Genomic DNA, 72,089 nt, shown 5'->3' with positions numbered 1-72,089 from the left:
CTGTAGCTTTACTCTATCCCTTGGAACTTCACATTGACGATGAAACACAGAAATTGCGTCGGGATTTAATACAAAACGCGCAATGCCGACTTAACATTAAGAAGAGTAAATGTTCTCATTGTTTGTGGTTTGCGTTGAGCGTTTCCTGGGAGATCAGCATTAGATTCCGATGCGCTTCTGCAGCTTTACTCTATCCCTTGGGCATTCACATTGACGATGAAACACAGAAATTTCGTCGGGATTTAATGCAAAAGGCACAATGCCGCCTAAATACGCGAAGAGTAAGTCTTCTCATTGTTTGTGGTTTGGTTTGAGCGTTTCCTGTGTGACTTGTATTAGATTCCGATGCAGTACTGCAGCTTTACTCTTTCCCTTGGCCTTCACATTGACGATGAAACACAGAAATCGTGTCGGGATTTAATACAAAAGCACAATGCCGACTTAAGTTCAAGAAGAGTAAATATTCTCATTGTTTGTGGTTTGCTTTGAGCGTTTCCTGGGAGATCTGTTTTAGATTTCGGTGCACTACTGCAGCTTACTCTATAGCTTGGACCTTCAAATTGACGATGAAACACAGAAATAGCGCGAGGATTTAATACAAAAGGCGCAATGCGGACTTAAGAACAAGAAGTGTAAAACTTCTAATTGTTTCTAGTTTGACTTGAGCGTTTCCTGGGAGATCAGTATTAGATTCCGATGCACGACCGCAGCTTTACTCAATCCCTTGGACCTTCACATTAACGATGAAAAACAGAAATTGCGTCGGAATTTAATACAAAAGGCACAATGCCGACTTAAGTACATGAAGTGTTGATCTTCTCATTGATTCTGGTTTGCTTTGAGCGTTTTCTGGGAGATCAGTATTAGTTTCCGAATATCTACTGCCGCTTTACTGTATCCCTTGGACCTTCACATTGCTGATGAAGCACAGAAATTGCGTCGGAATTTACCACGAAAAGCACAATGCAAACTTAAGTACAAGAAGAGTAAATCTTCTCTTTGTTTGTGGTTTGCTTTGAGCGTTTCCTGGGGGATCAGTATTAGATTCCGATGCACTACTGCAGCTTTACTCTATCTCTTGGACCTTCACATTGGCGATGAAACACAAAAAAGCTTCGGGATTTAATACAAAAGGCATAATGCCGACTTAAGTACAAGATGAGTAAATCATCTCATTTTTGTGGTTCGCTTTGAGCGATTCCTGGGGGATCACTATTAGATTCCGATGCACTACTGCAGCTTTACCCTATGCCTTGGACCTTCCCATTGTCGATGAAACACAGAAATTGCGTCGGGATTCAATACAAAAGGCTCAATGCCGACTTAAGTACAAAAAGAATAACTGTTCTCAATGTTTGTGGTTCCCTTTGCGCTATTCCTGGGAGATAATTATTGGATTCCGATGCACTACTGCAGCTTTACTCTACCCCTTGGACCTTCACATGGTCGATGACACACAGAAATTGCGTCGGCATTTCATACAAAAAGCACAATGTTGACTTAAGTACATGAAGAGTAAACCTTCTGATTGTTCGTGGTTTGCTTTGAGCGTCTCCTGCGCGATAAGCATTAGATTCCGATACACTACTTCAGCTCTACTCTATCCCTTGGACCTTCACATTGCTGATGAAGCACAGAAATTGCGTCGGAATTTACCACGAAAAGCACAATGCAAACTTAAGTACAACAAGAGTAAATCTTCACATTGTTTCTGGTTTGCTTTTAGTGTCTCCTGGTGTATCAGTATTAGATTCCGATGTACTACTGCAGCTTTACTCTATCGCTTGAACCTTCACATTGACGATGTAACACAGAAATTGCGTCGGGATTTAATACAAAAGGCACAATGCCAACTTAAAAACATGAAGAGTAGATCTTCTCATTGTTTGTGGTTTGGTTTGAGCGTTTCCTGGTAGATCAGTATTACATTCCGATGCAATACTGCAGCGTTATTCCTTGGACCTTCACATTGACGATGAAACACAGAAATTGGGTCGGGATCTAATACAAAAGGCACAATGCCGACTTAAGTACAAGAAGAGTAACTCTCCTCAATGTTTGTGGTTTGGTTTGAGCGTTTCCTGCGAAATAAGTATTGGATTCCGATGCACTACTGCAGCTTTACTCTATCCCTTGGACAATCACATTGACGATGAAACACAGAAAATGCGTCGTGATTTAATACAAAAAGCAGAATGCCGACTTAAGTACAAGAAGAGTAAATCTTCTCATTGTTTGTGGTTTGCTTTGAGCGTATCCTAGGAGATCAGTATTACATTCCGATGCACTACTGCAGCTTTACTCTATCCCTTGGACCTTCACATTGACGGTGAAACACTGAAATTGCGTCGTGATTTAATACAAAAGGCACAATGCCAACTTAAGTACAACAAGAGTAAATCTTCTCATTGTTTGTGGTTTGCTTTGAGCGTATCCTAGGAGATCAGTATTACATTCCGATGCAGTACTGCAGCTTTACTCTATCCCTTGGACCTTCACATTGACGCTGAAACACAGAAATTGCGTCGTGATTTAATACAAAAGGCACAATGCCAACTTAAGTACAACAAGAGTAAATCTTCTCATTGTTTCTGGTTTGCTTTTAGCGTCTCCTGGGGATTAGTATTAGATTCCGATGTACTACTGCAGTTTTACTCTATCGCTTGGACCTTCACATTGACGATGTAACACAGATATTGCGTCGGGATTTAATACAACAGGCACAATGCCGACTTAAATACATGAAGAGTAAATCTTCTCATTGATTGAGGTTTGGTTTGAGCGTTTCCTGGGAGATCACTATTAGATTCCGATGCACTACTGTAGCTTTACTCTATCCCTTGGACCTTCACTGTGCGATGAAACACAGAAATTGCGTCGGGATTTAATAAAAATGGCACAATGCCGACTTAAATACAAGGAGAGTAAATCTTCACACTGTTTGTTGTTTACATTGAGCAATTCATGGGGAATCAGTATTGGATTCCGATGCATTACTGCAGCTTTACTGTATCCCTCGGACCTTCACATTGACGATGAACCACAGATATTGCGTCGGGATTTAGTACAAAAGGCACAATGCTGACTTAAGTGTAAGAAGAGTAAATCTTCTCATTGTTTGTGGTTTGGTTTGACCGATTCCTGGGAGATCAGTATTAGATTCTGACGCACTACTGCAGCTTTACTCTATCCCTTGGACCTTAACATTGACCATGAAACACAGAAATTGCTTCCGGATTTAATACAAAAGGCACAGTGAGGACTTAAGTACAAGCAGAGTAAATCTTCCAGTTGTTTCTGGTTTGTTTGAGCGTTTCCTGGGGGATCAGTATTAGATTCCGATACACTGCTGTAGCTTTACTCTATCCCTTGGACCTTCACATTGACGATGAAACACAGAAATTGCGACGGGATTTAATACAAAACGCGTAATGCCGACTTAACTTTAAGGAGAGTAAATGTTCTCATTGTTTGTGGTTTGCGTTGAGCGTTTCCTGGGAGATCAGCATTAGATTCCGATGCACTTCTGCAGCTTTACTCTATCCCTTGGGCATTCACATTGACGATGAAACACAGAAATTTCGTCGGGACTTAATGCAAAAGGCACAATGCCGCCTAAATACGCGAAGAGTAAGTCTTCTCATTGTTTGTGGTTTGGTTTGAGCGTTTCCTCTGTGACATGTATTAGATTCCGATGCAGTACTGCAGCTTTACTCTTTCCCTTGGCCTTCACATTGACGATGAAACACAGAAATCGTGTCGGGATTTAATTCAAAAGCACAATGCCGACTTAAGTTCAGGAAGAGTAAATATTTTCATTGTTTGTGGTTTGCTTTGAGCGTTTCCTGGGAAATCTGTTTTAGATTTCGGTGCACTACTGCAGCTTACTCTATAGCTTGGACCTTCAAATTGACGATGAAACACATAAATAGCGTGAGGATTTAATACAAAAGGCGCAATGCCGACTTAAGAACAAGAAGTGTAAATCTTCTAATTGTTTCTAGTTTGACTTGAGCGTTTCCTGGGAGATCAGTATTAGATTCCGATGCACGACTGCAGCTTTACTCAATCCCTTGGACCTTCACATTAACGATGAAAAACAGAAATTGCGTCGGAATTTAATACAAAAGGCACAATGCCGACTTAAGTACAAGAGGAGTAAATCTTCTCATTGTTTGTGGTTTGCTTTGAGCGTATCCTAGGAGATCAGTATTACATTCCGATGCACTACTGCAGCTTTACTCTATCCCTTGGACCTTCACATTGACGGTGAAACACAGAAATTGCGTCGTGATTTAATACAAAAGGCACAATGCCAACTTAAGTACAACAAGAGGAAATCTTCTCATTGTTTCTGGTTTGCTTTTAGCGTATCCTGGAGGATTAGTATTAGATTCCGATGTACTACTGCAGCTTTACTCTATCGCTTGGACCTTCACATTGACGATGTAACACAGATATTGCGTCGGGATTTAATACAAAAGGCACAATGCCGACTTAAACACATGAAGAGTAAATCTTCTCATTGATTGAGGTTTGGTTTGAGCGTTTCCTGGGAGATCAGTATTAGATTCCGATGCACTACTTTAGCTTTACTCTATCCCTTGGACCTGAACTGTGCGATGAAACACAGAAATTGCGTCGGGATTTAATAAAAATGGCACAATGCCGACTTAAATACAAGGAGAGTAAATCTTCACATTGTTTGTTGTTTGCTTTGAGCAATTCATGGGGAATCAGTATTGGATTGCGATGCATTACTGCAGCTTTACTGTATCCCTCGGGCCTTCACATTGACGATGAAACACAGATATTGCGTCGGGATTTAGTACAAAAGGCACAATGCCGACTTAAGTGTAAGAAGAGTAAATCTTCTCATTGTTTGTGGTTTGGTTTGACCGATTCCTGGGAGATCAGTATTAGATTCTGACGCATTACTGCAGCTTTACTCTATCCCTTGGACCTTAACATTGACCATGAAACACAGAAATTGCTTCCGGATGTAATACAAAAGGCACAGTGAGGACTTAAGTACTAGCAGAGTAATTCTTCTTGTTGTTTCTGGTTTGTTTGAGCGTTTCCTGGGGGATCAGAATTAGATTCCGATACACTGCTGTAGCTTTACTCTATCCCTTGGACCTTCACATTGACGATGAAACACAGAAATTGCGTCGGGATTTAATACAAAACGCGCAATGCCGACTTAACATTAAGAAGAGTAAATGTTCTCATTGTTTGTGGTTTGCGTTGAGCGTTTCCTGGGAGATCAGCATTAGATTCCGATGCGCTTCTGCAGCTTTACTCTATCCCTTGGGCATTCACATTGACGATGAAACACAGAAATTTCGTCGGGATTTAATGCAAAAGGCACAATGCCGCCTAAATACGCGAAGAGTAAGTCTTCTCATTGTTTGTGGTTTGGTTTGAGCGTTTCCTGTGTGACTTGTATTAGATTCCGATGCAGTACTGCAGCTTTACTCTTTCCCTTGGCCTTCACATTGACGATGAAACACAGAAATCGTGTCGGGATTTAATACAAAAGCACAATGCCGACTTAAGTTCAAGAAGAGTAAATATTCTCATTGTTTGTGGTTTGCTTTGAGCGTTTCCTGGGAGATCTGTTTTAGATTTCGGTGCACTACTGCAGCTTACTCTATAGCTTGGACCTTCAAATTGACGATGAAACACAGAAATAGCGCGAGGATTTAATACAAAAGGCGCAATGCCGACTTAAGAACAAGAAGTGTAAAACTTCTAATTGTTTCTAGTTTGACTTGAGCGTTTCCTGGGAGATCAGTATTAGATTCCGATGCACGACCGCAGCTTTACTCAATCCCTTGGACCTTCACATTAACGATGAAAAACAGAAATTGCGTCGGAATTTAATACAAAAGGCACAATGCCGACTTAAGTACATGAAGTGTTGATCTTCTCATTGATTCTGGTTTGCTTTGAGCGTTTTCTGGGAGATCAGTATTAGTTTCCGAATATCTACTGCCGCTTTACTGTATCCCTTGGACCTTCACATTGCTGATGAAGCACAGAAATTGCGTCGGAATTTACCACGAAAAGCACAATGCAAACTTAAGTACAAGAAGAGTAAATCTTCTCTTTGTTTGTGGTTTGCTTTGAGCGTTTCCTGGGGGATCAGTATTAGATTCCGATGCACTACTGCAGCTTTACTCTATCTCTTGGACCTTCACATTGGCGATGAAACACAAAAAAGCTTCGGGATTTAATACAAAAGGCATAATGCCGACTTAAGTACAAGATGAGTAAATCATCTCATTTTTGTGGTTCGCTTTGAGCGATTCCTGGGGGATCACTATTAGATTCCGATGCACTACTGCAGCTTTACCCTATGCCTTGGACCTTCCCATTGTCGATGAAACACAGAAATTGCGTCGGGATTCAATACAAAAGGCTCAATGCCGACTTAAGTACAAAAAGAATAACTGTTCTCAATGTTTGTGGTTCCCTTTGCGCTATTCCTGGGAGATAATTATTGGATTCCGATGCACTACTGCAGCTTTACTCTACCCCTTGGACCTTCACATGGTCGATGACACACAGAAATTGCGTCGGCATTTCATACAAAAAGCACAATGTTGACTTAAGTACATGAAGAGTAAACCTTCTGATTGTTCGTGGTTTGCTTTGAGCGTCTCCTGCGCGATAAGCATTAGATTCCGATACACTACTTCAGCTCTACTCTATCCCTTGGACCTTCACATTGCTGATGAAGCACAGAAATTGCGTCGGAATTTACCACGAAAAGCACAATGCAAACTTAAGTACAACAAGAGTAAATCTTCACATTGTTTCTGGTTTGCTTTTAGTGTCTCCTGGTGTATCAGTATTAGATTCCGATGTACTACTGCAGCTTTACTCTATCGCTTGAACCTTCACATTGACGATGTAACACAGAAATTGCGTCGGGATTTAATACAAAAGGCACAATGCCAACTTAAAAACATGAAGAGTAGATCTTCTCATTGTTTGTGGTTTGGTTTGAGCGTTTCCTGGTAGATCAGTATTACATTCCGATGCAATACTGCAGCGTTATTCCTTGGACCTTCACATTGACGATGAAACACAGAAATTGGGTCGGGATCTAATACAAAAGGCACAATGCCGACTTAAGTACAAGAAGAGTAACTCTCCTCAATGTTTGTGGTTTGGTTTGAGCGTTTCCTGCGAAATAAGTATTGGATTCCGATGCACTACTGCAGCTTTACTCTATCCCTTGGACAATCACATTGACGATGAAACACAGAAAATGCGTCGTGATTTAATACAAAAAGCAGAATGCCGACTTAAGTACAAGAAGAGTAAATCTTCTCATTGTTTGTGGTTTGCTTTGAGCGTATCCTAGGAGATCAGTATTACATTCCGATGCACTACTGCAGCTTTACTCTATCCCTTGGACCTTCACATTGACGGTGAAACACTGAAATTGCGTCGTGATTTAATACAAAAGGCACAATGCCAACTTAAGTACAACAAGAGTAAATCTTCTCATTGTTTGTGGTTTGCTTTGAGCGTATCCTAGGAGATCAGTATTACATTCCGATGCAGTACTGCAGCTTTACTCTATCCCTTGGACCTTCACATTGACGCTGAAACACAGAAATTGCGTCGTGATTTAATACAAAAGGCACAATGCCAACTTAAGTACAACAAGAGTAAATCTTCTCATTGTTTCTGGTTTGCTTTTAGCGTCTCCTGGGGATTAGTATTAGATTCCGATGTACTACTGCAGTTTTACTCTATCGCTTGGACCTTCACATTGACGATGTAACACAGATATTGCGTCGGGATTTAATACAACAGGCACAATGCCGACTTAAATACATGAAGAGTAAATCTTCTCATTGATTGAGGTTTGGTTTGAGCGTTTCCTGGGAGATCACTATTAGATTCCGATGCACTACTGTAGCTTTACTCTATCCCTTGGACCTTCACTGTGCGATGAAACACAGAAATTGCGTCGGGATTTAATAAAAATGGCACAATGCCGACTTAAATACAAGGAGAGTAAATCTTCACACTGTTTGTTGTTTGCATTGAGCAATTCATGGGGAATCAGTATTGGATTCCGATGCATTACTGCAGCTTTACTGTATCCCTCGGACCTTCACATTGACGATGAACCACAGATATTGCGTCGGGATTTAGTACAAAAGGCACAATGCTGACTTAAGTGTAAGAAGAGTAAATCTTCTCATTGTTTGTGGTTTGGTTTGACCGATTCCTGGGAGATCAGTATTAGATTCTGACGCACTACTGCAGCTTTACTCTATCCCTTGGACCTTAACATTGACCATGAAACACAGAAATTGCTTCCGGATTTAATACAAAAGGCACAGTGAGGACTTAAGTACAAGCAGAGTAAATCTTCCAGTTGTTTCTGGTTTGTTTGAGCGTTTCCTGGGGGATCAGTATTAGATTCCGATACACTGCTGTAGCTTTACTCTATCCCTTGGACCTTCACATTGACGATGAAACACAGAAATTGCGACGGGATTTAATACAAAACGCGTAATGCCGACTTAACTTTAAGGAGAGTAAATGTTCTCATTGTTTGTGGTTTGCGTTGAGCGTTTCCTGGGAGATCAGCATTAGATTCCGATGCACTTCTGCAGCTTTACTCTATCCCTTGGGCATTCACATTGACGATGAAACACAGAAATTTCGTCGGGACTTAATGCAAAAGGCACAATGCCGCCTAAATACGCGAAGAGTAAGTCTTCTCATTGTTTGTGGTTTGGTTTGAGCGTTTCCTCTGTGACATGTATTAGATTCCGATGCAGTACTGCAGCTTTACTCTTTCCCTTGGCCTTCACATTGACGATGAAACACAGAAATCGTGTCGGGATTTAATTCAAAAGCACAATGCCGACTTAAGTTCAGGAAGAGTAAATATTTTCATTGTTTGTGGTTTGCTTTGAGCGTTTCCTGGGAAATCTGTTTTAGATTTCGGTGCACTACTGCAGCTTACTCTATAGCTTGGACCTTCAAATTGACGATGAAACACATAAATAGCGTGAGGATTTAATACAAAAGGCGCAATGCCGACTTAAGAACAAGAAGTGTAAATCTTCTAATTGTTTCTAGTTTGACTTGAGCGTTTCCTGGGAGATCAGTATTAGATTCCGATGCACGACTGCAGCTTTACTCAATCCCTTGGACCTTCACATTAACGATGAAAAACAGAAATTGCGTCGGAATTTAATACAAAAGGCACAATGCCGACTTAAGTACAAGAAGAGTAAATCTTCTCATTGTTTGTGATTTGCTTTGAGCGTTTCCTGGCAGATCAGGTTTGGATTCCGATGCACTACTGCAGCTTTGCTCTATCTCTTGGACCTTCACTTTGACGATGAAACACAGAAATTGCGTCGGGATTTAATGTAAAAGGCACAATGCCGACTTAAGTACAAGAAGTGTTGATCTTCTCATTGATTCTGGTTTGCTTTGAGCGTTTTCTGGGAGATCAGTATTAGATTCCGAATATCTACTGCAGCTTTACTGTATCCCTTGGACCTTCGCATTGCCGATGAAGCACAGAAATTGCGTCGGAATTTACCACGAAAAGCACAATGCAAACTTAAGTACAAGAAGAGTAAATCTTCTCTTTGTTTGTGGTTTGCTTTGAGCGTTTCCTGGGGGATCAGTATTAGATTCCGATGCACTACTGCAGCTTTACTCTATCTCTTGGACCTTCACATTGGCGATGAAACACAAAAATTGCGTCGGGATTTAATACAAAATGCATAATGCCGACTTAAGTACAAGATGAGTAAATCATCTCATTTTTTGTGGTTCGCTTTGAGCGATTCCTGGGGGATCACTATTAGATTCCGATGCACTACTGCAGCTTTACCCTATGCCTTGGACCTTCCCATTGTCGATGAATCACAGAAATTGCGTCGGGATTCAATACAAATGCTCAATGCCGACTTAAGTACAAAAAGAATAACTGTTCTCAATGTTTGTGGTTTCCTTTGAGCTATTCCTGGGAGATAAGTATTGGATTCCGATGCACTACTGCAGCTTTACTCTACCCCTTGGACCTTCACATGGACGATGACACACAGAAATTGCGTCGGGATTTAATACAAAATGCACAATGCTGACTTAAGTACATGAAGAGTAAACCTTCTGATTGTTCGTGGTTTGCTTTGAGCGTCTCCTGCGCGATAAGCATTAGATTCCGATACACTACTTCAGCTCTGCTCTATCCCTTGGACCTTCACATTGATGGTGAAACACAGAAATTGCGTCGGGATTTAATACAAAAGGCACAATGCCAACTGAAGTACAACAAGAGTAAATCTTCTCATTGTTTCTGGTTTGCTTTTAGCGTCTCCTGGTGGATCAGTATTAGATTCCGATGTACTACTGCAGTTTTACTCTATCGCTTGGACCTTCACATTGAAGATGTAACACAGATATTGCGTCGGGATTTAATACAAAAGGCACAATGCTGACTTAAATACATGAAGAGTAAATCTTCTCATTGATTGAGGTTTGGTTTGAGCGTTTCCTGGGAGATCACTATTAGATTCCGATGCACTACTGTAGCTTTACTCTATCCCTTGGACCTTCACTGTGCGATGAAACACAGAAATTGCGTCGGGATTTAATAAAAATGGCACAATGCCGACTTAAATACAAGGAGAGAAAATTTTCACATTGTTTGTTGTTTGCATTGAGCAATTCATGGGGAATCAGTATTGGATTCCGATGCATAACTGCAGCTTTACTGTATCCCTCGGACCTTCACATTGACGATGAACCACAGATATTGCGTCGGGATTTAGTACAAAAGGCACAATGCTGACTTAAGTGTAAGAAGAGTAAATCTTCTCATTGTTTGTGGTTTGATTTGACCGATTCCTGGGAGATCAGTATTAGATTCTGACGCACTACTGCAGCTTTACTCTATCCCTTGGACCTTAACATTGACCATGAAACACAGAAATTGCTTCCGGATTTAATACAAAAGGCACAGTGAGGACTTAAGTACAAGCAGAGTAAATCTTCCCGTTGTTTCTGGTTTGTTTGAGCGTTTCCTGGGGGATCAGTATTAGATTCCGATACACTGCTGTAGCTTTACTCTATCCCTTGGACCTTCACATTGACGATGAAACACAGAAATTGCGTCGGGATTTAATACAAAACGCGCAATGCCGACTTAAGTTTAAGAAGAGTAAATATTCTCATTGTTTGTGGTTTGCGTTGAGCGTTTCCTGGGAGATCAGCATTAGATTCCGATGCACTTCGGCAGCTTTACTCTATCCCTTGGGCATTCACATTGACGATGAAACACAGAAATTTCGTCGGGATTTAATGCAAAAGGCACAATGCCGCCTAAATACGCGAAGAGTAAGTCTTCTCATTGTTTGTGGTTTGGTTTGAGCGTTTCCTCTGTGACATGTATTAGATTCCGATGCAGTACTGCAGCTTTACTCTTTCCCTTGGCCTTCACATTGACGATGAAACACAGAAATCGTGTCGGGATTTAATACAAAAGCACAATGCCGACTTAAGTTCAGGAAGAGTAAATATTTTCATTGTTTGTGGTTTGCTTTGAGCGTTTCCTGGGAAATCTGTTTTTGATTTCGGTGCACTACTGCAGCTTACTCTATAGCTTGGACCTTCAAATTGACGATGAAACACATAAATAGCGTGAGGATTTAATACAAAAGGCGCAATGCCGACTTAAGAACAAGAAGTGTAAATCTTCTAATTGTTTCTAGTTTGACTTGAGCGTTTCCTGGGAGATCAGTATTAGATTCCGATGCACGACTGCAGCTTTACTCAATCCCTTGGACCTTCACATTAACGATGAAAAACAGAAATTGCGTCGGAATTTAATACAAAAGGCACAATGCCGACTTAAGTACAAGAAGAGTAAATCTTCTCATTGTTTGTGATTTGCTTTGAGCGTTTCCTGGCAGATCAGGTTTGGATTCCGATGCACTACTGCAGCTTTACTCTATCTCTTGGACCTTCACTTTGACGATGAAACACAGAAATTGCGTCGGGATTTAATGTAAAAGGCACAATGCCGACTTAAGTACAAGAAGTGTTGATCTTCTCATTGATTCTGGTTTGCTTTGAGCGTTTTCTGGGAGATCAGTATTAGATTCCGAATATCTACTGCAGCTTTACTGTATCCCTTGGACCTTCACATTGCCGATGAAGCACAGAAATTGCGTCGGAATTTACCACGAAAAGCACAATGCAAACTTAAGTACAAGAAGAGTAAATCTTCTCTTTGTTTGTGGTTAGCTTTGAGCGTTTCCTGGGGGATCAGTATTAGATTCCGATGCACTACTGCAGCTTTACTCTATCTCTTGGACCTTCACATTGGCGATGAAACACAAAAATAGCGTCGGGATTTAATACAAAAGGCATAATGCCGACTTAAGTACAAGATGAGTAAATCATCTCATTTTCTGTGGTTCGCTTTGAGCGATTCCTGGGGGATCACTATTAGATTCCGATGCACTACTGCAGCTTTACCCTATGCCTTGGACCTTCCCATTGTCGATGAAACACAGAAATTGCGTCGGGATTCAATACAAAAGTCTCAATGCCGACTTAAGTACAAAAAGAATAACTGTTCTCAATGTTTGTGGTTTCCTTTGAGCTATTCCTGGGAGATAAGTATTGGATTCCGATGCACTACTGCAGCTTTACTCTACCCCTTGGACCTTCACATGGACGATGACACACAGAAATTGCGTCGGGATTTAATACAAAATGCACAATGCTGACTTAAGTACATGAAGAGTAAACCTTCTGATTGTTCGTGGTTTGCTTTGAGCGTCTCCTGCGCGATAAGCATTAGATTCCGATACACTACTTCAGCTCTGCTCTATCCCTTGGACCTTCACATTGATGGTGAAACACAGAAATTGCGTCGGGATTTAATACAAAAGGCACAATGCCAACTGAAGTACAACAAGAGTAAATCTTCTCATTGTTTCTGGTTTGCTTTTAGCGTCTCCTGGTGGATAAGTATTAGATTCCGATGTACTACTGCAGTTTTACTCTATCGCTTGGACCTTCACATTGAAGATGTAACACAGATATTGCGTCGGGATTTAATACAAAAGGCACAATGCTGACTTAAATACATGAAGAGTAAATCTTCTCATTGATTGAGGTTTGGTTTGAGCGTTTCCTGGGAGATCACTATTAGATTCCGATGCACTACTGTAGCTTTACTCTATCCCTTGGACCTTCACTGTGCGATGAAACACAGAAATTGCGTCGGGATTTAATAAAAATGGCACAATGCCGACTTAAATACAAGGAGAGAAAATCTTCACATTGTTTGTTGTTTGCATTGAGCAATTCATGGGGAATCAGTATTGGATTCCGATGCATAACTGCAGCTTTACTGTATCCCTCGGACCTTCACATTGACGATGAACCACAGATATTGCGTCGGGATTTAGTACAAAAGGCACAATGCTGACTTAAGTGTAAGAAGAGTAAATCTTCTCATTGTTTGTGGTTTGATTTGACCGATTCCTGGGAGATCAGTATTAGATTCTGACGCACTACTGCAGCTTTACTCTATCCCTTGGACCTTAACATTGACCATGAAACACAGAAATTGCTTCCGGATTTAATACAAAAGGCACAGTGAGGACTTAAGTACAAGCAGAGTAAATCTTCCCGTTGTTTCTGGTTTGTTTGAGCGTTTCCTGGGGGATCAGTATTAGATTCCGATACACTGCTGTAGCTTTACTCTATCCCTTGGACCTTCACATTGACGATGAAACACAGAAATTGCGTCGGGATTTAATACAAAACGCGCAATGCCGACTTAACTTTAAGAAGAGTAAATATTCTCATTGTTTGTGGTTTGCGTTGAGCGTTTCCTGGGAGATCAGCATTAGATTCCGATGCACTTCTGCAGCTTTACTCTATCCCTTGGGCATTCACATTGACGATGAAACACAGAAATTTCGTCGGGATTTAATGCAAAAGGCACAATGCCGCCTAAATACGCGAAGAGTAAGTCTTCTCATTGTTTGTGGTTTGGTTTGAGCGTTTCCTCTGTGACATGTATTAGATTCCGATACAGTACTGCAGCTTTACTCTTTCCCTTGGCCTTCACATTGACGATGAAACACAGAAATCGTGTCGGGATTTAATACAAAAGCACAATGCCGACTTAAGTTCAGGAAGAGTAAATATTTTCATTGTTTGTGGTTTGCTTTGAGCGTTTCCTGGGAAATCTGTTTTAGATTTCGGTGCACTACTGCAGCTTACTCTATAGCTTGGACCTTCAAATTGACGATGAAACACATAAATAGCGTGAGGATTTAATACAAAAGGCGCAATGCCGACTTAAGAACAAGAAGTGTAAATCTTCTAATTGTTTCTAGTTTGACTTGAGCGTTTCCTGGGAGATCAGTATTAGATTCCGATGCACGACTGCAGCTTTACTCAATCCCTTGGACCTTCACATTAACGATGAAAAACAGAAATTGCGTCGGAATTTAATACAAAAGGCACAATGCCGACTTAAGTACAAGAAGAGTAAATCTTCTCATTGTTTGTGATTTGCTTTGAGCGTTTCCTGGCAGATCAGGTTTGGATTCCGATGCACTACTGCAGCTTTACTCTATCTCTTGGACCTTCACTTTGACGATGAAACACAGAAATTGCGTCGGGATTTAATGTAAAAGGCACAATGCCGACTTAAGTACAAGAAGTGTTGATCTTCTCATTGATTCTGGTTTGCTTTAAGCGTTTTCTGGGAGATCAGTATTAGATTCCGAATATCTACTGCAGCTTTACTGTATCCCTTGGACCTTCACATTGCCGATGAAGCACAGAAATTGCGTCGGAATTTACCACGAAAAGCACAATGCAAACTTAAGTACAAGAAGAGTAAATCTTCTCTTTGTTTGTGGTTAGCTTTGAGCGTTTCCTGGGGGATCACTATTAGATTCCGATGCACTACTGCAGCTTTACCCTATGCCTTGGACCTTCCCATTGTCGATGAATCACAGAAATTGCGTCGGGATTCAATACAAAAGGCTCAATGCCGACTTAAGTACAAAAAGAATAACTGTTCTCAATGTTTGTGGTTTCCTTTGAGCTATTCCTGGGAGATAAGTATTGGATTCCGATGCACTACTGCAGCTTTACTCTACCCCTTGGACCTTCACATGGACGATGACACACAGAAATTGCGTCGGGATTTAATACAAAATGCACAATGCTGACTTAAGTACATGAAGAGTAAACCTTCTGATTGTTCGTGGTTTGCTTTGAGCGTCTCCTGCGCGATAAGCATTAGATTCCGATACACTACTTCAGCTCTGCTCTATCCCTTGGACCTTCACATTGATGGTGAAACACAGAAATTGCGTCGGGATTTAATACAAAAGGCACAATGCCAACTGAAGTACAACAAGAGTAAATCTTCTCATTGTTTCTGGTTTGCTTTTAGCGTCTCCTGGTGGATCAGTATTAGATTCCGATGTACTACTGCAGTTTTACTCTATCGCTTGGACCTTCACATTGAAGATGTAACACAGATATTGCGTCGGGATTTAATACAAAAGGCACAATGCTGACTTAAATACATGAAGAGTAAATCTTCTCATTGATTGAGGTTTGGTTTGAGCGTTTCCTGGGAGATCACTATTAGATTCCGATGCACTACTGTAGCTTTACTCTATCCCTTGGACCTTCACTGTGCGATGAAACACAGAAATTGCGTCGGGATTTAATAAAAATGGCACAATGCCGACATAAATACAAGGAGAGAAAATCTTCACATTGTTTGTTGTTTGCATTGAGCAATTCATGGGGAATCAGTATTGGATTCCGATGCATAACTGCAGCTTTACTGTATCCCTCGGACCTTCACATAGACGATGAACCACAGATATTGCGTCGGGATTTAGTACAAAAGGCACAATGCTGACATAAGTGTAAGAAGAGTAAATCTTCTCATTGTTTGTGGTTTGATTTGACCGATTCCTGGGAGATCAGTATTAGATTCTGACGCACTACTGCAGCTTTACTCTATCCCTTGGACCCTAGCATTGACCATGAAACACAGAAATTGCTTCCGGATTTAATACAAAAGGCACAGTGAGGAATTAAGTACAAGCAGAGTAAATCTTCCCGTTGTTTCTGGTTTGTTTGAGCGTTTCCTGGGGGATCAGTATTAGATTCCGATACACTGCTGTAGCTTTACTCTATCCCTTGGACCTTCACATTGACGATGAAACACAGAAATTGCGTCGGGATTTAATACAAAACGCGCAATGCCGACTTAACTTTAAGAAGAGTAAATATTCTCATTGTTTGTGGTTTGCGTTGAGCGTTTCCTGGGAGATCAGCATTAGATTCCGATGCACTTCTGCAGCTTTACTCTATCCCTTGGGCATTCACATTGACGATGAAACACAGAAATTTCGTCGGGATTTAATGCAAAAGGCACAATGCCGCCTAAATACGCGAAGAGTAAGTCTTCTCATTGTTTGTGGTTTGGTTTGAGCGTTTCCTCTGTGACATGTATTAGATTCCGATGCAGTACTGCAGCTTTACTCTTTCCCTTGGCCTTCACATTGACGATGAAACACAGAAATCGTGTCGGGATTTAATACAAAAGCACAATGCCGACTTAAGTTCAGGAAGAGTAAATATTTTCATTGTTTGTGGTTTGCTTTGAGCGTTTCCTGGGAAATCTGTTTTAGATTTCGGTGCACTACTGCAGCTTACTCTATAGCTTGGACCTTCAAATTGACGATGAAACACATAAATAGCGTGAGGATTTAATACAAAAGGCGCAATGCCGACTTAAGAACAAGAAGTGTAAATCTTCTAATTGTTTCTAGTTTGACTTGAGCGTTTCCTGGGAGATCAGTATTAGATTCCGATGCACGACTGCAGCTTTACTCAATCCCTTGGACCTTCACATTAACGATGAAAAACAGAAATTGCGTCGGAATTTAATACAAAAGGCACAATGCCGACTTAAGTACAAGAAGAGTAAATCTTCTCATTGTTTGTGATTTGCTTTGAGCGTTTCCTGGCAGATCAGGTTTGGATTCCGATGCACTACTGCAGCTTTACTCTATCTCTTGGACCTTCACTTTGACGATGAAACACAGAAATTGCGTCGGGATTTAATGTAAAAGGCACAATGCCGACTTAAGTACAAGAAGTGTTGATCTTCTCATTGATTCTGGTTTGCTTTAAGCGTTTTCTGGGAGATCAGTATTAGATTCCGAATATCTACTGCAGCTTTACTGTATCCCTTGGACCTTCACATTGCCGATGAAGCACAGAAATTGCTTCGGAATTTACCACGAAAAGCACAATGCAAACTTAAGTACAAGAAGAGTAAATCTTCTCTTTGTTTGTGGTTAGCTTTGAGCGTTTCCTGGGGGATCACTATTAGATTCCGATGCACTACTGCAGCTTTACCCTATGCCTTGGACCTTCCCATTGTCGATGAATCACAGAAATTGCGTCGGGATTCAATACAAAGGCTCAATGCCGACTTAAGTACAAAAAGAATAACTGTTCTCAATGTTTGTGGTTTCCTTTGAGCTATTCCTGGGAGATAAGTATTGGATTCCGATGCACTACTGCAGCTTTACTCTACCCCTTGGACCTTCACATGGACGATGACACACAGAAATTGCGTCGGGATTTAATACAAAATGCACAATGCTGACTTAAGTACATGAAGAGTAAACCTTCTGATTGTTCGTGGTTTGCTTTGAGCGTCTCCTGCGCGATAAGCATTAGATTCCGATACACTACTTCAGCTCTGCTCTATCCCTTGGACCTTCACATTGGTGGTGAAACACAGAAATTGCGTCGGGATTTAATACAAAAGGCACAATGCCAACTGAAGTACAACAAGAGTAAATCTTCGCATTGTTTCTGGTTTGCTTTTAGCGTCTCCTGGTGGATCAGTATTAGATTCCGATGTACTACTGCAGTTTTACTCTATCGCTTGGACCTTCACATTGAAGATGTAACACAGATATTGCGTCGGGATTTAATACAAAAGGCACAATGCTGACTTAAATACATGAAGAGTAAATCTTCTCATTGATTGAGGTTTGGTTTGAGCGTTTCCTGGGAGATCACTATTAGATTCCGATGCACTACTGTAGCTTTACTCTATCCCTTGGACCTTCACTGTGCGATGAAACACAGAAATTGCGTCGGGATTTAATAAAAATGGCACAATGCCGACTTAAATACAAGGAGAGAAAATCTTCACATTGTTTGTTGTTTGCATTGAGCAATTCATGGGGAATCAGTATTGGATTCCGATGCATAACTGCAGCTTTACTGTATCCCTCGGACCTTCACATTGACGATGAACCACAGATATTGCGTCGGGATTTAGTACAAAAGGCACAATGCTGACTTAAGTGTAAGAAGAGTAAATCTTCTCATTGTTTGTGGTTTGATTTGACCGATTCCTGGGAGATCAGTATTAGATTCTGACGCACTACTGCAGCTTTACTCTATCCCTTGGACCTTAACATTGACCATGAAACACAGAAATTGCTTCCGGATTTAATACAAAAGGCACAGTGAGGACTTAAGTACAAGCAGAGTAAATCTTCCCGTTGTTTCTGGTTTGTTTGAGCGTTTCCTGGGGGATCAGTATTAGATTCCGATACACTGCTGTAGCTTTACTCTATCCCTTGGACCTTCACATTGACGATGAAACACAGAAATTGCGTCGGGATTTAATACAAAACGCGCAATGCCGACTTAACTTTAAGAAGAGTAAATATTCTCATTGTTTGTGGTTTGCGTTGAGCGTTTCCTCGGAGATCAGCATTAGATTCCGATGCACTTCTGCAGCTTTACTCTATCCCTTGGGCATTCACATTGACTATGAAACACAGAAATTTCGTCGGGATTTAATGCAAAAGGCACAATGCCGCCTAAATACGCGAAGGGTAAGTCTTCTCATTGTTTGTGGTTTGGTTTGAGCGTTTCCTCTGTGACATGTATTAGATTCCGATGCAGTACTGCAGCTTTACTCTTTCCCTTGGCCTTCACATTGACGATGAAACACAGAAATCGTGTCGGGATTTAATACAAAAGCACAATGCCGACTTAAGTTCAGGAAGAGTAAATATTTTCATTGTTTGTGGTTTGCTTTGAGCGCTTCCTGGGAAATCTGTTATAGATTTCGGTGCACTACTGCAGCTTACTCTATAGCTTGGACCTTCAAATTGACGACGAAACACATAAATAGCGTGAGGATTTAATACAAAAGGCGCAATGCCGACTTAAGAACAAGAAGTGTAAATCTTCTAATTGTTTCTAGTTTGACTTGAGCGTTTCCTGGGAGATCAGTATTAGATTCCGATGCACGACTGCAGCTTTACTCAATCCCTTGGACCTTCCCATTAACGATGAAAAACAGAAATTGCGTCGGAATTTAATACAAAAGGCTCAATGCCGACTTAAGTACAAAAAGAATAACTGTTCTCAATGTTTGTGGTTTCCTTTGAGCTATTCCTGGGAGATAAGTATTGGATTCCGATGCACTACTGCAGCTTTACTCTACCCCTTGGACCTTCACATGGTCGATGACACACAGAAATTGCGTCGGCATTTAATACAAAAAGCACAATGCTGACTTAAGTATATGAAGAGTAAACCTTCTGATTGTTCGTGGTTTGCTTTGAGCGTCTCCTGCGCGATAAGCATTAGATTCCGATACACTACTTCAGCTCTACTCTATCCCTTGGACCTTCACATTGCTGATGAAGCACAGAAATTGCGTCGGAATTTACCACGAAAAGCACAATGCAAACTTAAGTACAACAAGAGTAAATCTTCTCATTGTTTCTGGTTTGCTTTTAGTGTCTCCTGGTGGATCAGTATTAGATTCCGATGTACTACTGCAGCTTTACTCTATCGCTTGGACCTTCACATTGACGATGTAACACAGAAATTGCGTCGGGATTTAATACAAAAGGCACAATGCCAACTTAAAAACATGAAGAGTAGATCTTCTCATTGTTTGTGGTTTGGTTTGAGCGTTTCCTGGTAGATCAGTATTACATTCCGATGCAATACTGCAGCGTTATTCCTTGGACCTTCACATTGACGATGAAACACAGAAATTGGGTCGGGATCTAATACAAAAGGCACAATGCCGACTTAAGTACAAGAAGAGTAACTCTCCTCAATGTTTGTGGTTTGGTTTGAGCGTTTCCTGCGAAATAAGTATTGGATTCCGATGCACTACTGCAGCTTTACTCTATCCCTTGGACAATCACATTGACGATGAAACACAGAAAATGCGTCGTGATTTAATACAAAAAGCAGAATGCCGACTTAAGTACAAGAAGAGTAAATCTTCTCATTGTTTGTGGTTTGCTTTGAGCGTATCCTAGGAGATCAGTATTACATTCCGATGCACTACTGCAGCTTTACTCTATCCCTTGGACCTTCACATTGACAATGAAACGCTGAAATTGCGTCGTGTTTTAATACAAAAGGCACAATGCCAACTTAAGTACAACAAGAGTAAATCTTCTCATTGTTTGTGGTTTGCTTTGAGCGTATCCTAGGAGATCAGTATTACATTCCGATGCACTACTGCAGCTTTACTCTATCCCTTGGACCTTCACATTGACGGTGAAACACAGAAATTGCGTCGTGATTTAATACAAAAGGCACAATGCCAACTTAAGTACAACAAGAGTAAATCTTCTCATTGTTTCTGGTTTGCTTTTAGCGTCTCCTGGGGGATTAGTATTAGATTCCGATGTACTACTGCAGTTTTACTCTATCGCTTGGACCTTCACATTGACGATGTAACACAGATATTGCGTCGGGATTTAATACAAAAGGCACAATGCCGACTTAAATACATGAAGAGTAAATCTTCTCATTGAATGAGGTTTGGTTTGAGCGTTTCCTGGGAGATCACTATTAGATTCCGATGCACTACTGTAGCTTTACTCTATCCCTTGGACCTTCACTGTGCGATGAAACACAGAAATTGCGTCGGGATTTAATAAAAATGGCACAATGCCGACTTAAATACAAGGAGAGTAAATCTTCACATTGTTTGTTGTTTGCATTGAGCAATTCATGGGGAATCAGTATTGGATTCCGATGCATTACTGCAGCTTTACTGTATCCCTCGGACCTTCACATTGACGATGAACCACAGATATTGCGTCGGGATTTAGTACAAAAGGCACAATGCTGACTTAAGTGTAAGAAGAGTAAATCTTCTCATTGTTTGTGGTTTGGTTTGACCGATTCCTGGGAGATCAGTATTAGATTCTGACGCACTACTGCAGCTTTACTCTATCCCTTGGACCTTAACATTGACCATGAAACACAGAAATTGCTTCCGGATTTAATACAAAAGGCACAGTGAGGACTTAAGTACAAGCAGAGTAAATCTTCCCGTTGTTTCTGGTTTGTTTGAGCGTTTCCTGGGGGATCAGTATTAGATTCAGATACACTGCTGTAGCTTTACTCTATCCCTTGGACCTTCACATTGACGATGAAACACAGAAATTGCGACGGGATTTAATACAAAACGCGTAATGCCGACTTAACTTTAAGAAGAGTAAATGTTCTCATTGTTTGTGGTTTGCGTTGAGCGTTTCCTGGGAGATCAGCATTAGATTCCGATGCACTTCTGCAGCTTTACTCTATCCCTTGGGCATTCACATTGACGATGAAACACAGAAATTTCGTCGGGATTTAATGCAAAAGGCACAATGCCGCCTAAATACGCGAAGAGTAAGTCTTCTCATTGTTTGTGGTTTGGTTTGAGCGTTTCCTCTGTGACATGTATTACATTCCGATGCAGTACTGCAGCTTTACTCTTTCCCTTGGCCTTCACATTGACGATGAAACACAGAAATCGTGTCGGGATTTAATACAAAAGCACAATGCCGACTTAAGTTCAGGAAGAGTAAATATTTTCATTGTTTGTGGTTTGCTTTGAGCGTTTCCTGGGAAATCTGTTTTAGATTTCGGTGCACTACTGCAGCTTACTCTATAGCTTGGACCTTCAAATTGACGATGAAACACATAAATAGCGTGAGGATTTAATACAAAAGGCGCAATGCCGACTTAAGAACAAGAAGTGTAAATCTTCTAATTGTTTCTAGTTTGACTTGAGCGTTTCCTGGGAGATCAGTATTAGATTCCGATGCACGACTGCAGCTTTACTCAATCCCTTGGACCTTCCCATTAACGATGAAAAACAGAAATTGCGTCGGAATTTAATACAAAAGGCACAATGCCGACTTAAGTACAAGAAGAGTAAATCTTCTCATTGTTTGTGATTTGCTTTGAGCGTTTCCTGGCAGATCAGGTTTGGATTCCGATGCACTACTGCAGCTTTACTCTATCTCTTGGACATTCACTTTGACGATGAAACACAGAAATTGCGTCGGGATTTAATGTAAAAGGCACAATGCCGACTTAAGTACAAGAAGTGTTGATCTTCTCATTGATTCTGGTTTGCTTTGAGCGTTTTCTGGGAGATCAGTATTAGATTCCGAATATCTACTGCAGCTTTACTGTATCCCTTGGACCTTCACATTGCCGATGAAGCACAGAAATTGCGTCGGAATTTACCACGAAAAGCAAAATGCAAACTTAAGTACAAGAAGAGTAAATCTTCTCTTTGTTTGTGGTTTGCTTTGAGCGTTTCCTGGGGGATCAGTATTAGATTCCGATGCACTACTGCAGCTTTACTCTATCTCTTGGACCTTCACATTGGCGATGAAACACAAAAATAGCGTCGGGATTTAATACAAAAGGCATAATGCCGACTTAAGTACAAGATGAGTAAATCATCTCATTTTCTGTGGTTCGCTTTGAGCGATTCCTGGGGGATCACTATTAGATTCCGATGCACTACTGCAGCTTTACCCTATGCCTTGGACCCTCCCATTGTCGATGAAACACAGAAATTGCGTCGGGATTCAATACAAAAGGCTCAATGCCGACTTAAGTACAAAAAGAATAACTGTTCTCAATGTTTGTGGTTTCCTTTGAGCTATTCCTGGGAGATAAGTATTGGATTCCGATGCACTACTGCAGCTTTACTCTACCCCTTGGACCTTCACATGGTCGATGACACACAGAAATTGCGTCGGCATTTAATACAAAAAGCACAATGCTGACTTAAGTATATGAAGAGTAAACCTTCTGATTGTTCGTGGTTTGCTTTGACCGTCTCCTGCGCGATAAGCATTAGATTCCGATACACTACTTCAGCTCTACTCTATCCCTTGGACCTTCACATTGCTGATGAAGCACAGAAATTGCGTCGGAATTTACCACGAAAAGCACAATGCAAACTTAAGTACAACAAGAGTAAATCTTCTCATTGGTTCTGGTTTGCTTTTAGTGTCTCCTGGTGGATCAGTATTAGATTCCGATGTACTACTGCAGCTTTACTCTATCGCTTGGACCTTCACATTGACGATGTAACACAGAAATTGCGTCGGGATTTAATACAAAAGGCACAATGCCAACTTAAAAACATGAAGAGTAGATCTTCTCATTGTTTGTGGTTTGGTTTGAGCGTTTCCTGGTAGATCAGTATTACATTCCGATGCAATACTGCAGCGTTATTCCTTGGACCTTCACATTGACGATGAAACACAGAAATTGGGTCGGGATCTAATACAAAAGGCACAATGCCGACTTAAGTACAAGAAGAGTAACTCTCCTCAATGTTTGTGGTTTGGTTTGAGCGTTTCCTGCGAAATAAGTATTGGATTCCGATGCACTACTGCAGCTTTACTCTATCCCTTGGACAATCACATTGACGATGAAACACAGAAAATGCGTCGTGATTTAATACAAAAAGCAGAATGCCGACTTAAGTACAAGAAGAGTAAATCTTCTCATTGTTTGTGGTTTGCTTTGAGCGTATCCTAGGAGATCAGTATTACATTCCGATGCACTACTGCAGCTTTACTCTATCCCTTGGACCTTCACATTGACGGTGAAACACTGAAATTGCGTCGTGTTTTAATACAAAAGGCACAATGCCAACTTAAGTACAACGAGAGTAAATCTTCTCATTGTTTGTGGTTTGCTTTGAGCGTATCCTAGGAGATCAGTATTACATTCCGATGCACTACTGCAGCTTTACTCTATCCCTTGGACCTTCACATTGACGGTGAAACACAGAAATTGCGTCGTGATTTAATACAAAAGGCACAATGCCAACTTAAGTACAACAAGAGTAAATCTTCTCATTGTTTCTGGTTTGCTTTTAGCGTCTCCTGGGGGATTAGTATTAGATTCCGATGTACTACTGCAGTTTTACTCTATCGCTTGGACCTTCACATTGACGATGTAACACAGATATTGCGTCGGGATTTAATACAAAAGGCACAATGCCGACTTAAATACATGAAGAGTAAATCTTCTCATTGATTGAGGTTTGGTTTGAGCGTTTCCTGGGAGATCACTATTAGATTCCGATGCACTACTGTAGCTTTACTCTATCCCTTGGACCTTCACTGTGCGATGAAACACAGAAATTGCGTCGGGATTTAATAAAAATGGCACAATGCCGACTTAAATACAAGGAGAGTAAATCTTCACATTGTTTGTTGTTTGCATTGAGCAATTCATGGGGAATCAGTATTGGATTCCGATGCATTACTGCAGCTTTACTGTATCCCTCGGACCTTCACATTGACGATGAACCACAGATATTGCGTCGGGATTTAGTACAAAAGGCATAATGCTGACTTAAGTGTAAGAAGAGTAAATCTTCTCATTGTTTGTGGTTTGGTTTGACCGATTTCTGGGAGATCAGTATTAGATTCTGACGCACTACTGCAGCTTTACTCTATCCCTTGGACCTTAACATTGACCATGAAACACAGAAATTGCTTCCGGATTTAATACAAAAGGCACAGTGAGGACTTAAGTACAAGCAGAGTAAATCTTCCCGTTGTTTCTGGTTTGTTTGAGCGTTTCCTGGGGGATCAGTATTAGATTCAGATACACTGCTGTAGCTTTACTCTATCCCTTGGACCTTCACATTGACGATGAAACACAGAAATTGCGACGGGATTTAATACAAAACGCGTAATGCCGACTTAACTTTAAGAAGAGTAAATGTTCTCATTGTTTGTGGTTTGCGTTGAGCGTTTCCTGGGAGATCAGCATTAGATTCCGATGCACTTCTGCAGCTTTACTCTATCCCTTGGGCATTCACATTGACGATGAAACACAGAAATTTCGTCGGGATTTAATGCAAAAGGCACAATGCCGCCTAAATACGCGAAGAGTAAGTCTTCTCATTGTTTGTGGTTTGGTTTGAGCGTTTCCTCTTTGACATGTATTAGATTCCGATGCAGTACTGCAGCTTTACTCTTTCCCTTGGCCTTCACATTGACGATGAAACACAGAAATCGTGTCGGGATTTAATACAAAAGCACAATGCCGACTTAAGTTCAGGAAGAGTAAATATTTTCATTGTTTGTGGTTTGCTTTGAGCGTTTCCTGGGAAATCTGTTTTAGATTTCGGTGCACTACTGCAGCTTACTCTATAGCTTGGACCTTCAAATTGACGATGAAACACATAAATAGCGTGAGGATTTAATACAAAAGGCGCAATGCCGACTTAAGAACAAGAAGTGTAAATCTTCCAATTGTTTCTAGTTTGACTTGAGCGTTTCCTGGGAGATCAGTATTAGATTCCGATGCACGACTGCAGCTTTACTCAATCCCTTGGACCTTCACATTAACGATGAAAAACAGAAATTGCGTCGGAATTTAATACAAAAGGCACAATGCCGACTTAAGTACAAGAAGAGTAAATCTTCTCATTGTTTGTGATTTGCTTTGAGCGTTTCCTGGCAGATCAGGTTTGGATTCCGATGCACTACTGCAGCTTTACTGTATCTCTTGGACCTTCACATTGGCGATGAAACACAAAAATAGCGTCGGGATTTAATACAAAAGGCATAATGCCGACTTAAGTACAAGATGAGTAAATCATCTCATTTTTTGTGGTTCGCTTTTGAGCGATTCCTGGGGGATCACTATTAGATTCCGATGCACTACTGCAGCTTTACCCTATGCCTTGGACCTTCCCATTATCGATGAAACACAGAAATTGCGTCGGGATTCAATACAAAAGGCTCAATGCCGACTTAAGTACAAAAAGAATAACTGTTCTCAATGTTTGTGGTTTCCTTTGAGCTATTCCTGGGAGATAAGTCTTGGATTCCGATGCACTACTGCAGCTTCACTCTACCCCTTGGACCTTAACATGGACGATGACACACAGAAATTGCGTCGGGATTTAATACAAAATGCACAATGCTGACTTAAGTACATGAAGAGTAAACCTTCTGATTGTTCGTGGTTTGCTTTGAGCGTCTCCTGCGCGATAAGCATTAGATTCCGATACACTACTTCAGCTCTGCTCTATCCCTTGGACCTTCACATTGATGGTGAAACACAGAAATTGCGTCGGGATTTAATACAAAAGGCACAATGCCAACTTAAGTACAACAAGAGTAAATCTTCTCATTGTTTCTGGTTTGCTTTTAGCGTCTCCTGGTGGATCAGTATTAGATTCCGATGTACTACTGCAGTTTTACTCTATCGCTTGGACCTTCACATTGAAGATGTAACACAGATATTGCGTCGGGATTTAATACAAAAGGCACAATACCGACTTAAATACATGAAGAGTAAATCTTCTCATTGGTTGAGGTTTGGTATGAGCGTTTCCTGGGAGATCACTATTAGATTCCGATGCACTACTGTAGCTTTACTCTATCCCTTGGACCTTCACTGTGCTATGAAACACAGAAATTGCGTCGGGATTTAATAAAAATGGCACAATGCCGACTTAAATACAAGGAGAGTAAATCTTCACATTGTTTGTTGTTTGCATTGAGCAATTCATGGGGAATCAGTATTGGATTCCGATGCATTACTGCAGCTTTACTGTATCCCTCGGACCTTCACATTGACGATGAACAACAGATATTGCGTCGGGATTTAGTACAAAAGGCACAATGCTGACTTAAGTGTAAGAAGAGTAAATCTTCTCATTGTTTGTGGTTTGGTTTGACCGATTCCTGGGAGATCAGTATTAGATTCTGACGCACTACTGCAGCTTTACTCTATCCCTTGGACCTTAACACTGACCATGAAACACAGAAATTGCTTCCGGATTTAATACAAAAGGCACAGTGGGGACTTAAGTACAAGCAGAGTAAATCTTCCCGGTGTTTCTGGTTTGATTGAGCGTTTCCTGGGGGATCAGTATTAGATTCCGATACACTGCTGTAGCTTTACTCTATCCCTTGGACCTTCACATTGACGATGAAACACAGAATTTGCGTCGGGATTTAATACAAAACGCGCAATGCCGACTTAACTTTAAGAAGAGTAAATATTCTCATTGTTTGTGGTTTGCGTTGAGCGTTTCCTGGGAGATCAGCATTAGATTCCGATGCACTTCTGCAGCTTTACTCTATCCCTTGGGCTTTCACATTGACGATGAAACACAGAAATATCGTCGGGATTTAATGCAAAAGGCACAATGCCGCCTAAATACGCGAAGAGTAAGTCTTCTCATTGTTTGTGGTTTGGTTTGAGCGTTTCCTCTGTGACATGTATTAGATTCCGATGCAGTACTGCAGCTTTACTCTTTCCCTTGGCCTTCACATTGACGATGAAACACAGAAATCGTGTCGGGATTTAATACAAAAGCACAATGCCGACTTAAGTTCAGGAAGAGTAAATATTTTCATTGTTTGTGATTTGCTTTGAGCGTTTCCTGGGAAATCTGTTTTAGATTTTGGTGCACTACTGCAGCTTACTCTATAGCTTGGACCTTCAAATTGACGATGAAACACATAAATAGCGTGAGGATTTAATACAAAAGGCATAATGCCGACTTAAGTACAAGATGAGTAAATCATCTCATTTTTTGTGGTTCGCTTTTGAGCGATTCCTGGGGGATCACTATTAGATTCCGATGCACTACTGCAGCTTTACCCTATGCCTTGGACCTTCCCATTGTCGATGAAACACAGAAATTGCGTCGGAATTCAATACAAAAGGCTCAATGCCAACTTAAGTACAAAAAGAATAACTGTTCTCAATGTTTGTGGTTTCCTTTGAGCTATTCCTGGGAGATAAGTATTGGATTCCGATGCACTACTGCAGCTTTACTCTACCCCTTGGACCTTCACATGGACGATGACACACAGAAATTGCGTCGGGATTTAATACAGAATGCACAATGCTGACTTAAGTACATGAAGAGTAAACCTTCTGATTGTTCGTGGTTTGCTTTGAGCGTCTCCTGCGCGATAAGCATTAGATTCCGATACACTACTTCAGCTCTGCTCTATCCCTTGGACATTCACATTGACGGTGAAACACAGAAATTGAGTCGGGATTTAATACAAAAGGCACAATGCCAACTTAAGTACAACAAGAGAAAATCTTCTCATTGTTTCTGGTTTGCTTTTAGCGTCTCCTGGTGGATCAGTATTAGATTCCGATGTACTACTGCAGCTTTACTCTATCGCTTGGACCTTCACATTGACGATGTAACACAGAAATTGCGTCGGGATTTAATACAAAATTCACAATGCCAACTTAAAAACATGAGGAGTAGGTCTTCTCATTGTTTGCGGTTTGGTTTGAGCGTTTCCTGGTAGATCAGTATTACATTCCGATGCAATACTGCAGCGTTATTCCTTGGACCTTCACATTGACGATGAAACACAGAAATTGGATCGGGATCTAATACAAAAGGCACAATGCCGACTTAAGTACAAGAAGAGTAACTCTCCTCAATGTTTGTGGTTTGGTTTGAGCGGTTCCTGCGTAATAAGTATTGGATTCCGATGCACTACTGCAGCTTTACTCTATCCCTTGGACCTTCACATTGACGGTGAAACACAGAAATTGCGTCGGGTTTTAATACAAAAGGCACAATGCCAACTTAAGTACAACAAGAGTAAATCTTCTCATTGTTTCTGGTTTGCTTTTAGCGTCTCCTGGGGGATTAGTATTAGATTCCGATGTACTACTGCAGTTTTACTCTATCGCTTGGAACTTCACATTGACGATGTAACACAGATGTTGCGTCGGGATTTAATACAAAAGGCACAATGCCGACTTAAATACATGAAGAGTAAATCTTCTCATTGATTGAGATTTGGTTTGAGCGTTTCCTGGGGATCACTATTAGATTCCGATGCACTACTGTAGCTTTACTCTGTCCCTTGGACCTTCACTGTGCGATGAAACACAGAAATTGCGTCGGGATTTAATAAAAATGGCACAATGCCGACTTAAATACAAGGAGAGTAAATCTTCACATTGTTTGTTGTTTGCATTGAGCAATTCATGGGGAATCAGTATTGGATTCCGATGCATTACTGCAGCTTTACTGTATCCCTCGGACCTTCACATTGACGATGAACCACAGATATTGCGTCGCGATTTAGTACAAAAGGCACAATGCTGACTTAAGTGTAAGAAGAGTAAATATTCTCATTGTTTGTGGTTTGGTTTGACCGATTCCTGGGAGATCAGTATTAGATTCTGACGCACTACTGCAGCTTTACTCTATCCCTTGGACCTTAACATTGACCATGAAACACAGAAATTGCTTCCGGATTTAATACAAAAGGCACAGTGAGGACTTAAGTACAAGCAGAGTAAATCTTCCCGTTGTTTCTGGTTTGTTTGAGCGTTTCCTGGGGGATCAGTATTAGATTCCGATACACTGCTGTAGCTTTACTCTATCCCTTGGACTTTCACATTGACGATGAAACACAGAAATTGCGGCGGGATTTAATACAAAACGCGCAATGCCGACTTAACTTTAAGAAGAGTAAATGTTCTCTTTGTTTGTGGTTTGCGTTGAGCGTTTCCTGGGAGATCAGCATTAGATTCCGATGCACTTCTGCAGCTTTACTCTATCCCTTGGGCATTCACATTGACGATGAAACACAGAAATTTCGAGGGATTTAATGCAAAAGGCACAATGCCGCCTAAATACGCGAAGAGTAAGTCTTCTCATTGTTTGTGGTTTGGTTTGAGCGTTTCCTCTGTGACATGTATTAGATTCCGATGCAGTACTGCAGCTTTACTCTTTCCCTTGGCCTTCACATTGACGATGAAACACAGAAATCGTGTCGGGATTTAATACAAAAGCACAATGCCGACTTAAGTTCAGGAAGAGTAAATATTTTCATTGTTTGTGGTTTGCTTTGAGCGTTTCCTGGGAAATCTGTTTTAGATTTCGGTGCACTACTGCTGCTTACTCTATAGCTTGGACCTTCAAATTGACGATGAAACACATAAATAGCGTGAGGATTTAATACAAAAGGCGCAATGCCGACTTAAGAACAAGAAGTGTAAATCTTCTAATTGTTTCTAGTTTGACTTGAGCGTTTCCTGGGAGATCAGTATTAGATTCCGATGCACGACTGCAGCTTTACTCAATCCCTTGGACCTTCACATTAACGATGAAAAACAGAAATTGCGTCGGAATTTAATACAAAAGGCACAATGCCGACTTAAGTACAAGAAGAGTAAATCTTCTCATTGTTTGTGATTTGCTTTGAGCGTTTCCTGGCAGATCAGGTTTGGACTCCGATGCACTACTGCAGCTTTACTCTATCTCTTGGACCTTCACTTTGACGATGAAACACAGAAATTGCGTCGGGATTTAATGTAAAATGCGCAATGCCGACTTAAGTACAAGAAGTGTTGATCTTCTCATTGATTCTGGTTTGCTTTGAGCGTTTTCTGGGAGATCAGTATTAGATTCCGAATATCTACTGCAGCTTTACTGTATCCCTTGGACCTTCACATTGCCGATGAAGCACAGAAATTGCGTCGGAATTTACCACGAAAAGCACAATGCAAACTTAAGTACAAGAAGAGTAAATCTTCTCTTTGTTTGTGGTTTGCTTTGAGCGTTTCCTGGGGGATCAGTATTAGATTCCGATGCACTACTGCAGCTTTACTCTATCTCTTGGACCTTCACATTGGCGATGAAACACAAAAATAGCGTCGGGATTTAATACAAAAGGCATAATGCCGACTTAAGTGCAAGATGAGTAAATCATCTCATTTTCTGTGGTTCGCTTTGAGCGATTCCTGGGGGATCACTATTAGATTCCGATGCACTACTGCAGCTTTACCCTATGCCTTGGACCTTCCCATTGTCGATGAAACACAGAAATTGCGTCGGGATTCAATACAAAAGGCCCAATGCCGACTTAAGTACAAAAAGAATAACTGTTCTCAATGTTTGTGGTTTCCTTTGAGCTATTCCTGGGAGATAAGTATTGGATTCCGATGCACTACTAAAGCTTTACTCTACCCCTTGGACCTTCACATGGACGATGACACACAGAAATTGCGTCGGGATTTAATACAAAATGCACAATGCTGACTTAAGTACATGAAGAGTAAACCTTCTGATTGTTCGTGGTTTGCTTTGAGCGTCTCCTGCGCGATAAGCATTAGATTCCGATAGACTACTTCAGCTCTGCTCTATCCCTTGGACCTTCACATTGACGGTGAAACACAGAAATTGCGTCGGGGTTTAATACAAAAGGCACAATGCCAACTTAAGTACAACAAGAGTAAATCTTCTCATTGTTTCTGGTTTGCTTTTAGCGTCTCCTGGTGGATCAGTATTAGATTCCGATGTACTACTGCAGTTTTACTCTATCGCTTGGACCTTCACATTGACGATGTAACACAGATATTGCGTCGGGATTTAATACAAAAGGCACAATGCCGACTTAAATACATGAAGAGTAAATCTTCTTATTGATTGAGGTTTGGTTTGAGCGTTTCCTGGGAGATCACTATTAGATTCCGATGCACTACTGTAGCTTTACTCTATCCCTTGGACCTTCACTGTGCGATGAAACACAGAAATTGCGTCGGGATTTAATAAAAATGGCACAATGCCGACTTAAATACAAGGAGAGTAAATCTTCACATTGTTTGTTGTTTGCATTGAGCAATTCATGGGGAATCAGTATTGGATTCCGATGCATTACTGCAGCTTTACTGTATCCCTCGGACCTTCACATTGACGATGAACCACAGATATTGCGTCGGGATTTAGTACAAAAGGCACAATGCTGACTTAAGTGTAAGAAGAGTAAATCTTCTCATTGTTTGTGGTTTGGTTTCACCGATTCCTGGGAGATCAGTATTAGATTCTGACGCACTACTGCAGCTTTACTCTATCCCTTGGACCTTAACATTGACCATGAAACACAGAAATTGCTTCCGGATTTAATACAAAAGGCACAGTGAGGGCTTAAGTACAAGCAGAGTAAATCTTCCCGTTGTTTCTGGTTTGTTTGACCGTTTCCTGGGGGATCAGTATTAGATTCCGATACACTGCTGTAGCTTTACTCTATCCCTTGGACCATCACATTGACGATGAAACACAGAAATTGCGTCGGGATTTAATACAAAACGCGCAATGCCGACTTAACTTTAAGAAGAGTAAATATTCTCATTGTTTGTGGTTTGCGTTGAGCGTTTCCTGGGAGATCAGCATTAGATTCCGATGCACTTCTGCAGCTTTACTCTATCCCTTGGGCATTCACATTGACGATGAAACACAGAAATTTCTTCGGGATTTAATGCAAAAGGCACAATGCCGCCTAAATACGCGAAGAGTAAGTATTCTCATTGTTTGTGGTTTGGTTTGAGCGTTTCCTCTGTGACATGTATTTGATTCCGATGCAGTACTGCAGCTTTACTCTTTCCCTTGGCCTTCACATTGACGATGAAACACAGAAATCGTGTCGGGATTTAATACAAAAGCACAATGCCGACTTAAGTTCAGGAAGAGTAAATATTCTCATTGTTTGTGGTTTGCTTTGAGCGTTTCCTGGGAAATCTGTTTTAGATTTCGGTGCACTACTGCAGCTTACTCTATAGCTTGGACCTTCAAATTGACGATGAAACACATAAATAGCGTGAGGATTTAATACAAAAGGCGCAATGCCGACTTAAGAACAAGAAGTGTAAATCTTCTAATTGTTTCTAGTTTGACTTGAGCGTTTCCTGGGAGATCAGTATTAGATTCCGATGCACGACTGCAGCTTTACTCAATCCCTTGGACCTTCACATTAACGATGAAAAACAGAAATTGCGTCGGAATTTAATACAAAAGGCACAATGCCGACTTAAGTACAAGAAGAGTAAATCTTCTCATTGTTTGTGATTTGCTTTGAGCGTTTCCTGGCAGATCAGGTTTGGATTCCGATGCACTACTGCAGCTTTACCCTATCTCTTGGACCTTCACTTTGACGATGAAACACAGAAATTGCGTCGGGATTTAATGTAAAAGGCACAATGCCGACTTAAGTACAAGAAGTGTTGATCTTCTCATTGATTCTGGTTTGCTTTGAGCGTTTTCTGGGAGATCAGTATTAGTTTCCGAATATCTACTGCAGCTTTACTGTATCCCTTGGACCTTCACATTGCCGATGAAGCACAGAAATTGCGTCGGAATTTACCACGAAAAGCACAATGCAAACTAAAGTACAAGAAGAGTAAATCTTCTCTTTGTTTGTGGTTTGCTTTGAGCGTTTCCTGGGGGATCAGTATTAGATTCCGATGCACTACTGCAGCTTTACTCTATCTCTTGGACCTTCACATTGGCGATGAAACACAAAAATAGCGTCGGGATTTAATACAAAAGGCATAATGCCGACTTAGATACAAGATGAGTAAATCATCTCATTTTTTGTGGTTCGCTTTGAGCGATTCCTGGGGGATCACTATTAGATTCCGATGCACTACTGCAGCTTTACCCTATGCCTTGGACCTTCCCATTGTCGATGAAACACAGAAATTGCGTCGGGATTCAATACAAAAAGCTCAATGCCGACTTAAGTACAAAAAGAATAACTGTTCTCAATGTTTGTGGTTTCCTTTGAGCTATTCCTGGGAGATAAGTATTGGATTCCGATGCACTACTGCAGCTTTACTCTACCCCTTGGACATTCACATGGACGATGACACACAGAAATTGCGTCGGGATTTAATACAAAATGCACAATGCTGACTTAAGTACATGAAGAGTAAACCTTCTGATTGTTCGTGGTTTGCTTTGAGCGTCTCCTGCGCGATAAACATTAGATTCCGATACACTACTTCAGCTCTGATCTATCCCTTGGACCTTCACATTGACGGTGAAACACAGAAATTGCGTCGGGATTTAATACAAAAGGCACAATGCCAACTTAAAAACATGAAGAGTAGGTCTTCTCATTGTTTGCGGTTTGGTTTGAGCGTTTCCTGGTAGATCAGTATTACATTCCGATGCAATACTGCAGCGTTATTCCTTGGACCTTCACATTGACGATGAAACACAGAAATTGGATCGGGATCTAATACAAAAGGCACAATGCCGACTTAAGTACAAGAAGAGTAACTCTCCTCAATGTTTGTGGTTTGGTTTGAGCGTTTCCTGCGAAATAAGTATTGGATTCCGATGCACTACTGCAGCTTTACTCTATCCCTTGGACAATCACATTGACGATGAAACACAGATAATGCGTCGTAATTTAATACAAAAAGCAGAATGCCGACTTAAGTACAAGAAGAGTAAATCTTCTCATTGTTTGTGGTTTGCTTTGAGCGTATCCTAGGAGATCAGTATTACATTACGATGCACTACTGCAGTTTTACTCTATCCCTTGGACCTTCACATTGACGGTGAAACACAGAAATTGCGACGTGATTTAATACAAAAGGCACAATGCCAACTTAAGACACAACAAGAGTAAATCTTCTCATTGTTTCTGGTTTGCTTTTAGCGTCTCCTGGGGCATCAGTAATAGATTCCGATGTACTAATGCAGCTTTACTCAATCGCTCGGACCTTCACATTGACGATGTAACACAGATATTGCGTCGGGATTTAATACAAAAGGCACAATGCCGACTTAAATACATGAAGAGTAACTCTCCTGGATGTTTGTGGTTTGGTGTGAGCGTTTCCTGCGAAATAAGTATTGGATTCCGATGCACAACTGCAACTTTACTCTATCCCTTGGACAATCACATTGACGATGAAACACAGAAAATGCGTCGTGATTTAATACAAAAAGCAGAATTCCGACTTAAGTACAAGAACAGTAAATCTTCTCATTGTTTGTGGTTTGGTTTGAGCGTTTCCTGGGAGATCAGTATTAGATTCCGATGCACTACTGCAGCATTCCACTATCCCGTGGACCTCCACATTGACGATGAAACACAGAAATTACTTTGGGATTTAATACAAAAGGCACAATGCCGACTTAAGTACAAGAAGAGTAATTCTTCTCATTATCTGTGGTTTTCTTTGAGCGTTTCCTGGGAGATCTATATTACCTTTCCGTGCACTACTGAAACTTTACTCAATCCCGTGGACCTTTAAATTGACGATGAAACACAGAAAGAGCGTCGGGTTTTAAAACAAAAGGCACATTGCCGATTTAAGTACAAGAAGTGTAAATCTTCTCATTGTTTGTGGTTTGGTTTGTGCGTTTCCTGGGAGATAAGTATTAGATTCCGATGCACTACTGCAGCTTTACTCTATCCATTTGACCTTCACATTGACGATAAAACACAGAAATTGCGTCGCGAATTAATACCAAAGGCACTATGCCGACTTAAGTACAGAAAGAGTAACTCCTTTTAATGTTTGTGGTTTGGTTTGAGCGTTTCCTGGGAAATAAGTATTGGATTACGATGCACTACTGCAGCTTTACTCTATCCCTTTTACCTTCACATTGACGATGAAACACAGAAATTGCGTCGGGATTTAATTCAAAAGACACAATGCTGACTTAAGTACAAGAAGTGTAAACCTTCTCATTGTTTACGATTTGCTTTGAGCGTTTCCTGGTAGATCAGTATTAGATTCCGATGCACTATTTCAGCGTTATCCCTTGGACCTTCAAATTGACGATGAAACACAGAAATTGGGTCGGGATCTAATACAATAGGCACAATGTTAACTTAAGTACAAGAAGAGTAAATCTTCTCATTGCTCGTGGTATGCTTTCAGCGTTTCCTGGTAGATCAGTATTGAGATTCCGATACACCACTGCAGATTAACTCAATCCCTTTGACTTTCACATTGACGATGAAACACAGAAATTACGTCGGGATATAATACAAAATGCACACTGCCGACCTAAGTACAAGATTAGTCTATCTTCTCATTGTTTGTGGTTTCTTTGTGCGTTTCCTGGGAGATCAGTATTAGATTCCGATGCACTACTGCAGCTTTAGTGTAACCCTTGGACCTTCACATTGACGATGAAACACAGAACTATCGTCGGTAATTAATACAAAAGGCAGAATGCCGACTTAGGTACAACAATAGTAAATCTTCTCATTTTTTGTGGTTTGCTTTGAGTGTTTCCTGGGAGATAAGTATTAGATTCCGATGCACTACTGTAGCTTTACTCTATCCCTTGGACCTTCAGTGTGCGGTGAAACACAGAAATTGCATCGGGATTTAATACAAGAGGCACAATGCCGACTTAATTACAAGGAGAGTAAATCTTCACATTGTTTGTGGTTTGCTTTGAGCAAATCATGTGGGATCAGTATTGGATTCCGATGCATTACTGCAGCTTTATTCTATCCCTCGGCCTTCACACTGACGATGAATCACAGATAATGCGTCGAGATTTAATTCAAAAGGCATCATGCCGACTTAAGTACAAGAAGAGTAAAACTTCTCATTGTTTGTGGTTGGCTTTGAGCGTTTCCTGCGAGATCAGTATTACATTCCGATTCACTACTGCAGCTTTACTCAATTCCTTGGACCTTCAAATTGACGCTGAATTACTGAAATTGTGTCGGGATTTAATACAAAAGGCACAATGCTCACTTAAGTACAAGAAGAGTATATCGTGTCATTGTTTCTTGTTTGCTTTGAGCGTTTCCTGCGAGATCAGTATGAGATTCAGATGCACTACTGCAGTTTTACTCTATCCCTTGGAGCTTCACATTGACGATGAAACACAGAAATTGCGTCGGAATTTAGTACAAAAGCACAATGCCGACTTAAGTACAAGAAGTGTATTTCAATTCATTGTTTGTGGTTTGCTTTGATCGTTTCCTGGGGGGCTCAGTATTAGGTTCCGATGCACTACTGCAGCTTTACTCTATTACTTGGACCTTCACTTTGACTATGAAACACAGAAATTGCGTCGGGATTTAATACAAAAGGCACAATACTCACTTAAGTATAAGGAGAGTAAATCTTCTCATTGTCTGTGGTTTGTTTTGAGCGTTTCCTGGGAGATCAGTATTAGATTCCGATGCACTACTGCAGCTTTACTCTATCCCTTGGACCTTCACATTGACGATGAAACACAGAAATTGCGTCGGGAATTAATACAAAAGGCAAAAGCCTACTTAAGTGCAAGAAGAGTAAATCTTCTCATTGTTTGTGGTTTGTTTTGAGCGTTTCCTCGGAGATCACTATTACATTTCAATAAACTACTGCAGCTTTACTCTATCCCTTGGACCTTCACATTGACGATGAAACACAGAAATTGCGTCGGGAGTTATTATAAGAGGCACAATGCTGACTTAAGTATAAGAAGAGTAAATGGTCTCATAGTTTGTGGTTTGCTTTGAGCGTTTCCTGGTAGATCAGTATTAGACTCCAATGCAATATTACAGATTTACTCCATCCCTTGGACCTTCACATTGGCAATGAAACACAGAAATTGCGTCGGGATTTAGTACAAAAGGCACAATGCCGACTTAAGTACAAGAAGAGTAAATCTTCTCATAGTTTGTGGTTTGCTTTGAGCGTTTCCTGGGAGTTCAGTATTAGATTCCGATACACTACTGCAGCCTTACTTTATCCCTTCGACCTTCACATTGACGATGAAACACAGAAATTGCGTCGGGATTTAATACAAAAGGCACCATGCCGACTTAAGTACAAGAAGAGTAAATCTTTCCACTGTTTGTGATTTGCTATGAGCCTTTCCTTGGAGATCAGTATTAGATTCAAATGCACTACTGCAGCCATGCTCTATCCCTTGGACCTTCACATTGACGATGAAACACAGAAATTGCGTCGGGATTTAATACAAAAGGCACAATACCGACTTACGTACAAGAAGAGTAAATCCTCCCACCGTCTGTGGATGGTTTTGAGCGTTTCCTGGGAGATCAGTATTAGATTCCGATGCACTACTGCAGCTTTACTGTATACCTTGGACCTTCACACTGACGATGAATCACAGATAATGCGTTGAGATTTAATTCAAAAGGCACAATGAAGCCTTGAGTACAAGAAGAGTAAATCTTCTCATTCTCTGTGGTTTGCTTTGAGCGTTACCTAGGAGATCATAATTAAATTTCGATGCACTACTGCAGCTTTAGTCTATCCATTGGACCTTCACATCGACGATGAAACCAAAAAATTGCGTCGGGATTTAATACAAAAGGCAAATGCCGACTTAGGTACAAGAAGAGTAAATCTTCTCATTGTTTGTGGTTTGCTTTGAGCGTATCCTAGGAGATAAGTATTAGATTCCGATGCACTACTGCAGCTTTACTCTATCCCTTGGACCTTCACATTGACGATGAAACACAGAAATTGCGTCGTGATTTAATACAAAAAGCAGAATGCCGACTTACGTACAAGAAGAGTAAATCTTCTCATTGTTTGTGGTTTGCTTTGAGCGTATCCTAGGAGATAAGTATTAGATTCCGATGCACTACTGCAGCTTTACTCTATCGCTTGGACCTTCACATTGACGATGTAACACAGAAATTGCGTCGTGATTTAATACAAAAGGCACAATGCCAACTTAAGTACAACAAGAGGAAATCTTCTCATTGTTTCTGGTTTGCTTTTAGCGTATCCTGGGGGATTAGTATTAGATTCCGATGTACTACTGCAGCTTTACTCTATCGCTTGGACCTTCACATTGACGATGTAACACAGATATTGCGTCGGGATAATACAAAAGGCACAATGCCGACTTAAACACATGAAGAGTAAATCTTCTCATTGATTGAGGTTTGGTTTGAGCGTTTCCTGGGAGATCAGTATTAGATTCCGATGCACTACTGTAGCTTTACTCTATCCCTTGGACCTGAACTGTGCGATGAAACACAGAAATTGCGTCGGGATTTAATAAAAATGGCACAATGCCGACTTAAATACAACGAGAGTAAATCTTCACATTTTTTGTTGTTTGCTTTGAGCAATTCATGGGGAATCAGTATTGGATTCCGATGCATTACTGCAGCTTTACTGTATCCCTCGGACCTTCACATTGACGACGAAACACAGATATTGCGTCGGGATTTAGTACAAAAGGCACAATGCTGACTTAAGTGTAAGAAGAGTAAATCTTCTCATTGTTTGTGGTTTGGTTTGACCGATTCCTGGGAGATCAGTATTAGATTCTGACGCACTACTGCAGCTTTACTCTATCCCTTGGACCTTAACATTGACCATGAAACACAGAAATTGCTTCCGGATGTAATACAAAAGGCACAGTGAGGACTTAAGTACTAGCAGAGTAATTCTTCTTGTTGTTTCTGGTTTGTTTGAGCGATTCCTGGGGGATCAGAATTAGATTCCGATACACTGCTGTAGCTTTACACTATCCCTTGGACCTTCACATTGACGATGAAACACAGAAATTGCGACGGGATTTAATACAAAACGCGTAATGCCGACTTAACTTTAAGAAGAGTAAATGTTCTCATTGTTTGTGGTTTGCGTTGAGCGTTTCCTGGGAGATCAGCATTAGATTCCGATGCACTTCTGCAGCTTTACTCTATCCCTTGTGCATTCACATTCACGATGAAACACAGAAATTTCGTCGGGATTTAATGCAAAAGGCACAATGCCGCCTAAATACGCGAAGAGTAAGTCTTCTCATTGTTTGTGGTTTGGTTTGAGCGTTTCCTGTGTGACATGTATTAGCTTCCGATGCAGTACTGCAGCCTTACTCTTTCCCTTGGCCTTCACATTGACGATGAAACACAGAAATCGTGTCGGGATTTAATACAAATGCACAATGCCGACTTAAGTTCAAGAAGAGTAAATATTCTTATTGTTTGTGGTTTGCTTTAAGCGTTTCCTGGGAGATCTGTTTTAGATTTCGGTGCACTACTGCAGCTTACTCTATAGCTTGGACCTTCAAATTGACGATGAAACACAGAAATAGCGTGAGGATTTAATACAAAAGGCGCAATGCCGACTTAAGAACAAGAAGTGTAAGTCTTCTAATTGTTTCTAGTTTGACTTGAGCGTTTCCTGGGAGATCAGTATTAGATTCCGATGCACGACCGCAGCTTTACTCAATCCCTTGGACCTTCACATTAACGATGAAAAACAGAAATTGCTTCGGAATTTAATACAAAAGGCACAATGCCGACTTAAGTACAAGAAGTGTTGATCTTCTCATTGATTCTGGTTTGCTTTGAGCGTTTTCTAGGAGATCAGTATTAGTTTCCGAATATCTACTGCCGCTTTACTGTATCCCTTGGACCTTCACATTGCTGATGAAGCACAGAAATTGCGTCGGAATTTACCACGAAAAGCACAATGCAAACTTAAGTACAAGAAGAGTAAATCTTCTCTTTGTTTGTGGTTTGCTTTGAGCGTTTCCTGGGGGATCAGTATTAGATTCCGATGCACTACTGCAGCTTTACTCTATCTCTTGGACCTTCACATTGGCAATGAAACACAAAAAAGCTTCGGGATTTAATACAAAAAGCATAATGCCGACTTAAGTACAAGATGAGTAAATCATCTCATTTTTGTGGTTCGCTTTGAGCGATTCCTGGGGGATCACTATTAGATTCCGATGCACTACTGCAGCTTTACCCTATGCCTTGGACCTTCCCATTGTCGATGAAACACAGAAATTGCGTCGGGATGCAATACAAAAGGCTCAATGCCGACTTAAGTACAAAAAGAATAACTGTTCTCAATGTTTGTGGTTTCCTTTGAGCTATTCCTGGGAGATAAGTATTGGATTCCGATGCACTAATGCAGCTTTACTCTACCCCTTGGACCTTCACATGGACGATGACACACAGAAATTGCGTCGGCATTTAATACAAAAAGCACAATGCTGACTTAAGTACATGAAGAGTAAACCTTCTGATTGTTCGTGGTTTGCTTTGAGCGTCTCCTGCGCGATAAGCATTAGATTCCGATACACTACTTCAGCTCTACTCTATCCCTTGGACCTTCACATTGCTGATGAAGCACAGAAATTGCGTCGGAATTTACCACGAAAAGCACAATGCAAACTTAAGTACAACAAGAGTAAATCTTCTCATTGTTTCTGGTTTGCTTTTAGTGTCTCCTGGTGGATCAGTGTTAGATTCCGATGTACTACTGCAGCTTTACTCTATCGCTTGGACCTTCACATTGACGATGTAACACAGAAATTGCGTCGGGATTTAATACAAAAGGCACAATGCCAACTTAAAAACATGAAGAGTAGATCTTCTCATTGTTTGTGGTTTGGTTTGAGCGTTTCCTGGTAGATCAGTATTACATTCCGATGCAATACTGCAGCGTTATTCCTTGGACCTTCACATTGACGATGAAACACAGAAATTTGGACGGGATCTAATACAAAAGGCACAATGCCGACTTAAGTACAAGAAGAGTAACTCTCCTCAATGTTTGTGGTTTGGTTTGAGCGTTTCCTGCGAAATAAGTATTGGATTCCGATGCACTACTGCAGCTTTACTCTATCTCTTGGACAATCACATTGACGATGAAACACAGAAAATGCGTCGTGATTTAATACAAAAAGCAGAATGCCGACTTAAGTACAAGAAGAGTAAATCTTCTCATTGTTTGTGGTTTGCTTTGAGCGTATCCTAGGAGATCAGTATTACATTCCAATGCACTACTGCAGCTTTACTCTATCCCTTGGACCTTCACATTGACGGTGAAACACTGAAATTGCGTCGTGATTTAATACAAAAGGCACAATGCCAACTTAAGTACAACAAGTGTAAATCTTCTCATTGTTTGTGGTTTGCTTTGAGCGTATCCTAGGAGATCAGTATTACATTCCGATGCACTACTGCAGCTTTACTCTATCCCTTGGACCTTCACATTGACGGTGAAACACAGAAATTGCGTCGTGATTTAATACAAAAGGCACAATGCCAACTTAAGTACAACAAGAGTAAATCTTCTCATTGTTTCTGGTTTGCTTTTAGCGTCTCCTGGGGGATTAGTATTAGATTCCGATGTACTACTGCAGTTTTACTCTATCGCTTGGACCTTCACATTGACGATGTAACACAGATATTGCGTCGGGATTTAATACAAAAGGCACAATGCCGACTTAAATACATGAAGAGTAAATCTTCTCATTGATTGAGGTTTGGTTTGAGCGTTTCCTGGGAGATCACTATTAGATTCCGATGCACTACTGTAGCTTTACTCTATCCCTTGGACCTTCACTGTGCGATGAAACACAGAAATTGCGTCGGGATTTAATAAAAATGGCACAATGCCGACTTAAATACAAGGAGAGTAAATCTTCACATTGTTTGTTGTTTGCATTGAGCAATTCATGGGGAATCAGTATTGGATTCCGATGCATTACTGCAGCTTTACTGTATCCCTCGGACCTTCACATTGACGATGAACCACAGATATTGCGTCGGGATTTAGTACAAAAGGCACACTGCTGACTTAAGTGTAAGGAGAGTAAATCTTCTCATTGTTTGTGGTTTGGTTTGACCGATTCCTGGGAGATCAGTATTAGATTCTGACGCACTACTGCAGCTTTACTCTATCCCTTGGACCTTAACATTGACCATGAAACACAGAAATTGCTTCCGGATTTAATACAAAAGGCACAGTGAGGACTTAAGTACAAGCAGAGTATATCTTCCCGTTGTTTCTGGTTTGTTTGAGCGTTTCCTGGGGGATCAGTATTAGATTCCGATACACTGCTGTAGCTTTACTCTATCCCTTGGACCTTCACATTGACGATGAAACACAGAAATTGCGACGGGATTTAATACAAAACGCGCAATGCCGACTTAACTTTAAGAAGAGTAAATGTTCTCATTGTTTGTGGTTTGCGTTGAGCGTTTCCTGGGAGATCAGCATTAGATTCCGATGCACTTCTGCAGCTATACTCTATCCCTTGGGCATTCACATTGACGATGAAACACAGAAATTTCGTCGGGATTTAATGCAAAAGGCACAATGCCGCCTAAATACGCGAAGAGTAAGTCTTCTCATTGTTTGTGGTTTGATTTGAGCGTTTCCTCTGTGACATGTATTAGATTCCGATGCAGTACTGCAGCTTTACTCTTTCCCTTGGCCTTCACATTGACGATGAAACACAGAAATCGTGTCGGGATTTAATACAAGAGCACAATGCCGACTTAAGTTCAGGAAGAGTAAATATTTTCATTGTTTGTGGTTTGCTTTGAGCGTTTCCTGGGAAATCTGTTTTAGATTTCGGTGCTCTACTGCAGCTTACTCTATAGCTGGACCTTCAAATTGACGATGAAACACATAAATAGCGTGAGGATTTAATACAAAAGGCGCAATGCCGACTTAAGAACAAGAAGTGTAAATCTTCTAATTGTTTCTAGTTTGACTTGAGCGTTTCCTGGGAGATCAGTATTAGATTCCGATGCACGACTGCAGCTTTACTCAATCCCTTGGACCCTCACATTAACGATGAAAAACAGAAATTGCGTCGGAATTTAATACAAAAGGCACAATGCCGACTTAAGTACAAGAAGAGTAAATCTTCTCATTGTTTGTGATTTGCTTTGAGCGTTTCCTGGCAGATCAGGTTTGGACTCCGATGCACTACTGCAGCTTTACTCTATCTCTTATACCTTCACTTTGACGATGAAACACAGAAATTGCGTCGGGATTTAATGTAAAAGGCACAATGCCGACTTAAGTACAAGAAGTGTTGATCTTCTCATTGATTCTGGTTTGCTTTGAGCGTTTTCTGGGAGATCAGTATTAGATTCCGAATATCTACTGCAGCTTTACTGTATCCCTTGGACCTTCACATTGCCGATGAAGCACAGAAATTGCGTCGGAATTTACCACGAAAAGCACAATGCAAACTTAAGTACAAGAAGAGTAAAACATCTCTTTGTTTGTGGTTTGCTTTGAGCGTTTCCTGGGGGATCAGTATTAGATTCCGATGCACTACTGCAGCTTTACTCTATCTCTTGGACCTTCACATTGGCGATGAAACACAAAAATAGCGTCGGGATTTAATACAAAAGGCATAATGCCGACTTAAGTACAAGATGAGTAAATCATCTCATTTTTTGTGGTTCGCTTTGAGCGATTCCTGGGGGATCACTATTAGATTCCGATGCACTACTGCAGCTTTACCCTATGCCTTGGACCTTCCCATTGTCGATGAAACACAGAAATTGCGTCGGGATTCAATACAAAAGGCTCAATGCCGACTTAAGTACAAAAAGAATAACTGTTCTCAATGTTTGTAGTTTCCTTTGAGCTATTCCTGGGAGATAAGTATTGGATTCCGATGCACTACTGCAGCTTTACTCTACCCCTTGGACCTTCACATGGACGATGACACACAGAAATTGCGTCGGGATTTAATACAAAATGCACAATGCTGACTTAAGTACATGAAGAGTAAACCTTCTGATTGTTCGTGGTTTGCTTTGAGCGTCTCCTGCGCGATAAGCATTAGATTCCGATACACTACTTCAGCTCTGCTCTATCCCTTGGACCTTCACATTGATGGTGAAACACAGAAATTGCGTCGGGATTTAATACAAAAGGCACAATGCCAACTTAAGTACAACAAGAGTAAATCTTCTCATTGTTTCTGGTTTGCTTTTAGCGTCTCCTGGTGGATCAGTATTAGATTCCGATGTACTACTGCAGTTTTACTCTATCGCTTGGACCTTCACATTGACGATGTAACACAGATATTGCGTCGGGATTTAATAGAAAAGGCACAATGCCGACTTAAATACATGAAGAGTAAATCTTCTCATTGATTGAGGTTTGGTTTGAGCGTTTCCTGGGAGATCACTATTATATTCCGATGCACTACTGTAGCTTTACTCTATCCCTTGGACCTTCACTGTGCGATGAAACACAGAAATTGCGTCGGGATTTAATAAAAATGGCACAATGCCGACTTAAATACAAGGAGAGTAAATCTTCACATTGTTTGTTGTTTGCATTGAGCAATTCATGGGGAATCAGTATTGGATTCCGATGCATTACTGCAGCTTTACTGTATCCCTCGGACCTTCACATTGACGATGAACCACAGATATTGCGTCGGGATTTAGTACAAAAGGCACAATGCTGACTTAAGTGTAAGAAGAGTAAATCTTCTCATTGTTTGTGGTTTGGTTTCACCGATTCCTTGGGGATCAGTATTAGATTCTGACGCACTACTGCAGCTTTACTCAATCCCTTGGACCTTAACATTGACCATGAAACACAGAAATTGCTTCCGCATTTAATACAAAAGGCACAGTGAGGACTTAAGTACAAGCAGAGTAAATCTTCCCGTTGTTTCTGGTTTGTTTGAGCGTTTCCTGGGGGATCAGTATTAGATCCCGATACACTGCTGTAGCTTTACTCTATCCCTTGGACCTTCACATTGACGATGAAACACAGAAATTGCGTCGGGATTTAATACAAAATGCGCAAAGCCGACTTAACTTTAAGAAGAGTAAATATTCTCATTGTTTGTGGTTAGCGTTGAGCGTTTCCTGGGAGATCAGCATTAGATTCCGATGCAATTCTGCAGCTTTACTCTATCCCTTGTGCATTCACATTGACGATGAAACACAGAAATTTCGTCGGGATTTAATGCAAAAGGCACAATGCCGCCAAAATATGCGAAGAGTAAGTCTTCTCATTGTTTGTGGTTTGGTTTGAGCGTTTCCTCTGTGACATGTATTAGATTCCGATGCAGTACTGCAGCTTTACTCTTTCCCTTGGCCTTCACATTGACGATGAAACACAGAAATCGTGTCGGGATTTAATACAAAAGCACAATGCCGACTTAAGTTCAGGAAGAGTAAATATTCTCATTGTTTGTGGTTTGCTTTGAGCGTTTCCTGGGAAATCTATTTTAGATTTCGGTGCACTACTGCAGCTTACTCTATAGCTTGGACCTTCAAATTGACGATGAAACACATAAATAAAGTGAGGATTTAATACAAAAGGCGCAATGCCGACTTAAGAACAAGAAGTGTAAATCTTCTAATTGTTTCTAGTTTGACTTGAGCGTTTCCTGGGAGATCAGTATTAGATTCCGATGCACGACTGCAGCTTTACACAATCCCTTGGACCTTCACATTAAAGATGAAAAACAGAAATTGCGTCGGAATTTAATACAAAAGGCACAATGCCGACTTAAGTACAAGATGAGTAAATCTTCTCATTTTTTGTGATTTGCTTTGAGCGTTTCCTGGCAGATCAGGTTTGGATTCCGATGCACTACTGCAGCTTTACTCTATCTCTTGGACCTTTACTTTGACGATGAAACACAGAAATTGCGTCGGGATTTAATGTAAAAGGCACAATGCCGACTTAAGTACAAGAAGTGTTGATCTTCTCATTGATTCTGGTTTGCTTTGAGCGTTTTCTGGGAGATCAGTATTAGTTTCCGAATATCTACTGCAGCTTTACTGTATCCCTTGGACCTTCACATTGCCGATGAAGCACAGAAATTGCGTCGGAATTTACCACGAAAAGAACAATGCAAACTTAAGTACAAGAAGAGTAAATCTTCTCTTTGTTTGTGGTTTGCTTTGAGCGTTTCCTGGGGGATCAGTATTAGATTCCGATGCACTACTGCAGCTTTACTCTATCTCTTGGACCTTCACATTGGCGATGAAACACAAAAATAGCGTCGGGATTTAATACAAAAGGCATATTGCCGACTTAAGTACAAGATGACTAAATCATCTCATTTTTTGTGGTTCGCTTTGAGCGATTCCTGGGGGATCACTATTAGACTCCGATGCACTACTGCAGCTTTACCCTATGCCTTGGACCTTCCCATTGTCGATGAAACACAGAAATTGCGTCGGGATTCAATACAAAAGGCTCAATGCCGACTTAATTACAAAAAGAATAACTGTTCTCAATGTTTGTGGTTTCCTTTGAGCTATTCCTGGGAGATAAGTATTGGATTCCGATGCACTACTGCAGCTTTACTCTACCCCTTGGACCTTCACATGGACGATGACACACAGAAATTGCGTCGGGATTTAATACAAAATGCACAATGCTGAAATAAGTACATGAAGAGTAAACCTTCTGATTGTTCGTGGTTTGCTTTGAGCGTCTCCTGCGCGATAAGCATTAGATTCCGATACACTACTTCAGCTCTGCTCTATCCCTTGGACCTACACATTGACGGTGAAACACAGAAATTGCGTCGGGATTTAATACAAAAGGCACAATGCCAACTTAAGTACAACAAGAGAAAATCTTCTCATTGTTTCTGGTTTGCTTTTAGCGTCTCCTGGTGGATCAGTATTAGATTCCGATGTACTACTGCAGCTTTACTCTATCGCTTGGACCTTCACATTGACGATGTAACACAGAAATTGTGTCGGGATTTAATACAAAAGGCACAATGCCAACTTAAAAACATGAAGAGTAGGTCTTCTCATTGTTTGCGGTTTGGTTTGAGCGTTTCCTGGTAGATCAGTATTACATTCCGATGCAATACTGCAGCGTTATACCTTGGACCTTCACATTGACGATAAAACACAGAAATTGGATCGGGATCTAATACAAAAGGCACAATGCCGACTTAAGTACAAGAAGAGTAACTCTCCTCAATGTTTGTGGTTTGGTTTGAGCGTTTCCTGCGAAATAAGTATTGGATTCCGATGCACTACTGCAGCTTTATTCTATCCCTTGGACAATCACATTGACGATGAAACACAGATAATGCGTCGTGATTTAATACAAAAAGCAGAATGCCGACTTAAGTACAAGAAGAGTAAATCTTCTCATTGTTTGTGGTTTGCTTTGAGCGTATCCTAGGAGATCAGTATTACATTACGATGCACTACTGCAGTTTTACTCTATCCCTTGGACCTTCACATTGACGGTGAAACACAGAAATTGCGACGTCATTTAATACAAAAGGCACAATGCCAACTTAAGACACAACAAGAGTAAATCTTCTCATTGTTTCTGGTTTGCTTTTAGCGTCTCCTGGGGCATCAGTAATAGATTCCGATGTAGTAATGCAGCTTTACTCAATCGCGCGGACCTTCACATTGACGATGTAACACAGATATTGCGTCGGGATTTAATACAAAAGGCACAATGCCAACTTAAATACATGAAGAGTAACTCTCCTGAATGTTTGTGGTTTGGTGTGAGCGTTTCTTGCGAAATAAGTATTGGATTCCGATGCACAATTGCAACTTTCCTCTATCCCTTGGACAATCACATTGACGATGAAACACAGAAAATGCGTCGTGATTTAATACAAAAAGCAGAATTCCGACTTAAGTACAAGAACAGTAAATCTTCTCATTGTTTGTGGTTTGGTTTGAGCGTTTCCTGGGAGATCAGTATTAGATTCCGATGCACTACTGCAGCATTCCACTATCCCGTGGACCTCCACATTGACGATGAAACACAGAAATTACTTCGGGATTTAATACAAAAGGCACAATGCCGACTTAAGTACAAGAAGAGTAATTCTTCTCATTATCTGTGGTTTTCTTTGAGCGTTTCCTGGGAGATCTATATTACCTTTCCGTGCACTACTGAAACTTTACTCTATCCCGTGGACCTTCAAATTGACGGTGAAACACAGAAATAGCGTCGGGTTTTAAAACAAAAGGCATATTGCCGATTTAAGTACAAGAACTGTAAATCTTCTCATTGTTTGTGGTTTGGTTTGAGCGTTTCCTGGGAGATAAGTATTAGATTCCGATGCACTACTGCAGCTTTACTCTATCCATTTGACCTTCACATTGACGATAAAACACAGAAATTGCGTCGCGAATTAATACAAAAGGCACTATGCCGACTTAAGTACAGGAAGAGTAACTCCTTTTAATGTTTGTGGTTAGGTTTGAGCGTTTCCTGGGAAATAAGTATTGGATTACGATGCACTACTGCAGCTTTACTCTATCCCTTTTACCTTCACATTGACGATGAAACACAGAAATTGCGTTGGGATTTAATACAAAAGACACAATGCTGACTTAAGTACAAGAAGTGTAAATCTTCTCATTGTTTACGATTTGCTTTGAGCGTTTCCTGGTAGATCAGTATTAGATTCCGATGCACTATTTCAGCGTTATCCCTTGGACCTTCAAATTGACGATGAAACACAGAAATTGGGTCGGGATCTAATACAATAGGCACAATGTTAACTTAAGTACAAGAAGAGTAAATCTTCTCATTGTTTGTGGTATGCTTTCAGCGTTTCCTGGTAGATCAGTATTGAGATTCCGATACACCACTGCAGATTAACTCAATCCCTTTGACTTTCACATTGACGATGAAACACAGAAATTACGTCCGGATATAATACAAAATGCACACTGCCGAACTAAGTACAAGATTAGTCTATCTTCTCATTGTTTGTGGTTTCTTTGAGCGTTTCCTGGGAGATCAGTATTAGATTCCGATGCACTACTGCAGCTTTAGTCTAACCCTTGGACCTTCACATTGACGATGAAACACAGAAATATCGTCGGTAATTAATACAAAAGGCAGAATGCCGACTTAGGTACAACAATAGTAAATCTTCTCATTTTTTGTGGTTTGCTTTGAGTGTTTCCTGCGAGATAAGTATTAGATTCCGATGCACTACTGTAGCTTTACTCTATCCCTTGGACCTTCAGTGTGCGGTGAAACACAGAAATTGCATCGGGATTTAATACAAGAGGCACAATGCCGACTTAAGTACAAGAAGAGTAAAACTTCTCATTGTTTGTGGTTGGCTTTGAGCGTTTCCTGCGAGATCAGTATTACATTCCGATTCACTACTGCAGCTTTACTCAATTCCTTGGACCTTCAAATTGACGCTGAATTACTGAAATTGTGTCGGGATTTAATACAAAAGGCACAATGCTGACTTAAGTACAAGAAGAGTATATCGTGTCATTGTTTCCTGTTTGCTTTGAGCGTTTCCTGCGAGATCAGTATGAGATTCAGATGCACTACTGCAGTTTTACTCTATCCCTTGGAGCTTCACATCGACGATGAAACACAGAAATTGCGTCGGAATTTAGTACAAAAGCACAATGCCGACTTAAGTACAAGAAGTGTAATTCACCTCATTGTTTGTGGTTTGCTTTGATCGTTTCCTGGGGGGATCAGTATTAGGTTCCGATGCACTACTGCAGCTTTACTATATTACTTGGACCTTCACTTTGACTATGAAACACAGAAATTGCGTCGGGATTTAATACAAAAGGCACAATACTCACTTAAGTATAAGGAGAGTAAATCTTTTCATTGTCTGTGGTTTGTTTTGAGCGTTTCCTGGGAGATCAGTATTAGATTCCGATGCACTACTGCAGCTTTACTCTATCCCTTGGACCTTCACATTGACGATGAAACACAGAAATTGCGTCGGGAATTAATACAAAAGGCAAAAGCGTACTTAAGTACAAGAAGAGTAAATCTTCTCATTGTTTGTGGTTTGTTTTGAGCGTTTCCTCGGAGATCACTATTAGATTTCAATAAACTACTGCAGCTTTACTCTATCCCTTGGACCTTCACATTGACGATGAAACACAGAAATTTAGTCGGGATTTAATACAAAAGGCACAATACCGACTTACGTACAAGAAGAGTAAATCCTCTCACCGTCTGTGGATGGTTTTGAGCGTTTCCTGGGAGATCAGTATTAGATTCCGATGCACTACTGCAGCTTTACTGTATACCTTGGACCTTCACACTGACGATGAATCACAGATAATGCGTTGAGATTTAATTCAAAAGGCACAATGACGCCTTGAGTACAAGAAGAGTAAATCTTCTCATTCTCTGTGGTTTGCTTTGAGCGTTACCTAGGAGATCAATATTAAATTTCGATGCACTACTGCAGCTTTAGTCTATCCATTGGACCTTCACATCGACGATGAAACCAAAAAATTGCGTCGGGATTTAATACAAAAGGCAAATGCCGACTTAGGTACAAGAACAGTAAATCTTCTCATTGTTTGTGGTTTGCTTTGAGCGTTTCCTGGGAGATCGGTATTAGATACCGATGCACTACTGCAGTCTTACTCTATCCCTTGGACCTTCACATTGACGATGAAACACAAAAATTTCGTCGGGATATAATACAAAAGGCACAATGCCGACTTAAGAACAAGAGTGAGTAAAACTTCTCATTGTTTGTGGTTGGCTTTGAGCGTTTCCTGGGAGTTCAGTATTACATTCTGATTCACTACTGCTGCTTTACTCAATTCCTTGGACCTTCAAATTGACGATGAATTACTGAAATTGTGTCGGGATTTAATACAAAAGGCACAATGCTGACATAAGTACAAGAAGAGTAAATCGTCTCATTGTTTCTGGTTTGCTTTGAGCGTTCCCTGGGAGATCAGTATGAGATTGCGATGCACTACTGCAGCTTTACTCTGTCCCTTGGAGCTTCACATTGACGATGAAACACAGAAATTGCGTCGGAATTTAGTACAAAAGCACAATGCCGACTTAAGTACAAGAAGTGTAATTCACCTCATTGTTTGTGGTTTGCTTTGATCGTTTCCTGGGGGGATCAGTATTAGATCCCAATGCACTACTGCAGCTTTACTCTATTACTTGGACCTTCACATTGACTATGAAACACAGATATTGCGTCGGGATTTAATACAAAAGGCACAATACTCACTTAAGTATAAGAAGAGTAATTCTTCTCATTGTCTGTGGTTTGTTTTGAGCGTTTCCTGGGAGATCAGTATTAGATTCCGATGCACTACTGCAGCTTTGCTCTATCCCTTGGACCTTCACATTGACGATGAAACACAGATAATGCGTCGAGATTTAATACAAAAGGCACAATGACGACTTGAGTACAAGAAGAGTAAATCTTCTCATTGTCTGTGGTTTGCTTTGAGGGTTACCTGGGAGATCAGTATTAAATTTCGATGCACTACTGCAGCTTTAATCTATCTCTTGGACCTTTACATCGACGATGAAACACAGAAAGTGCGTCGGGATTTAATACATGAGGCACAATGCCGACTTAAGTACAAGATGAGTCAAACTCCTCCTTGTTTGTGGTTTGCTTTGAGCGTTTTCTGGGAGATCAGTATTAGATTCCGATGCACTACTGCAGCTTTACCCTATCCTTTGGACCTTCACGTTGACGATGAAACACAGAAATTGCGTCGGGAATTAATACAAAAGGCAAATGCCTACTTAAGTACTAGAAGAGTATATCTACTCATTGTTAGTGATTTGTTTTGAGCGTTTCCTGGTAGATCAGTATTAGATTCCAATGCAATACTACAGATATACTCCATCCCTTGGACCATCACATTGACAATGAAACTCATAAATTGCGTCTGGAATTAATACAAAAGGCACAATGCCGACTTAAGTACAAGATGAGTAAATCTTCTCATGGTTTGTGGTTTACTTTGAGCGTTTCCTGGGAGTTAGGTATTAGATTCCAATGCACTACTGCAGCTCTACTCTAGACCATGGAGCTTCACATTGACGATGAAACACAGAAATTGCGTCGGAATTTAATACAAAAGCACAATGCCGACTTAAGTACAAGAAGAGTAAATCCTCTCACTGTTTGTGTTATGCTATGAGCGTTTCCTGGGAGATCAGTATTAGATAGCGATGCACTACTGCAGCCCTACTCTATCCCTTAGACCTTCAGATTGACGATGAAACACAGAAATTGCGTCGGGATTTAATAGAAAAGGCACAATACTCACTTACGTATAAGAAGAGTAAATCTTCTCATTGTCTGTGGTCTGTTTTGAGGTTTCCTGGGAGATCAGTATTTGATTTCGATGCACTACTGCAGCTTTACTCTATCCCTTGGACATTCACATTGACGATGAAACACAGAAATTGCGTCGGGATTTATTACAAGAGGCACAATGCCGACGTAAGTACAAGAAGAGTAAATCTTCTCATAGTTTGTGGTTTGCTTTGAGCGTTTCCTGGTAGATCAGTATTAGATTCCAATGCAATACTACAGATTTACTCCATCCCTTGGACCTTCACATTGACAATGAAACATATAACTTGCGTCCGGATTTAATACAAAAGGCACAATGCCGACTTAAGTACAGGAGGAGTAAATCTTCTCATGGTTTGTGGTTTGCTTTGAGCGTTTCCTGGGAGTTCGGTATTAGATTCTGATGCACTACTGCAGCTTTACGTTATCCCTTGGACCTTCTCATTGACGATGAAACACAGAATTTGCGTCGGGATTTAATACAAAAGGCACAATCCTGATTTAAGTATAAGAAGAGTAAATCTTCTGATTGTCTGTCGTTTGTTTTGAGCGTTTCCTGGGTGATCAGTATTAGATTCCGATGCACTACTGCAGCTTTCCTCTATCCCTTGGACCTTCACATTGACGATGAAGCAATGAAAGTGCGTCGGGATTTAATACAAAAGGCACAATGCCGAATTAAGTACAAGATGAGTTATCTTCTCATGGTTTGTGGTTTGCTTTGAGCGTTTCCTGGGAGTTCAGTATTAGAGTCCGATGCACTACTGCAGCTTTACCCTATCCCTTGGACCTTCACATTGATGATGAAACACAGAAATTGAGTCGGGAATTAATACAATAGGCAAAAGCCGACTTAAGTACAAGAAGAGTAAATCTTATCATTGTTTGTGGTTTGCTTTGAGCGTTTCCTGGGAGATCACTATTAGATTTCATTGCACTACTGCAGCGTTACTCTTTCCCTTGGACCTTCAAATTGACGATGAAACACAGAAATTGCGTCGGGAGTTATTATAAGAGGCACAATGCCGACTTAAGTACGGAAGAGTACATCTTCTCCTAGTATGTGGTTTGCTTTGAGCGTTTCATGGTAGATCAGTATTAGATTCCAATGCAATACTACAGATTTACTCCATCCCTTGGACCTTCACATTGACAATGAAACACAGAAATTGCGTCGGGATTTAGTACAAAAGGCACAGTGCCGACTTAAGTACAAGAATAGTAAATCTTCTCATAGTTTGTGGTTTGCTTTGAGCGTTTTCTGGGAGATCAGTATTAGATTTCGATGCCCGACTGCAGCTTTCCTCTATCCCTTGGACCTTCACATTGAGGATGAAACACAGAAAGTGTGTTGGGATTTGATACAAAAGGCACAATGCCGACTTAAGTACAAGATGAGTAAAACTTCTCCTTGTTAGTGGTTTCCTTTGATCGTTTTCTGGGAGATCAGTATTAGATTCCGATGCACTACTGCAGCTTTACTCTATCCCTTGGACCTTCACATTGACGATGAAACACAGAAATTGCGTCTGGATTTATTACAAGAGGCACAATGCCGATTTAAGTACAAGAACAGTAAATCTTCTCATAGATTGTGGTTTGCTTTGAGCGTTTCCTGGTAGATCAGTATTAAATTCCAATGCAATACTACAGTTTCACTCCATCCCTTGGACTTTCACATTGACAATGAAACACAGAAATTGCGTCGGGATTTAATACAAAATTTACAATGCCGACTTAAGTACAAGAAGAGTAAATCTTCGCATGGTTTGTGGTTTGCTTTGTGCGTTTCCTGGGAGTTCAGTGTTGGATTCCGATGCACTACTGCAGCTTCACTATATCCCTTGGACCTTCAAATTGACGATGAAACACAAGAATTACGTCGGGATTTAATCCAAAAAGCACAATGCCGACATAAGTACAAGAATAGTAAATATTCTCACTGTTTGTGATTTGCCATGCGCGTTTCCGGGGAGATCAGTATTAGATTCCGATGCACTACTGCAGCATTACTCTATCCCTTGGACCTTCACATTGACGGTGAAACACAGAAATTGGGTCGGGATTTAATACAATAGGCACAATACCGACTTAAGTACAGGAAGAGTAAATCTTCTCATTGTCTGTGGTTAATTTTGAGCGTTTCCTGGGAGATCAGTATTAGATTCCGAATCTCTACTGCAGCTTTACTCTATCCGTTGGACCTTCACATTGACGATGAAACACAGATAATGTATCGAGACTTAATACAAAATGCCCAATGACAACTTCAGTACAAGAAGAGTAAATCTTCTCATTGTCTGTGGTTTGCTTTGAGCGTTTCCTGGGAGATCAGTATTAAATTCCGATGTACTAATGCACCTTAACTCCATCCCTTGGACCTTCACATCGACGATGAAAAATAGAAATTGCGTTGGGATTTAATACAACAGGCAAATGCCGACTTAAGTACAAGAGTAAGTAAATCTTCTCATAGTTTGTGGTTGGCTTTAAGCGTTTTCTGCGAGATCTGTATTACATTCCGATGCACTACTGCATCTTTACTCAATTCCTTGGACCTTCAAATTTTAGATGAATTACTGAAATTGTGTCGGGTTTAATACAAAAGGCACAATGCCGACTTAGCTTCAAGAAGAGTAAATGTTCTCATTGTTTGTGTTTTCCTTTGAGGGTTTTCTGGGAGTTCAGAATTAGATTCCAATGAACTACTGTAGCTTTACTCTATCCCTTGGACCTTCACATTGACGCTGAAACACAGAGATTGCGTCGGGATTTAATACAAAAGGCACAATGCCAACTTAAGTACAAGAAGAGTAATTCTTCTCATTGTTTGTGTTTTCCTTTGAGGGTTTTCTGGGATTTCAGTATTAGATTCCAATGAACTACTGTAGCTTTACTCTATCCCTTGGACCTTCACATTGACGGTGAAGCACAGAAATTGCGTCGGGATTTAATACAAAAGGCTAAATACCGACTTAAGTACAAGAAGAGTAAGTCTTCTCGTTGTCTGTGGTTTGTTTTGAGCGTCTCCTGGGGGCTCAGTATTAAAATCCGATGCACTACTGAAGCCTTACTCTACACCTTGGACTTTCACATTGACAATGAAACACAGAAATACCGTCGGTATGTAATACAAAAGGCACAATGCCGACATAAGTACAAGCGTGAGTAAATCTTCTCATTGTTTATGGTTTGCTTTGAGCGTTTCCTAGGAGATCAGTATTACATTCCGATGCACTATTGCAGTTATACTCAATTCCTTGGAACTTCACATTGACGATGAAACACTAAAATTGCGTCGGGATTTTATAGAACAGGCACAATGCCGACTTAAGTACAAGAAGAGTAAATCTTTTCATAGTTTATGGTTTGCTTTGAGCGTTTCCTGGGAGAACATTATTAGATTCCGATGCACCACTGCAGCTATTCTCTATCCCTTGGATCTTCACATTGACTTTGAAACACAGATATTGCGTCGGTATTTAATACAAAAGGCACAATGCCGACTTGAGTACATGAAGAGTAAATCATCTCCTTGTTTGTGGTTTGCTTTGAGGGTTTTCTGGGAGTACAGTATTAGATTCCGATGCACTACTGCAACTTTACTCTATCCCTTGGACCTTCACATTAACGATGAAACACAGAATTTGCGTCGGGATTTAATACAAAAGGCACAATGCCGACTTAAGTACAAGAGTGAGTAAGTCATCTCATTGTTTGTGGTTTGCTTTGAGCGGTTCCTAGGAGTTCAGTATTACATTCCTATGCACTACTGCAGCTTTAGTCTATCTCTTGGATTTTCACATTGACGATGAAACACAGAAATTGCGTCGGAATTTAATACAAAAGGCACAATGCCGACTTAAGTACAAGGAGAGTAAATCTTCTCACCGTTTGTGGCTTCATTTGAGCGTTTCCTGTTAGATCAGTATTACATTCCGATGCACTACGGCAGCCTTACTCTATCCCTTGGACCTTCACATTGACGATGAAACACAGAAATTACGTCGGGATTTAATACAAAAGGCACGATGTCGACTTAAGTACAAGAGTGACTAAATCTTCTCATTGTTTGTGGTTTGTTTTGAGCGTTTCCTTGGAGATCCCTATTAGATTTCAATTCACTACTGCAGCTTTACTCTATCCCTTGGACCCTCACATTGACGATGAAACACAGAAAAAGCGTCGGTATTTATTACAAAATGCACAATGCCGACTTAAGTACAAGATGAGTAAATCTCCTCATAGTTTGTGGTTTGCTTTGAGCGTTTTCTGGGAGTTCAGTATTAGAGTCCGATGCACTACTGCAGCTTTACCCTATATCTTGTACCTACACATTGACGGTGAAACACAGAAATTGCGTCGGGAATTAATACAATAGGCAAAAGCCGACTTCAGTACAACAAGATTAAATCTTCTCATTGTTTGTGGTTTATTTTGAGCGTTTCCTGGGAGATCACTATTAGATTTCAATGCACTACTGCAGCATTACTCTATTCCTTGGACCTTCACATTGACGACGAAACACAGAAATTGCGTCGGGATTTATTAAAAGAGGCACAATGCGAGCTTAAGTACAAGAAGAGTAAATCTTCTCATTGTTTGTGGTTTGCTTTGAGCGTTTCCTGGGAGTTTGGTATTAGATTCCGATGCACTACTGCAGCTTTACGTTATCACTTGGACCTTCACATTGACGATGAAACACAGAAATTGCGTCAGGATTTAATACAATAGGCACAATACCGACTTAAGTACAGGCAGAGTAAATCTTCTCACTGTCTGTGGTTAATTTTGGGCGTTTCCTGGGAGATCAGTATTAGATTCCGAATCTCTACTGCAGCTTTACTCTATCCCTTGGACCTTCACATTAACGATGAAACACAGATAATGCGTCGAGACTTAATACAAAATGCACAATGACAACTTCAGTACAAGAAGAGTAAATCTCCTCATTGTCTGTGGTTTGCTTTGAGCGTTTCCTGGGAGATCAGTATTAAATTCCGATGCACTACTGCACCTTAACTCCATCCCTTGGACCTTCACATCGACGATGAAACACAGAAATTGCGTTGAGATTTAATACAAAAGGCAAATGCCGACTTAAGTACAAGAGTAAGTAAATCTTCTCATAGTTTGTGGTTGGCTTTAAGCGTTTCCTGCGAGATCAGTATTACATTCCGATGCACTACTGCATCTTTACTCAATTCCTTGGATCTTCAAATTTTAGATGAATTACTGAAATTGTGTTGGGTTTTAATACAAAAGGCACAATGCCGACTTAGGTACAAGAAGAGTAAATCTTCTGATTGTCTGTGGTTTGCTTTGAGCGTTTCCTGGGAGATCGGTATTAAATTCCGATGCACTACTGCACCTTAACTCCATCCCTTGGACCTTCACATCGACGATGAAACACAGAAATTGCGTCGGGACTTAATACAAAAGGCTAAATACCGACTTAAGTACAAGAAGAGTAAGTCTTCTCGTTGTCTGTGGTTTGTTTTGAGCGTTTCCTGGGGGCTCAGTATTAAAATCCAATGCACTACTGGAGCCTTACTCTACACCTTGGACTTTCACATTGACGATGAAACACAGAAATTACGTCGGGATTTAATACAAAAGGCACAATACCGACTTGAGTGCAAGAAGAGTAAATTTTCTCATTGTTTATGGTTTGCTTTGAGCGTTTCCTAGGAGATCAGTATTACATTCCGATGCACTATTGCAGTTATACTCAATTCCTTGGAACTTCACATTGACGATGAAACACTGAAATTGCGTCGGGATTTCATACAAAAGGCATAATGCCGACTTAAGTACAAGAAGAGTAAATCTTTTCATAGTTTATGGTTTGCTTTGAGCGTTTCCTGGGAGAACATTATTAGATTCCGATGCACCACTGCAGCTTTTCTCTATCCCTTGGACCTTCACATTGACTTTCAAACACAGATATTGCGTCGGGATTTAATACAAAAGGCACAATGCCGACTTGAGTACAAGGAGAGTAAATCTTGTCCTTGTTTGTGGTTTGCTTTGAGGGTTTTCTGGGAGAACAGTATTAGATTCCGATTTACTACTGCAGCTTTACTCTTTCCCTTGGACCTTCACATTGACAATGAAACACAGAAATTTCGTCGGGATTTAATACAAAAGGCACAATGCCGACTTAAGTACAAGAGTGAGTAAAACTTCTCATTGTTTGTGGTTTGCTTTGAGCGTTTCCTAGGAGTTAAGTATTACATTCCTATGCACTACTGCAGCTTTAGTCTATCTCTTGGAGCTTCACATTGACGATGAAACACAGAAATTGCGTCGGAATTTAGTACAAAAAGTACAATGCCGACTTAAGTACAAGAAGTCTTCTCACCGTTTGTGGTTTCATTTGAGCGTTTCCTGGGAGATCAGTATTACATTCCGATGCACTGCGGCAGCCTTACTCTATCCCTTGGACCTTCACATTGACGATGAAACACAGAAATTCCGTCGAGATTTAATACAAAAGGCACAATGTCGACTTAAGTACAAGAGTGAGTAAATCTTCTCATTGTTTGTGGTTGGCGTTGAGCGTTTCCTGGGAGATCAGTATTACATTCTGATGCACTACTGCAGCTTCACTCAATTCCATGGACCTTCAAATTGACGATCAAACACTGATATTGCGTCTGGATTTAATACAAAAAGCACAATGCCGACTTAAGTACAAGAAGAGTAAATCATCTCATTGTTTTTGGTTTGTTTGTGCGTTTCCTGGGAGATGAGTATGAGATTCCGATACACTACTGCAGCTTTACTCTATCCCTTGAACCTTCACATTGACGATGAAACACAGATAATGCGTCGAGATTTAATACAAAAGGCACAATGACGACTTGAGTACAAGAAGAGTAAATCTTCTCACTGACTGTGGTTTGCTTTGAGCGTTACCTGGGAGATTAGTATTAAATTCCGATGCACTACTGCAGCTTTACTCTTTCCCTTGGACCTTCACATCGACGATGAAACACAGAAATTGCGTCGCTATTTAATACAAAAGTAAATGCCGACTTAAGTACAAGAAGAGTAATTATTCTCATTGTTTGTGGTTTGTTATAATCATTTCCTTGGAGATCCCTATTAGATTTCAATGCACTACTGCTGCTTTACTCTATTCCTTGGACCCTCACATTGACGATGAAACACAGAAATCGCGTCGGGATTAATTACAAAAGGCACAATGCCGACTTATGTACAAGTTGAGTACATCTTCTCATAGTTTGTGGATTGCTTTGAGCGTTTCCTGGTAGATCAGTATTAGATTCCAATGCAATACTACAGATATACTCCATCCCTTGGACCTTCAAATTGACAATGAAACACATAAATTGCGTCTGGATTTAATACAAAATGCACAATGCCGACTTAAGTACAAGAAGAGTAAATCTTCTCATGGTTTGTGATTTGCTTTGGGCGTTTCCTGGGCGTTCGGTATTAGATTCCGATGCACTACTGCAGCTTTACGTTACCCCTTGGACCTTCACATTGAAGATGAAACACAGAAATTGCGTCGTGATTTAATGCAAAAGGCACCATGCCGACTTAAGTACAAGAAGAGTAAATCCTCTCACTGTTTGTGATATGCTATGAGCGTTTCCTGGGAGATCAGTATTAGATTACGATGCACTACTGCAGCCTTACTCTATCCCTTAGAACTTCGTATTGTCGATGAAACACAGAAATTGCGTAGGGATTTAATACAAATGATAAATGCCGACTTAAGTACAAGAAGAGTAAATCTTATCATTGTTTGTGGATTGTTTTGAGCGTTTCCTTGGAGATCCCTATTAGATTTCAATTCACTACTGCAGCCTTACTCTATCCCTTATACCTTCACATTGACGATGAAACACAGAAATTGCGTCTGGATTTACTACAAAAGGCACAATTCCGACTTAAGTACAAGAAGAGCAAATCTTCTCAATGTCTGTGGTTTGTTTTGAGCGTTTCCTGGGAGATCAGTATTAGATTCCGATGCACTACTGCAACTTCACTCTATCCCTTGGACCTTCACATTGACGATGAAATACACAAATTGGGTCGGGATTTAATACAAAAGGCACAATGCCAACTTCAGTGCAAGAAGAGTATATCTTCTCATTGTTTGTTGTTTGAATTGAGCGTGTCCTGGGAGATCAGTATTAGAATCCGATGCACTACTGCAGCTTTACTCTATCCCTTGGACCTACACAATGACGACGAAACACAGAAATAGCGTCGGGATTTAATACCAAAGGCACATTGCCGACTTAAGTACAAGAAGAGTAAATCTACTCGTTGTTTGTGGTTTGATTTGAGCGTTTCCTGGGAGATTATTATTAGATTTCTATGCACTACTGCAGCTTTACTCTATCTCTAGGATCTTCACATTGATGATGAAACACAGAAATTGCGTCAGGATTTATTACAAAAGGCACAATGCCGACTTAAGTACAAGAAGAGTAATAATTCACATTGTTTCTGGTTTGCTTTGAGCGTTTTCTGGGAGATCAGTATTAGATTCCGATGCACTACTTCAGTATTACTCTATCCGTTGGACCTTCACGTTGACGAAGAGTTTGTGCTTTTAGCGGCTTCTGGGAGACCAGTATTAGACTCCGATGCACCAGTGCAGATTTACTGTATCCCTTGGGCCTTGACATTGACCACAAAGCACAAGAAACGCATCGGGATTGGATACAAAATGCAAAATGCCGGCTGAAATACAAGAAGTGTGAATCTTATAAGACTTTGTTTTTCGAGCGGCTGCTGATTAACCAGTATTAGATTCCGATGCACCAGTGCAGTTTTACTGTATCCCTTGGACCTTGACATTGACCATGAAACACAGCTATTGCATCGGGATTGAATACAAAAGGCTGAATGCTGACTTAAGTAGTAGAAGACTGAATCTTCTAAGAATTTGTGCTTTGCGCGGCTTATGGGATACCAGTATTAGATACCGATGCACCAGCGCAGGTTTACTGTATTCCTTGGACCTTCACATTGACCATGTATCCCAGAAAATGCATCGGGATTGAATACAAAGTGGACATTGCTGACTTAAGTACAAGAAGAGTGAATCTTCTAAGAGTTTGTGGTTTGACCTCCTGGGAGACCAGTACTAGATTCCAATTCATCTGTGCAGGTTTACTGTATCCCCTGAACCTTCAAATTTCCCATGAAACACAGAAATTGCATTGGGTCGGAATACGAAAGGGACAATGCAGACTTAAGTACATGAAGAGTGAATCTTCTAAGAATTTGTGGTTTCTTCGGTTCCTGGGAGACGAGTATTAGATTCCGATGCATCAGTGCAGGTTTACTGTATACCTTGAGCTTTTACATTGTCCATCAAACACAGCAATTGCATCGGGATTGAATACAAGAGGCACAATGCCAACTAAAGTACAAGAAGTGTGAATAATCTAGGTGAGAGTGCTTTGAGCGACTCCTCGGAGACCAGTATTAGATTCCGACGCACCAGTGCAGTTTTACTGTATCCCTTGGACCTTCACATTGACCATGAAATAAAGAAATCGCAATGGGGTTGAATACGAAAGGCACAATAACGGCTGAAGTACAAGAAGAGTGAATCTTCTAAGAGTTTGTGGTTGAGCGGCTGCTGGGAGACCAGTATTAGGTTCCGATGAACCAGTGTAGTTTCACTGTATCCCTTGGACATTCACATTGACCATGAAAAACAGAGAATGCATTGGATTGAATACAAAAGGGACAATGCCGACTTAAGTACTGGAAGAGTGAATCTTCTATGTGTTTGGGGTTTGAGCGACTCTTGGGAGACCAGTATTACATTCCGATGCACCAGTGCACGTTTCTGTATCCCTTGGACCTTCAAATTGACCATGAAACACAGAAATTGCATTGGGATTGAATGCAAAGAGGACAGTGCCGACAAGAGTACACGAAGAGCGAATTTTCTAAGACTTTGTGGTTTGATCGGCTCGTGGGAGACAAGTATTAGATTCCGATGCACCAGTGCAGGTTTATTGTATCCCTTGGACCTTCACATTGTCCATGAAACACAAATATCGCATCGGGATTGAATACAAAAGGCACAATGCCAACTTAAGTACAACAATAGTGAATCTTCTAAGAGTTTGTGCTTCGAGCGGCTTCTGGGAGACCAGTATCAGATTCCGATGCACCAGTGCAGGTTTACTGTATCCCTTGGACCTTCACATTGACCATGAAACACAGCAATTGCATCGGGATTGAATACAAATTGCACAATGCCAACTTAAGTACAAGAAGAGTGAATCTTCTAAGAGTTTGTGGTTTTGGCAGCTCCTGGGAAACCAGTATTACATTCCGATGCACCAGTGCAGGTTTACTGTATCACTTATACCTTCACATTGACCATGAAACTGTGCATTTGGATCGGGATTGAATTCAAAAGGCATAATGCCAGCTTAAGTATAAAAAGAATGAATCTTCTAAGAGTTTGTGGTTTGAGCGGCTCCTGGGAGGCCAGTATTAGATTCCGATGCACCAGTGCAAGGTTACTGTATCCGATGGACGTTCACAATGACCATGAAAAAGAGGAAAGTGCATCGTGATTGAATACAAAAGGGACAATGCCGACTTAAGTACAAGAAGAGTGAATCTTCAATGAGATTGTGGTTTGAGCGGCTATTGGGAGACCAGTGGTAGATTCCGATACACCAGTGTAGGTTTACTGTACCCCTTGGACCTTCACATTGACCATGAAACACAGAAATTGCATCGCGATTGAATACAAAAGGAATAATGCCGACTTAAGTACATGAAGAGTGAATCTTTTAAGAAATTGTGCTTTGAGCGGCTCCTGGGAGACCAGTATATATTCTGCTGCACCAGTGTAGGTTTACTGTACCCTTTGGACCTACACTTTGACCATGAAACACAGAAATTGCTTCGGGATTGAATGCTAGAGGGATAATGCCGACTTAAGTACATGAAGAGTGAATCATCTAAGAATTTGTGCTTTGAGCGGTTCCTGGGAGACCAGTATTAGTTTCCGTAGCACCAGTGCTTGTTTACTGTATCCCTCGGACCTTCACATTAACCATGAAACACAGAAATTGCATCGGGATTGAATACAAATGGGACATGGCCGACTTAAGTACAAGAAGAGTGAATCTTCTAAGAGTTTGTGGTTGAGAGGCTCCTGGGACACCAGTATTCGATTCCAATGCACCAGTGCAGGTTCACTGTATCCCATGGACCTTCACATTGGCCATGAAACACAAATATCGCATCGGGATTGAATACAAAATGGACAATGCAGACTTAAGTACAAGAAGAGTGAATAGTGTAAGAGTTTGTGCTCTGAGCGGCTCCTGAGAGACCAGTACTAGATTCCGATGCAGCAGTGCGGGTTTACTGTATCCCTTGGACTTTCACATTGACCAAGAAACACAGAAATTAGATCGGGATTGAATGCAAAATGGAGAATGCCGACTTAAGTACAAGAAGAGTGAATGTTCTAAGAGTTTGTGGTTTGTGCGGGTCCTGCGAGACCAGTATTAGGTTCCGATGCACCAGTGAAGGTTTACTGTATCCCTTGGACCTTCACATTGAGTATGAAACGCAGCAATTGCATCGGGATTGAATACAAAAGGGACAATGCTGACTTAGGTACAAGAGAATGAATCTGGTAAGAGTTTGTGGTTAGTGCGGCCCCTGGGAGACTAATATTCGGTTCCGATGCACCAGTACAGGTTTACTGTATCACGTGGACCTTCACATTGATAATGAAACAGAGATATTGCATCGGGATGGAATACAAAAGGCGCAATGCCGACTTAATACAAGAAGTGTGAATCTTCTAAGAGTTTGTGGTTTGAGCGGCTCCTGGGAGAAAAGTATTGGATTCCGATGCACCAGTGCATGTTTACTGTATCCCTTGGACCTTCAGATTGTCGATGAAACACAGAAATTACATCGGGATTGAATACAAAAGTGACAATGCTGACTTAAGTACAAGAAGAGTGAATCTTCTAAGAGTTTGTGCATTGAGCGGATCGTGGGAGACCATTATCAGATTCCGAAGCACCAGTGCAGCTTTACTGTATCCCTTGGACCTTGACATTGACCATGAAGCACAGAAATTACATCAGGATTGAATACGAAAGGGACAATGACTATTAAGTACAAGAAGTGTGAATCTTCTAAGAGGTTGTAGCTTGCACGTCTCCTGGTAGACCAGTATTAGATTCCGATACACCAGTGCCGGTTTTTTTTATCAATTCGACCTTCACATTGACCATGAAACACAGAACTTACGTCGGGATGGAATACAAAATGGATGATGCCGACATAAGTACAAGAAGAATGAATCTACTATGAGTTTGTCGTTTGAGCGGGTCCTGGGAGACCAATATTAGATTCCGATGCACCAGTGCAGGTTGACTGTATCACTTGGACCTTCACATTGACCATGAAACAGAGAAATTGCATCGGGATTGAATACAAAAGGGACAATGCCGACTTAAGTACAATAAGAGTTAATCTTCTAAGAGTTTGTGGTTTGAGCGGCTCCTGGGAAACCACTATTAGATTCCGATGCACCAGTGCAGGTTTGCTGTATTCTTGGGACCTTCACATTGACCATGAAACACAGCAATTGAATCGGGATTGAATACAAAAGGCACAATGCCAACTTAAGTACAAGAAGAATGAATCTTCAAAGAGTTTGTCGTTTGATCGTCTGCTGAGGGACAAGTATTAGATTCCGATGCACCAGTGCAGGTTTACTGCATCCCTTGGCCCTTCATATTGTCCATGAAGCGCAGATATCACATCGGGATTGAATACAAAAGGCACAATGCCGACTTAAGTACAAGAAGAGTGAATCTTCGATGTGTTTGTGGTTTGATCGGCTCCTGGGTGTCCAGTGTTAGTTTCCGCTGCACCAGTGCAGGTTTATTGCATCCCTTGGACCTTCACTGTGACCATGAAACACAGAAATCGCATTGGGATTGAATACAAAATTCAAAATGCCGGTTGAAGTACAACAAGAGTGAATCTTCTAAGAGTTTGTGGTTTGAGCGGCTCCTGGGAATCCAGTATTAGATTCCGTTGCACCAGTGCAGGTTTGCTGTAATCCTTGGACCTTCACATTGACCATGAAACACAGATTTCGCATCGGGATTGAATACAAACGGCACAATACCAACTTAAGTACAAAAAGAGTAAATCTTCAAAGACCTTTTCCATTGAGCCGCTCCTTCTAGACCAGTATTAGATTCCGATGCACCAGTACAAGTTTACTGTATCCCTTGGACGTTCCCATTGACCATGAAACACGGCAATTGCATCGGGATTGAATACAAAAGCCACAATGCCAACTTAAGTACAGGATGAGTGAATCTTCTAACAGCTTGTGATTTGAGTGGATCCTGGGAGACCAGTTTTGGATTCCGATCCACCAGTGAAGGGCTAACTGTATCCCATGGACCTTCACATTGACCATGAAACACAGCAATTGCATCGGGATTGAATACAAAAGGCATAATGCCGGCACAAGTACAAGAAGAGTGGATCTTCTAAGAGTTTGTGCTTTGAGAGGCTCTTAGGAGAGTAGTAATAGATTCCGATGCACCAGTGCAGGTTTACTGTATCCTTGGACCTTACCATTGACCATGAAACACAGAAATTGCATTGGGACGGAATACAAAAGGGACAATGCCGACTTAAGTACAAGAACAGTGAAACTTCTAAGAGTTTGTGCTTCGAGCGGCTCCTGGGAGATCAGTATCAGATTCCGATGCACCAGTGCAGGTTTACTGTATCCCTTGGACCGTCACATTGACCATGAAACAAAGCAATTGCATCGGGATTGAATACAAATTGCACAATGCCAACTTAAATACGAGGAGAGTGAATCTTCTAAGAGTTTGTGGTTTGGGCGGCTCCTGGGAAACCAGTATTACATTCCGATGCTCCAGTGCAGGTTTACTGTATAACTTATACCTTCACATTGACCTCAAATCTCTGCATTTGGATCGGGATTGAATTCAAAAGGCATAATGCCAACTTAAGTATAAAAAGAGTGAATCTTCTAAGAGTTTGTGGTTGGAGCGGCTCCTGGGAGGCCAGTATTAGATTCCGATGCACCAGTGCAGTGTTAGTGTATCCGTTGGACGTTCACAATGACCATGAAAAAGAGAAAAGTACATCGTGATTGAATACAAAAGGGACAATGCCGTCTTAAGTACAAGAAGAGTGAATCTTCAATGAGATTGTGGTTTGAGCGGCTCCTGGGAGACCAGTAGTAGATTCTGATGCAGCAGTGTAGGTTTACTGTACCCCTTGGAACTTCACATTGACCATGAAACACAGAAATTGCATCGGGATTGAATACAAAAGGGATAATGCAGACTTAAGTACATGAAGAGTGAATCTTTTAAGAAATTGTGCTTTGAGCGGCCTCTGGGAGACCAGTATTAGATTCCGAAGCACCAGTGCATGTGTACTGTATCCTTCGGACCTTCACATTGACCATGAAACAAAGAAATTGCATCGGGATTGAATACAAAAGGGGCATGGCCGACTTAAGTACAAGAAGAGTGAATCTTCTAAGAGTTTGTGTTTGAGCTGCTTCTGGGAGACCAGTATTAGATTCCGATGCACCAGTGCAGGTTCACTGTATCCCTTGGACCTTCACATTGTCCATGAAACAAAGAAATCGCATCGGGATTGAATACAAAATGGACAATGCCGACTTAAGTACTAGAAGAGTGAATATTCCAAAAGTTTGTGTTTGAGCGGCTCCTGGGAGACCAGAATCAGATTCCAATGCACCAGTGCATGGTTACTGTATCCCTTGGACCTTCACATTGTCCATGAAACACAGATATCGCATAGGGATTGAATACAAAAGGCACAATGCCGACTTAAATACAAGAATAGTGAATCTTCTAAGAGTTTGTGCTTTGAGCGGCTCCTGGGAGATCAGTATCAGATTCCAATGCACCAGTGCAGGTTTACTGTATCCCTTGGACCTTCACATTGAATATGAAAAACAGTAATTTCATCGGGATTGAATACAAATTGAACAATGCCAACTTAAGTACAAGAAGCGTGAATCTTCTAAGAGTTTGTCTTTTGGGCGGCTCCTGAGAAACCAGTATTACATTATGATGCACCAGTGCAATTTTACTGCATCCCTTATACCTTCACATTGACCATAAATCTCTGCATTAGGATCGGGATTGAATTCAAAAGGCATAATGCTAACTTAAGTATAAGAAGAGTGAAACTTCTAAGAGTTTGTGCTTTGAGCGGCTCCTGGGAGAGCAGTATTAGACTCCGATGCACCACTGCAGGTTTACTGTATCCCTTGGACCTTGACATTGACCACAAAGCACAAAAAACGCATTGGGATTGAATACAAAATGCAAGATGCCGGCTAAAATACAAGAAGTGTGAATCTTATAAGATTTTGTGGTTTGAGCGGCTCCTGATTAACCAGTATTAGATTCCGATGCACCAGTGCAGTTTTACTGTATCCCTTGGACCTTGACATTGTCCATGAAACACAGCAATTGCATCGGGATTGAATACAAAAGGCTGAATGCCGACTTAAGTACAAGAATAGTGAATCTTCTAAGAGTTTGTGCTTCGAGCGGCTTCTATGATACCACTATTAGATACCGATGCACCAGCGCAGGTTCACTGTATCCCTTGGACCTTCACATGGACCATGAAACCCAGAAATTGTATCGGGATTGAATACAAAGTGTACATTGCCGACTTAAGTACATGAAGAATGAATCTTCTAAGAATTTGTGGTTTCATAGGTGCCTGTGAGACCAGTATTAGATTCCGATGCACCAGTGCAGTTTTACTGTATCCCTTGGACCTTCCATTAACCATGAAACACAGAAATCGCATTGGGATTGAATACGAAAGGCACAATAACGGCTGAAGTACAAGAAGAGTGAATCTTCTAAGGGTTTGTGGTTTGAGCGGCTGCTGTGAGACCAGTATTAGGTTCCGATGAACCAGTGCAGGTTTACTGTATCCCTTGGACCTTCACATTGACCATGAAACACAGAAATTGCATTGGGATTGAATACAAAGTGGACTGTGCCGACAAGAGTACACGTGGAGCGTATTTTCTAAGAGTTTGTGGTTTGATCTGCTCCAGGGAGACAAGTATTAGATTCCGATGCACCATTGCAGGTTTATTGTATCCCTTGGACCTTCAATTGTCCATGAAACACAGATATCCCATCGGGATTGAATACAAAAGGCACAATGCCGACTTAAGCACAAGAATAGTGAATCTTCTAAGAGTTTGTGCTTCGAGCGGCTCCTGGGAGACCAGTATAAGATTCCGAAGCACCAGTGCATGTTTACTGTATCCCTCGGACCTTCACATTGACCATGAGACATGGATATTGCAACGGGATTGAATACAAAAGGGGCATGGCCGACTTAAGTACAAGAAGATTGAATCTTCTAAGAGTTTGTGTTTGAGCGGTTCCTGGGAGACCAGCATTAGATTCCGATGCACCACTGCAGGTTCACTGTATCCCTTGGACCTTCACATTGACCATGAAACACAGAAATCGCATCGGGATTGAATACAAAATGGACAATGCCGACTTAAGTACTAGAAGAGAGAATATTCTAAGAGTTTGCGTTTGAGCGGCTCCTGGGAGACCAGAGTCAGATTCCGATGCACCAGTGCATGGTTAGTGTATCCCTTGGATCTTCCCATTGTCCATGAAACACAGATATCGCATCGGGATTGAATACAAAAGGCACAATGCCGACTTAAGTACAAGAATAGTGAATCTTCTAAGAGTTTGTGCTTCGGGCGGCTCCTGGGAGACCAGTATCAGATTCCGATGCACCAGTGCAGGTTTACTGCATCCCTTGGACCTTCACATTGGATATGAAACACAGCAACTGCATTGGGATTGAATACAAATCGCACAATGCCAACTAAAGTACAAGAAGAGTGAATCTTCTAAGAGTTGTCTTTTGGGCGGCTCCTGGGAAACCAGTATTACATTCCGATGCACCAGTGCATTTTTACTGCATTCCTTATACCTTCACATTGACCATAAATCTCTGCATTTGGATCGGAGATGAATTCAAAAGGAATAATGCCGACTTAAGTGCATGAAGAGTGAATCTTTTACGAAATTGTGCTTTGAGAGGCTCCTGGGAGACCAGTATTAGATTCCGAAGCACCAGTGCATGTTTACCGTATCCCTCTGACCTTCACATTGACCATGAAACACAGAAATTGCATCGGGATTGAATACAAAAGGGTATGGAAGACTTAAGTACAAGAAGAGTGAATCTTCTAAGTATTTGTGGTTTCATCGGTTCCTGGGAGACGAGTATTAGATTCCGATGCATCAGTGCAGGTTTACTGTATACCTTGAGCTTTTACATTGTCCATCAAACAGAGCAATTGCATCGGGATTGAATGCAAGAGGCACAATGCCAACTTAAGTACAAGAAGAGTGAATAATCTAGGAGAGAGTGCTTTGAGCGACTCCTCGGGGACCATTATTAGATTCCGATGCACCAGTGCAGGTTTACTATAGCCCTTGGACCTTCACATTGACCATAAACCACAGAAATCGCATTGGGATTGAATACGAAAGGCACAATAATGGCTGAAGTACAAGAAGAGTGAATATTCTAAGAGTTTCTGGTTTGAGCGGCTACTGGGAGACCAGTATTAGGTTCCGATGAACCAGTGCAGGGTTACTGTATTCGTTGGACGTTCACAATGACTATAAAAAAGAGAAAAGTGCATCGTGATTGAATACAAAAGGGACAATGCCGACTTAAGTACAAGAAGAGTGAATCTTCAATGAGATTGTGGTTTGAGCGGCTCCTGGGAGACCAGTAGTAGATTCTGATGCGCCAGTGTAGGTTTACTGTACCTCTTGGACCTTCACATTGACCATGAAACACAGAAATTGCATCGGGATTGAATACAAAAGGGATAATGCAGACTTAAGAACATGAAGAGTGAATCTTTTAAGAAATTGTGCTTTGAGCGGCTCCTGGGGGACCAGTATTAGATTCCGAAGCACCAGTGCATGTTTACTGTATCCCTCGGACCTTCACATTGACCATGAAACAAAGAAATAGCATCGGGATTGAATACAAAAGGGCATGGCCAACTTAAGTACAAGAAGAGTGAATCTTCGATGTTTTTGTGGTTTGAGCGGCTCCTGGGTGACCAGTATTAGATTCCGATGCACCGGTGCGGGTTTACTGTATCCCTCGGAGCTTCACATTGAACATGAAACACAGATATCGCATCGGGATTGAATACAAAAGGCACAATACCAACTTAAGTACAAGGAGAGTGAATCTTCAAAGACCTTTTGCATTGAGCCGCTCCTTTTAGACCAGTATTAGATTCCGATGCACCAGTACAAGTTTACTGTATCCCTTGGACCTTCCCATTGACCATGAAACACGGCAATTGCATCGGGATTGAATACAAAAGGCACAATGCCAACTTAAGTACAAGATGAGTGAATCTCCTAACAGCTTGTGATTTGAGCGGATTCTGGGAGACCAGTTTTGGATTACGATGCACCAGTGAAGGGCTAACTGTATCCCATGGACCTTCACATTGACCATGAAACACAGCAATTGCATCGGGATTGAATACAAAAGGCATAATGCCGACTTATGTGTAAGAAGAGTGGATCTTCTAAGAGTTTGTGCTTTGAGCGGCTCTTAAGAGAGTAGTATTAGATTCCGATGCACCAGTGCAGGTATACTGTGTCCTTGGACCTTACCATTGACCATGAAACACAGAAATTGCATTGGGACGGAATACAAAAGGGACATTGCCGACTTAAGTACAAGAACAGTGAATCTTCTAAGAGTTGTGATTTGAACGGCTCCTGGCACACCAGTATTAGATTCCAATGCACCAGTGCAGTTTTACTGTACCCCTTGGACCTTCACATTGACCAAGAAACACAGAAATTGCATCGAGATTGAATACAAAGGGAACAATGCCGACTTA

This window comes from Schistocerca piceifrons, chromosome 2, assembly GCF_021461385.2.
Source record: "Schistocerca piceifrons isolate TAMUIC-IGC-003096 chromosome 2, iqSchPice1.1, whole genome shotgun sequence".
Classification (NCBI taxonomy): Eukaryota; Metazoa; Arthropoda; class Insecta; order Orthoptera; family Acrididae; genus Schistocerca; species Schistocerca piceifrons.
The sequence above is the reverse complement of the archived record's forward strand: the minus strand, read 5'-3'. Positions refer to the sequence as shown.